The sequence below is a fragment of the Arvicanthis niloticus genome, chromosome X (assembly GCF_011762505.2).
Source record: "Arvicanthis niloticus isolate mArvNil1 chromosome X, mArvNil1.pat.X, whole genome shotgun sequence".
NCBI lineage: Eukaryota > Metazoa > Chordata > Mammalia > Rodentia > Muridae > Arvicanthis > Arvicanthis niloticus.
Genome location: NC_047679.1, coordinates 85,647,291 through 85,719,379, shown reverse-complemented (window position 1 = coordinate 85,719,379; position 72,089 = coordinate 85,647,291). Strand labels below are relative to the sequence as shown.

Below are 72,089 nucleotides of genomic sequence, written 5' to 3'. Positions count from 1 at the left end.
TGAGGATAAAATGGGGAAGAAAACCAAAACAGACACTGCATCCTTTGGGTTTTGTGACAGGAGATGGTTATTGGTAGTAGTGCTGAATTTAGTAACTAAAATTACAGGATGGCCAGTTCAATTTCCATTTCAAACACACAAAAGATACTCGATAATACATGCTCACATTAAAATGTGTTAATTCCTGCACCCAAGGATCAGGGCATGTGTTGAAAGCAGGAAAAGAATGATTAGGAGACTAGGGGGACTGCTGTGAAATAATGTCTTTTGGACCTGATAAAATGGTGACACCCATGAACTCCCAATGACATAGTTACCTGCATAAGAATATACCAGTAAACATTCCAGTAAGAACTCGGGAAGGGCAAATAAGGGCCCACCATTAGTTGAAGAGCTATATAGGCAGTCCATGGCTGCTGAGGGAGGAAGACTCAGTTTTCTTCAGAGTCATGACCCCTCATAGGTTGCTGTGCCCACGTGATACCTATACTCAAATACATATGGCCGGTACTAATTGGACCCAGTACAGAATATAATTATATGTAATATATAATTAATACATAATACATAATGTGTGTGCATCTGTATGTTTGCACGTGTAACTTAGAGAGGAAGAGGACAGGAATTTGGGATTTGAGAGCAGAGTAAGGGGACATGGAATGGGTTGAAGAAGAAGGAGCAGACATAATGAAACTATATTGTATTCATATATGGAATTATCAGTAAAAGAAACTAAGAATGTGGTGTGTCTGCAATTCAATTTTAGTTGGGCATCTTATATTTTTTTCTCTCATCGGGGCCATCCATAGCTGTGCATATTAATCAGAAAGATAGCAGACATAAGTCCCAGCTTTGCCACTCAGGAGCTGTATTATTCGCAGTGAATCCCCACTGTCTTGAATTCTTTTTTGTTGTTTCACTTACAGGTTTTTTTTTTTTAATTCATAGAGAATCTTTTCAATTTAACAGGCACTTTAAACTGTCCTCTCTATAAAACTCACAATCAATCAACAATTCTACAGGCCAAACAATTTTATTATTCTCTTTCATCTATTCAGTAGGCTAAAAAAAAAGTATTTTCTTATTCTCTTTTATCCATTCTTTCATACCTGAAAGACTGGAGGTTTCATGAATCCCCTGTGACTTTAAATGACTAAGAAATGAGGTCTGGAGTCCAGAATCCAATGGTGCATCTTTGACAACAAATATCCTTTATAATGAGAAACTTGTTGGTCTGTGAACTGGCTGTGTGACTGTTTTATCATCTATTAATATTTCTATGCTGTGCTCAAATTTTTGTCATGAGGTTATTTATCGTATTCCTTTAATAACTAATAAATGAAAGGAACCTGCAAAGAAAATACCATCTGAGGGAGTAGAGTAAACAATAGCGAGCCTAAAACAAAGTGAAATATAAGTCAAGTGAAAAACTTAAATGGACTGAAATATGTTAATATATGAAGATAAACTAATCAAATGAAAAATTAGATTATGTATCAAAGAGGCAAAATTGTATCATTTCTATTTTATACACACAGCAAGTAATAAATACACTATATTTTTCTCTTAAGACTTTGAGACATATATGAATCTATAGAAGATATCCCCATATCCCCCAATATTTTGCCCTCCCAACTCCATGTGCTCTGTACCCTGACAACATACATTCAAGTTACATTATAAGGACCAAGCTAATTATATTTAGGAGTTGTCTTAGACTTTCTGTTGCTGAAAGGAAACACCATGACCAAAGAGCAAGTTGGGAGGTTTACATTTCCCTATCACTGCTCATCATCAAAGAAAGTCAGGAGAGGAACACAAACAGGGCAGGAACCTGGAGGCTAGAGCTGATGCAGAGGCCAAGAAAGAGAGTTGCTTACTGGCTTGCTCCCCATGGCTTGCTGGGCCTGCTTTCTTATAGAATCCAGGACCACCTGCCCAGGAATGGCACCACCCAAAATGAGCTGGGCTCTTCCCCACTGTTCATTAATTAAGAAAATGCCCTACAGCTAGATTTTATTGAGGCATTTTCTCAGTTGAGGTTCCCTCCTTTCAGATAACTCTAGTTGGTGCGTCAAGTTGACATAAGACTAGCCAGTACAGGAATATATCTGCACACACACACACACACACACACACACACACAGAGAGAGAGAGAGAGAGAGAGAGAGAGAGAGAGAGAGAGACAGAGACAGAGACAGAGACAGAGACAGAGACAGAGACAGAGACAGAGAGATAGAGAGTTAGAGACAAAGAGAGGTAACAATAATCCATAGATAAAAGGGCAGGGATTTTGAAGAAAGAGCAAAGAGGAGAATCGGGGAAGGCTTGGAGGGAAGAAAGGCAAAGGAGAAATGATGCGATTATATTATAATCACAGAAATGAAATGAAATTAAGTCTTTGAAAAAAGTACATTTTACATTGATCACTGCAGCTATTCATCGAGAATCACATATAGCTAAAAATGTAGGTCAAATAGAAATGTCAAAAATAATAGAATTACACAGAGATAGCAATACATTCAAATCTGTAAAAATGCACTGAAATGTAAAATATAGAAATTGAGGGTTTTAAAATAACAAAGTAGATGAAAGTGAATAGAGAAATGGATTCTAGAAAAAAAAATCTTGACAGAGAAAAAAAAAGACAGAGAGAGGCTGATGAGATGGCTCAGTAGATAAGAGCACAGACTGCCCTTACAGAGGACCTGAATTTTGTTCCCAGCACCCACCTAGGACAGTTTACAGCATCCTGTAAGTTCAGCTTCAGGGGATCTGATGCCCTCCCCTGGGCTCCACAGGCACCTTCTCTCCCAAGTACTAACACGCCATCCTTTACATGCTCACAATTAAAAAGAAAACTTTCAAAGAAGGCACAGAGACAGCTTGTTCTGCCACAAGATTGTGGGAGAAGACAAGAAATTTCCAGCACCCAGTACAAAAAAACAAATGAGGAGCAAGTAACAATTAAAGTAAAAAAAAAAAAAAAAAAAACTTTAAAAAGCTCAAATTGTCTTCCAAAATTGATGCAGAAGATCAGGGAACACATTCAAGAAATGATATTGTAAAGTCAAGAATAATCCTGAACAAGTATGGTAGGAATAAAGAAATGCAGGGTTACACAAGGCACCTTTGGAAAACACAAGCATGTTGATCAGACTAAGGAAAGCAGAAACCACATACAGTAAGAGATTATTTAAATAGAGGGACTTGGTTAAACAGGCTTGGGATGCCTAAATAGACATGCAGAAATGACAAAGGGAAAGGTGAACTTTTTTTTACCCCCAAAGCAGGGAAAACTAAGGAAAGACTGGTATGTTAAGTACTCTCAAGGGGTAATTACAAAGGGAAAGGTGAACTTTTTTTTACCCCCAAAGCAGGGAAAACTAAGGAAAGACTGGTATGTTAAGTACTCTCAAGGGGTAATTTTCCCCCTCAGAGAAAATGCTTAGTACTTTGACAACAGGAGACTTCCTACTGGTACTTTTTATAAGTTAATTTATTTATTTACATCCCAAATGCTACCCCTCTCAGTCCCCCCTCTCAAAGTCCTTCACCCCATTTCCCCTCCTCTCCTCTGAGAGGGTGGGACCCCCATGAGTATCTCTCTGCAAGACTAGGTGCATCTTCTTCCACATGGTAGCCCTGTTGGGAAAGAGATTGCACAGTAAGGCTACAGCTTTAGGGACAGTCTCTGCTCCAGTTGTTAAGCGACCTACATGGAGACTGAGCCGCACATTTGCCACATATGTGTCAGGGGCCTTGGTCCAGCCCGTGTATGCTCTTTGGTTGGTGATTCAGTCTCTGAGAGCCACCAAGGGTCCAGGTTAGTTGACTCTGGTGGTCTTCCTGTGGAGTTTCTATCCCCTTCAGGGCTTTCCATCCTTCCCCCAACTCTTCCATAAGAGACCCTGACCTCTGTCCAATGTGTGGCTGTGGGTATCTGCATCTGTTTGAGTCAGCTGCTTGGTGGAACCTCTCAGAGGACAGTTATGATAGGCTCCTGTCTGCAAGCATAACAGAGTATCATAAATGATGTCAGGGATTGGTATTTGTCCATGGGGGTGGGTCTCAAGTTGGGTTGGTTGTTTCTCAGAATATTGGAAATACCTAAAGACCCAGATATACAGCTTCTGGGCATATACCCAAAAGATGCTCCACCATACCACACAGCCTCCTAGAGAGGCTCAGAGCAGGTAAAGCAAAGTCAAACTTTTTTTCTGTGCAGTGTGGAACATCATGTCTAGTGTTGAGCCTCCCAAATTTCAGACTGTAGATCTCAACAGTGTAGATCTGAGGAAGGGTGATCTTAGTGAGCTACTGCCCACAGCTTTCTTGGTAGACATAATTCAGAACTTCGGAGTTTCCCGAAGGGAAGAAACTATGAAAAAAAGTCAGAGGATGTGGTCTTCTCTGTGTCCCTGTCTCTTTCCTTCTGAATTTCCTTTTCACTTCCTTCTTTTCTCCTTCCTTCTTTCCTTCTTTGCTTCTCTTTCTCAATATTCTTCTTTCTATTCTTCCAATTGTTTGTGATATACACATACATAGCATCATTAATTATGAGAGACTTTATAAATCAGAAAAGAAAATTTGATCATCTCTGTGTGTGCCATGTCAGCTTCCTAATGCCAGGGGCTAATTTTTCTTTTTTTTCTGTCTTCACTATTTCAAACCATCAAGAAATAAGGAGATAGCTTGAAATTTGTTATTTAAAACATTAAATTGACTGATTTTACAATTGCTAATGTAATTGTTTTAGTCATTCTGTTGAGAATGCTACAATAATGGAATATAAATTTGGGAGCTGTATTCTATTAGACTTTATATCAAGTGGAGGCTTTACATGTGCCTGAAAGAAAAAAATCCAGGCAACAAATCTTTCACAAGATTATCCCTAGCAACACAAAGGTCAATTGGCAGAAAATCATTTTGAAAATACTTTGATAACTATTAGCCTCCACACGAATTAGAAGCTATGTCCCTAGATCCTTCATTCAAAATGGTACAGTATTTGGAAAACTGAGGCTCTCTCTCTTTCTCTCTCTCTCTCTCTTTCTTTCTTTCTTTCTTTCTTTCTTTCTTTCTTTCTTTCTCTCTCTCTCTCTCACTATATATACATAATTATATAATATATAATATATAATATAATATAAAATATAATAAATATAATAAATATGTATTATATAATAAATATATTATCATTATTCAGTTACCTTTCCAGCTCTAGATGATGTTTATGATAGATTTTTGTAACCACAGTGGATATTTGATATTCAGTTGGTTTGATACAGATTATGTAGAGAAATTTAGGTAGTTGAGGAAAATCAGAAGGTTTCTAAAAGTGAAATAAAATGTGTAGTCTGTGCACTATTAAATAACTGATTTTAGTTTTTAAATTTACTCACAGAGTTTTGGGGAATATGTGCGGAGGTGGTATTGCAGATGTAGGATAGTGGTGGTTAGAATATGAATTTGGATAAGGCTGAATTTTGTCATCTTAGAAAGCGGAGATTCTGTATTTAATCCTACAGCCTACTGTAAGTGTAAAGAAACTTAGGTAGAGTTCCTTCAGTTGTCTTGTTGCACTACTTAAGACTTCAATGACTAGAGTGAACAAGTAGATATGGAAGGCATGGACAGCTTTTTAAAATAGTTTTTTAGTCCAGGTTTTTATGGAATTGCTCTGATTTTTCTCTCTTTAATTTGATGTTGGCTATATGCTTGATATTAGTTGCTTTTGTTATGTTTAGGTATGTCCATTGTATCCATAATCTCTCCAGAACTTTTATAGTGAATTAGTGTTGAATTTTGTCAAAGGCCTTTTCTGCATCTAATGAGATGGCCATGTGGGATTTTTTTCTTTTAGTTTGTTTACATAGTGGATTACACTTACTGATCATTGTATACTGAACCATCTCTGCCTCACTAGCATGTAGCCTGCTTGATCATAGTGGATGAGTTTTATGGATTTATTTTTCAAGAATTTTATTGAGTAGTTTTGCATACATATTCATAGGGAAAATGGTCTGTTGAATTACTATGTGGTTTGGGTATCAGAGTAATTGTGGCCTCAAAATGAATTGGGCAATGTCCCTTCTTTTTCTGTTTTGTGGAGTGCAGGTTTTCAAAGTACATTCTTATAATTCTCTGCATTTCCTTGGTATCTGTTGTTATTTTCTTCCTTTCATTCTTGATTTTGTTAATTTGAATATTTTATCTCAGTGCTTCAAATTGCACCTGGGTCCTCTTGAAGAGCAGCCAGTGCTCTTAATCTCCGAGCCATCTCTCCATAACCCAGGAAATCAGATTTCTATTACAATATGATAAGAAAACTTGTGTAAAGCAGAATCTGCTCCCTTACACAGGTGGTCATCCTTCAATTTATTGAAGAACTAAATAGTACAAAATACTACATAATAATAAACTCTTGACCTCTCTGTATGTCAGCTGGGGCACTGGGCTTGCCTTCAGATTTGGACTCTAATGGTAATGCTACACCATCGTTTCTTCAGGATTTCAGGCTTTGGAACATGAACTTCAGTTGTACCAATGTTTCTGGCTTGTCTACATCAAGTCTTGAAATTCTACCTCTTAATAATTCTGTGAGACAATGTCTTGTCTAAACATATGTTCTCTCTCTGTGTGTGTGTCTCTCTCTGTGTGTGTATTATGAAAAACAATGAAACACCATGTATATTGATAATGGAAATTAGCTTTCATGTGTTATATTTTATATAAATAATTGTGTTCATATAGGCATCTAAATATTACTTTTCAGTATCTGACTTTATAATGGATATAACTAAGTTGATATCCTAAAACCACAACATATTACAAACAAAATGGTATTTTTTAAAAACAATAGATTTTTTTTCATACAATATATTCTGATTGTAGTTCCTCCTCCCTGAAGTCTTACAAGACTGTTCCCAGCTCCCCACCCACCCAAATCCACATACTTCCTTGGCATCTTAAAAACAAAAGAAGAAAATAAAATAAGAGAAAATAAAAGTAGACAAACCTGAATAGGACAAAACAAAACAAAAAATCATCAGAAATCAAAGTTTAAGATCCACATCGAGACACTCACATTGACAAACACAGAAATCCCACTAATTACACAACATTTGGAACTTACTATATAAACAAATAACCTATAGGACAACAACAATAACCAAAAATACCATTGAGTTCATTTTGTATTAGCCGTCTACTGCTAGGCCAAAAGAATGGTTTGTATACACAGACTCTGTTAGATAGTATTTTTTTTCTTTTTCAAGGAGTGGTTATCAATTGGAGATAATGTTTAGGTTAGGCATGGAGAATTGTATCTACCTCTACACTTAGCAGTAGAACCCCGTCTGGCTTAGAGGCCTTATGTATGCTGCCACTGTCTCTGTGAGTTCATGTGTGCATTGGTTCTGCTGTGCTCAAAAAGCCTTGTTTCCATGGTGTCCTCCATCCCCTCTGGATATTATAATCTTGCTGCCTGTTCTTCTGAAGTGATCCCTGAGCCCTGAGGGAAGGGTTTTGATGGAGACATCCAATTTAGGACCAAGTGATCCAGGGTCTCTCACTCTCTGTGCATTGTCCAGCTGTGAATCTCTGTATATATATTCTCGTCAGTTACAAAAGGAATCTTTTTCTGATGCTGGCTGAACAAGACACAGATTTATGAGCATAATGTCATTAGGAAACAGTAATACTTGGCTCCATCTCATGGAATGGGAGTTAAATGCACTCAAGAATTGGTTGGTTATTTTCACAAGCTTTGTGTTGCTATTGCAATAGCATTTCTTGTATGCTGGTCATCATTGTAGATTGAAGATTTTGTTGCTGTGTTGGTATATACCTTTCTCTTTTGGTAGCATGCAGAGTACCCTCCAGTACCCCTAACACTAGTCAGTAGAGGTGAGGGCTTTTGGGAGGCACCAGCTTGTTTTCTCCATGATCAATGAGTTGTGTAGGTGTTGTCCAGCAAACAATAGCCTTGGTAATAGCCAAGGGGGTTCCCATGAGACTTCTTTGGCCCAAAACTCAATTAAACACAAATCATTTTCAGAGTCATCATTTGATGACAAGAACTGTTCAGTTGGTGCTCCATCTCCTCAGTTATTTTGTGATTCTATATAGATCACAAAATATATGTATATATTTTAGGAAGCTTTTTCTGTATTAGTTTTCTATACACCCTCTCAAATAGCCCTTAGTTTTAGCCAGCCCTTCCCATATTCCCTTCCTTATTACCCTCTCTGTGCCCCTCTTCATTTGCTCCTCCCATTCCAGTCTGTCCCCCCATCCATTCTTAACTATTTTATTTCTCAAACTCCTAGTTTGAGTTACTTATTCCCCCAGTCACTTACTCCATACCTAACCTCTGTAGTTATATGGATTGTAGCCTGCTTATAGAAGACTTATCAACTAACTTCCACTTCCAAATACGGTGAATACACACCGTATTTGTCTTTTTGAGTCTGAGTTATCTATCTCAGAATTTTTTCTAGCTTTATCCATTTACCTGCAAATTTTATGGTTTTGGTTTTTTAACAGCTGAATAATGTTTTATTGTGTAAATGTACCACATTTTCTTTATCCATTCATCTTTTGAGGGGCATTTAAGCTGTTTCTAATTTCAGGCTGTTATGAATAGAACAGCAATGAACATGACTGAGCAAGTGTCTCTGTAGTAGTATCTAGAGTCCTTTGGGTATATGTCCAAAAGTGATATAGCTTGATCTTTAGCTACATCTATCTACCTAGAGTCCTGAGAAACAACCACACTGATTTCCATAGTGGCCAACAACTTTGAACTCCTACCACCAATGGCTAAGTATTCCTCTTACTCCACACCCTTGCCAACATAAGCTGTGTTTTGACTTATTAATCTTGGCCATTCTGACCAGTGTAAGATGAAATCTCAGAGTAGTTTTATTTGCATTTCCTATAGACTAGTGATGTTGATCATTTATTTAAGTGATTCTAAACTATTTATATTGCCTCTTTTGAAATTAATCTATTTAGATATAAATTCCATTTTTTTTAAAATTGGGTTGGTTTTTTGTTTATTTATTGTTTTTTCGAGACAGGGTTTCTCTGTGTAGCCTTGGCTGCCCTGGAACTCACTCTGTAGACCAGGCTAGCCTCGAACTCAGAAATCCACCTGCCTCTGCCTCCCAATAGCTGGGATTAAAGGCATGTGCCACCACTGCCCGGCTTGTTTTTTGATGTCCAAGGTTATGTTCATTATATATTTTAGATATTAGTCCTATATTAGAAGTAGAGTTGTCAAAAACTTTTTTCCATTCTGTGGTCTGCTGCTTTGTCTGGGTAATAGTGTCCTTTGTCATACAGAAGCTTTTCAGTTTCATGAGGTTCCATTTATTAATTATTGATCTTAGTGCCTATACTATTGGTGTTCCATTCAGAAACTTGTTTCCTATGCCAATGGGCTCAGGACTATTCTCTATGTTCTTTCCTATCAGATTCAGTGTATATTGTCTTATGTTGATGCTTTTGATCCACTTGCAATTGAGTTTTGTGCAGTGTGATAGGTATGGATGCTTTTGCATTATTCTACATGTACCCATCCAGTTTGCCTAGCCCTATTTGTTGAAGATGCTATCTTTTCCCCCAGTATTTGTAGCCTCTTTATAAAAATCAGATGCATGACTAAAGGAAACAGAGGGGTAGGATTCAGTCTTAGGAAGAAGGAAATACTGGAGAATGAACTTGCATGGCATTCATTATCTTAAGTGAAACCCATGAAACACATCAAAAACAAATATGTTTGCTGAAATATGTGTAGGGGACAAAAGTAGCCGTTACCATATATCAAGTTGGGGGGAATGAAGAGGATGTCGGTCAAACTTTCAGTTACAAGATAAATAAATCCTGAGGGCTACTGTACAGAATACTTACCACAGTTTAAAATGTTATTTGTACTTTGAATAAAGAACAAATATTTTTATTGCTAAAACATTTTTATCCCTTTTTTTTTTTTTAGTTTGCATTCAGAATTTTAGACTTCATGATGGCATTTTATAAATAAATGCCTTTATATTTGGGCTATAAGATGTTGTCCTTGTTACTCTTACCCAATCTGATTGCTCCCTTTACCCACTACAGATGCTATATACAAGAAGTTTTTGTGTCTGTCTTCATAGGGGAATTAGTCTGTAATTCTCTTTCTTTGTTGGGTTATTATGTAGTTTGTATATCAGGGTAACTGTGAACTCGAAAATGTAATGTTCCTTATGTTTCTATTTTGTGAAGTAATTTAAGGAGTGTTGACATTAACTCTTCTTTAAAAGTCTGGTAGAAATCTGAGCTAAGATTATTTGGCCTTGGGCTGTTTTTGTTTGGGAGAGTTTTAATGACTGTTTCTATTTCACTGGGGTTATAGGTCTTGAAATTGCTTGTTTGGTCTTGATTTAAATTTGGTAACTGGTACATGGCAAGAAAATTATTCATTTCTTTTAGATTTTCCAGTTTGGTGGAGTATAGGTTTTTTAAAGCATGTCCTTATGATTCACTGGATTTCCTTCCTGGTGTCTGTTGTTATATCCCCCAGCTTTTCATTTTTAATTTTGTTAATTTATATCTCCCCTCTTTGCTTTTTAGTTAATTTAGAGAAGGGTGTGTCAATCTTAGTGATGTTCTCAAATACCAACTCTTTGTTTCATTGATTTTTTAAAACTATTTTTGTTCCGGTTTTATTGCTTTCAAACCTGAGTTTGATTATTTCTTGTCATCTACTCCTTTTGGAAATTATTTTTTTTTTCTAGAGTTTTCAGGTGTGCCATTGTTATTCATAAAAGATCTCTCCAATTTCTTTACTTCATGCTATGAACTTGCCTCTTAGAACCACCTTATTTGTGTCCCATAAATTTGTGTATGCTGTTTGCACTTTCACTTAGTTCTAGGAAGGATTTAACTTTTTAATCTCTCTGGTGATTCATTTTCATTCATTAGTGAGTTGTTCAGTTTCCATGAATTTGTAAATTGTTTCTATTGTTGTTGATATCCAATTTTAATCCGTGGTGGTCAGACAAGATCTAGGGTATTATTTTCTTGTATTCTGTTTTCTTGTATGTGTTGAGACTTCCTTTGTGTCCAAGTATGTGGTCAATTTTATAGAAAGTTCCATGAGCTGCTGAGACAAAGATATAGTCTTTTGTATTTGGGTGGAAATTTCTGTTAACTTCATTTAGTTTATTATGCCATTTAGCTTCAACATTTCTCTGTTTAGTTGTTGTCTGGAGAACCTGTCTATTAGAGAGAGTGGATTATTGAAGTCTCCCACTATCATTGTGTGAGGGTCAATAGGTGATTGAAGCTGTAGTAGTATTGCTTTTTATGAACTTGAGTGCACTTGTATTTTGTGCATAGATGTTTAGAATTGCAACATTTGCTTGGTGAATTTGATGAATATATAGTATCCTTCCCTATTTCTTGAGATTAGTTTTGTTTTGAAGTTTATTTTGTCAGATATTAAAATGGCTACATCAGTTTGTTCCTTAGGTCCATTTGCTTGCATTATCTTTTCCACCCTTTTAGCCTGAGGTAATGCCTATCCTTGATGTTACGATATGATTCTTGGATGCAGCAGAAGGATGGTTCCTATTTTTGCATTCATTCTGCTAGTCTGTGTATTTTTATTGGTGAAATAGAGACCACTAATGTTGAGAGATATCAATGACCAACTTTTATTGATTCCTGTTATTTTGTTGTTGTGATATGGGTTTCACCTCTTCTTTTGATTTGCTGGTCTGTGATTATTTATTCTTTGTATTTTTTTTTTTTTTTTGAGTGTGATTAACCCCTTCAGGTTGAATTTTTCCTTATAGTGCCATCTGTAGGACTGGATTTATAGTTAGATACTGCTTAAATTTGGTTTCATTATTGGGATGTCTTTGTTTCTTCATCTATTGTGATTGAAAGATTTTCTGGGTATAGTAAGCATGGCTGAGGGCCACACCTTCTAATAGTGCTACTTCCTGGGCCAAGCATATACAAACCTTCACAGTGATTTTCACTCTCTGTTCCATTCTTCAGTTCTAATCCCCTAGTCTTATTATTTATAATAGCAGCTTAGATAGAATGAGTGGTTATTGAGATAATTTTCATTTTTGGGTAATATGCGATATAATACAACAACCTGATGTGACAATAATAAAATTATAAAATGTGGGGCTTTTACGAGACACTTAAAAGATAAAAGGGAAAAAGTGATTACATGTTTAGAGTTTGAAAGGGAAAGCCCTCAAGTTGTGGCTCAATGAGAAGGGGATGCCCAACTTTCTGAGAGAGCACTATACTTCATGCCACACACAAGATTTTATTAAAAACCAGTATGAAATTAAATGTTGACCCTAAAATTATAGAACAACTAGAAATAAGTTGGAGACTATTTCTGTAGCCAAATTTCTAGGATCTGATAATAAAAGCATGGGTTATAACAGCAGAAATAGATTCACATTGTCAAAATTACATCTGTCTTCCTCAAGGGACAGTATTAAGAGAATGGAAAACAAAGGGACAGAAAAGCTACTTTGAAATCATACACCTGATATGTTATAAAATTTCTAAATTTACATCTCAGTTCTTATGTAGCTGCCCCATAAATTTTGCTCAACTTTCACAGTCAGTTGCAGAGTTGGGGAAAATGTTCTTATTTCATATTTTCCAGAACCTTGTAAATATACACATAGCCCACAAACCTCCTCCACTGCACTAGAACTGAATTTCTGTGTTCATACCTGGAAGCAAATAACCATGGTTGCCACAAGATGCCAGGAATTGTGCTAAATAGAGATGTATAAAATATTATTCATTGTTCAGGGAACAACCACGGTTCATGCTAATCTTTTAATAATACAGTGGAAGAATTCAGCTTCTTACAAACTTGCCATGCCAGATTCTCATTTGTATGAAAATAAGTACCCTTGCATTTACTGTACCACATAGTTCATTTATGTATTTGTCAGCTGGACTCTCCATTCAAATGAGCAAAATAATTATATTTCATGGAATTCTATGCAAATAACCATTTCAAATTCTAAGTTTAAAAGAGGGTTTAAAAACATTATTTTGTACAATACATCTTTGTGCTTGTGCCTGTTAGTTTTGTCAACTTTCTAGAGTCACCTGAGAGGAAGGAACCTTAGTTGAGGAATTGCTTCCATAAGATTGGTTTATATGCATGTATGTGTGGGGGGGGCATTTTCTTGATTTATGGTTGATGTGGAATGGTGCTCTCATCTATGGCTAGTGGTCCTGAGAAGGTGGTCCTAGTTTATATAAGAAAGCAAGATGGCCAGGCATGGTAGCACATGCCTCTAATCTCAGAGTCAAAAGGACATGGAAAGTGGATGCCTTGTGAGTTCAAGGCCAGCCTGGTCTACATAGTTAGTTCTAGGCCAGTCAGGGCCACATAATGAAATTTTTGTCTAAAATAAAATGAGAAAGAAAGCAAGCTGAGCAAGCCATGGAGAGTCATAGAGTAAGCAGCACTCATCCTTGTCTCTGTAGCAGTTTCTCCCTTCAGGTTCCTGCCTTGAGTTTCTGTTTTGTTTCTTCATGTGATAGACAGTGATGTGGAAGTGTAAGCAAAACAAATCCTTTCTTCCCCAAGTTGCTTTGGGTCATGGGTTTTATTGCAGGAATAAAGAAGCAAAGTAGGAGAGTGCCTTAAAACTACAAATAACAGGAAGCGCTTCCGCGTTGGCTAGTTTTATGTCTACTTGATACAAGCGAGAAGAGGGGTCTTTAGTTGAGAAAAAAAATTTAGCAGAGTGGCCCAAGGGTAAGTCTGTTGTGCATTTTCTTATTTAGGGATCCATGTGATAGGGCCTAGCCCATTGTGAGTGGTATCAGCCCTGGGCATTTGTTCCTGGATACTATAGGAAAGCTGACTGAACAGGCCAGGAGAACAAGCTATTATGCAGCATTCCTACATGGCTCAGCATCAGTTTCTGCCTCTAAGTTTCTGTCTTGAGTTGCTGCCCAGGCTTCCTTAGATGATGGACTACAAAGAGTAATATGAAATAAAACCCCTTCCTCTCCAAGTTGCTTCTGGCCATGATGTTTCATCACAGCAATGGAAACACTAAGACAGCTTCCTTATAATGTATTGGCAGGTTTATTTTAAAATGACATACACATGCATCTGAAAGTAATCAGTGTCAAATGGAGTTTATTACTATGTATTTCATCCCTTTGAATTATTCAATGTTTAATTTACTCACAGAGTTGTACAAACTGCTACTATCAATTTTTAAGTGCAAAAACAAAGTTTCACAGTCAATTATAGTCAGTCACCGGTTTCTTCTTGTGTACTATCTGTCTGTCCTCCTATAAATCCATGTACAACTTTTTTGCTCTCTCAATACTTGATTATCTTTTTATTATGATTACTGTTGTTTTATTACCATTCTTATTATACCTATTATTAATTCTCTCAACTATCTTGATCACAGTTTCTCCTCGGTCCACTCCTCCCAGTTCTTCCCTGCACCTGCTTTCATCCCCAGATCTGCTGCTCCTCCTGTTTTACCTGTTCAGGAAAGAGCAGCCCTCCCAATCATATCAACTGAACATGGCATAGCAAAAGTCAATAAGACTAGGAGCAAACCCTAGTACTAAAACTGGATGAGACAAACCAATAAGAGGAAAAGGGTCCCAAGACCAGGTAAAAGAGACAGAGGCACCACTTTATTGTGACTGACACCCCCACTGTTAGGAGTTTTACAAGAACAACAAATTATGTTTTGCTCAATATCTTTCTGGCTTCTCTCCCCTCTAAATAACAAAACCTCTGGAGCTGCTATTCTCTTCTCCAGGTCTGTGAGTTCAATTATTGTCCTACTGTACATAAGCAAAATCATTCATTATTTACTTTATGTGTCTATGTGAGCATGTGTGTGGGGGTGGGGTGGAGGTTAGTACTTTTGGAAACCAGAGGTAGAATTAAGTTGTCTTTGTCTTCTTCCCCCTTTCTCTCTCTCTCTCTCTCTCTCTCTCTCTCTCTCTCTCTCTCTCTCTCTCTTAATTTTTGCCACTTTCATTTTTGAGACCAGGTCTCCCACTGAACCTGAAACTCAAGGCTTTGGGTAGATAACTAGCCTCCAAGTCCACTTGCCTGTGCCTCCCTATCCCTGGGATCACAGGTATTCACTAGCACACAGCATTTTTATATGGAGCCTGGGGATCAAACTCAGGTCTTCATACTTGAGTGGTACATTCATGGCAGGTTCTTTACTAATGGAGTGTTACCCCACCCCCCAGCTGTTTTTCTAATATTGCTCACCAAGAAACAAAATTGACAACAGCCTCTCAAGGGAAATGACACAGAAGTAACAATGTACTCTTAGGGTTATTGTGTGTTTGTTTGAGACACAATTCTTCTATGCATCCCAGGCTGATCTCAAACTCACCATCCTCCTGTTTCAGCCTCCTGAGTTCCTCACCATGGTCATGTTCCCCAACATGACCTGTTTGAAGTAATCTTTAATTTTCAAAATTTGAAATATTGTCCAAAGTGTCAGAAATGGAATAACCCACAAAATTATTTCTTACATGTCTCATAGAAGGTGTTTATATTTGTATTTAGTTTTAACTTTGTCTTCGAGATTAATATAGATTTATTATATGTATTTCTTTGATCAGAACTAATTGAAAAATAAGATGTGAATGACAGTGAGATCCTTGGTAATCTAGAACCAATACCCTTTAAAATACTTTACTCCTGCCTGAACTAGACATATTTACTTAAACTGCCTGAGTTTGCTGAAAAATTGATGCCTTCACTAAGTTCCAGCACAAGACAGGTCTGCATTAATTTGTGGCCTAGAAAAAGCCAGAATTTATAAAGCCCACCAATCATTCTCCAGAGGCAAGGGAAGGCTATGGAGAGAGATGACATCAAGGGTGCTATTCTCAAGTCAGACTTTTCTTCCACAAACAAGCAGTTGGGAAACTAGTTGATCTATTATTGTTGTTGTTGTTTTATTATATTTAATCTTTTTTACAGTTCAGTCATTATCCCCCTCCCAGTCTGCCTTCTGATAGTTCCTTATACCATTATTCCTTCTCTCCCTATCCCCCACCCATCTCCAAGAGGATGCCCCTAACCTTGCCAGGCCTCCCCACTCCTTGGAGGCTCAGGTCACTCAAGGGTTAGGTGCATCTTCTCTGATTGAACCTAGACCAGGCAGTCCTCTGCTGTATATGTGTTGGGGCCTCATATCAGCTGGTGTATGCTGCCTGGTTGGTGGCTCAGCATCTGAGAGATATCAGGAGTCCAGGTTAGTTGAGACTGCTAACCTTTTCATGGGGTTACCCTCCTCCTCAGCTTCTTTCAGCCTTTCCCTAATTCAACCACAGGGGTCCCAGGCTTCACTCCATTGGTTGGGTGAAATTATCTGCATCTCTCTCATATTTTTCATTCCAGTACTCCTCCAAGCCTTTGTTCTTTGAACACATGTGACATAACCTTGAGTTAACCTGATGGGAAAGCAAGAGCGTAGTTGTATTTTGTCACTGGATCTTATTGGAGATAGCTTTCTTTCTGCATATTTCAACTTTTTACCTTGCTTTTTGAGTCTTTTTTTTTTTTTTTTTTTTTTTTTTTTTTTGTGGCAGTAAAGTCATGAATTGAGTGAACTGTTTGGCCTCCATGCTCTCTCCTAAGCTAGGTTCCCTGATACATGTGAGCCAGATGTCCATTCACAAACACAGCCCCACAGTCTCTAGATTGAATATTGCACCATGTGTTTGTTCTGAGTTTTGTTTTTATCATCCAGAGTTTATCTATGTTGTTCAATATCATGTGCCAGGGATTCTAAAAATATTAGATCATATAAAATGACATCAATATGGAGATGCTGCAAATATGGGTGACATCTATGTCTCCTTTATAAATTCCAAATGAAGGAATCAATTCCAAGGAAATTAATACAACACAATTTTGCTCTTGTTCCAAATTTAATTAAAACCCTAAAAGCACACATCATGTTTATTTGCTTTCTCTAATGTTCCCAAAGTGCTCCAAATTCTTGGATTCCATCAACTTAATTCAGGAGCTACATTCTGGAAAACATTTTACTAGAGTTGGTATAGTGATTTCAAGGGCTCAGCAATCATAGATGTCAAGTGGCAACTTTCTCAAGAGCCTGTCTTACTCACAGGCAAGTAAACAGCAGGACTTAAGAGATTTCGTTTAGATAGTATTCCTTCATTGGGTATGTTTTCGAAAATAATTTTACAGATTTTAGACAATTGTCCTGTGTCAAGTTATTATCTCAGAGCACAATAGGAGGTCTTGGCAAAGCCCACAGTAACAATTGTATGGTATTTGATGAAAGGGGATATGATATATGACTGGTCACCTTGGACAGACTGAGAATTGCCTCTGGGCTTGCCTGTTAGCAGTCATCTGTATTAAGTGAACTGATGTCTGCAGAGCCACCCTTACTATGGGCAGCACCATTTCTAGGGTGTGGAGTCCAGATTGAATAAAAAAGACAATGAGGGCTTAGTATCAGAATTCATCTCTTTTCTTCCTCATAGCAGACACAGTGTGACTAACTGCCTCAAGCTCCCATTGTCTTATCCTCTCTGCCAAGATGGACTGTACCCTTGAACTAAGAGCAAAAGTAGACCTTCCTTCCACTGCTTTTCTCATGAATTTTGGTGGAGCAACATATAGCATTTAATACAGAAGGGCACACGAACACAACTTTAGCTTCACTATTACTAAGATGTAATGCAGAATCATGAATGTTAAAGGGAAAAAATTTCTTTTCCATGTGTCCATTATGAAGGAAGCCATATTATGAAAACATCTGTGGGTTACTAAGATCTATTTATCAATGCATTACCTTATTTTCCTTTGGCTGATTGGGATAAACAGTCCAATGAAATATTTTGTAGGGTCAGCGAAGGCAGACAAATTATTTTGTTTATTGTTATTATGTGATGGGAGGCGTGTGTGTGTCCATGGTGTGCATGCAGAGATCAGAATATAACTTTCACAAATCCTTTACCTCTTCCCACAGTGGAATATGGGGAAAGAACTCGATTCATAAAGCTTTCACAACAGCTATTTTAACCTAGTGAGCTATCTTGTCCACCCCTGGCTGGTTTCTGATCTTAGAGATCTTTCAGTCTTTCATCACTCTGTGTGATGTGCTGTTACTTACAGGTTTTCCTTAGATTCCTTATCGCAATGAGGAAATTATTTTCAACTCTCATATTGCTTTTTTAAAGTAAAATGAATTAATCATATTATAGTTCTATATCTCAAAAGTATGATATGGGTCTTACTGTACTAAATAAAGGTATTACAGTATTTCATTCTCTTCTGTAGACTGTAGATGGAAAATCAGTTTCCTGTCATTTCCTTAGCTTCTCCTTCCTTCATTTTCAAGCTAGTAATAACAGGTAGAGTCTTTCTTACATTGCATTGCTTCAACCTCCTCTTTGGTCTTTTAAACTTTTTGTCTCAGATTTATTAAGATCCAGTGGGAAAGTAGAAACTGTACATATTTCACTATATACATGATAAATTGAATATTCACCTAATCATGGCATCTAATATTCACTAATCTTTGTAATAACAACATTATGATCTGGGTATTTAATGGTTTTAAAGCATATAATATATGATATAACTGTTGTTACCATGTTATACAGTGGATCTTCAGAATACATAAATCCTGTGTATCTGAAAAGTTGTGACGCGTGACAAAGAAATTATACCTGCATATCTTACCTCCAGCCTTGACAACCATCATTCTCTTTTGCTATGGGTTCAACTTTAAAAACAAACAAAACAAAACTGAATATATTGCTGAGATCATGCTGTGTTTATTTTGCCACACTTTCCTTATTTTACATAGTGTGATGGCCAAACCAACAGGTTCATCTATGTTGTTTTAAAAGATTTTCTTTTTAAAAAGATGAGTAGTATCATTTTTTGTTATGGCTGATAGCCACAATGATATACAAACTCTCTCTCTCTCTCTCTCACACACACACACACAGTCTCTCTCTCTCACACACCTCACTCACTCTCTCACACACACACTCACTCTCTCAAACACAAAACTCTCTCACACACACTCTCTCACACACACCCATCCTCTCACACACATTCTCTTTGTCTCACACACTCTCTCACATACTTTCTTTTTCACACACACTCTCACACACACTCACTCTCAAACACGCACTCACTCTCTCACATACTTTCTTTTTCTTTCACACACACACTTGTGTTCTCACACACACTCTCTCACACATACATTCTCATACACTCTTCTTTACACACACTTTCTCACAACACTCTCTTTCATACATACTCTCTTTCACATACTCTCTCACACACACTCATTTTCTCTCTCAAACACAAAACTCTCTCACTCTCACAATACACTAATTCTCTCTCTCACACACGCTCTCATACACACTCTCTTAAACACTCTCTTACACTCTTACACAAACACTCTCTCACATACACTCTCACACTCACCCTATCATACATACATTCATTCTCTTTCACACACACCTACACTCACACTCACTCTCTCTCTCATGCACACACTTATTCTCTCTCTCACACACAACACATCACATTTCATTATCTTTCTAGAGACTTCATTTAAAAATATTTTAGGATGATTATTTTATTTTGTATTTGTGTTTTGCTTGCATGTATGAATGCACTCCATGTGTGTCCTCAGTCTCTGGTGCCTTCAGAAGCCGGAGGAGGGCATCAGATCCTCTGTAACTAGAGCTGTGGGTGGTTGTAAGCCATCATGTAAGTAGTGGAAATCAAACCTGGTTCCTCTGTAAGAACAACCAGTGCTCTAAACAGCTGAGCTATTCTTTCAGCTTCCTTTGAGATACACTGAAGTTTATTGTTTGCTATAATAAATCATACTTCAGTGAATATAGGCATGTAGATATATCTATCTCCTTGTGGTAGTGATTTTATTTTTCTTGGTTATCCACCCAGACATAGGTTTGCTAGATCACATGATCAATGTGGTTTGAGTTATTTAGGATCCTCATAAACATTTTCAAAGTGAACATGCTAAAGGCTCTCTTTCCTTCATACTCACATCAGCATACACCATCTCTTGTCTTTTGGTTTATAATTAATGTATGCTAGATGATGTTAAGGGTGTGCTATAAGTTCTCATCAACTTAGTGATGATGAACCACATGTTTGTTGAGTGGATACGGATATGGACATATGCCAGTTGGCCATTTTTGTGTCTTTTTTTTTTTTGAGAAATGAGTATGCATATACAAGTACTCTGACCAAGTTTCTTTAGTTCTCTTTATGTTTTGGATACTAACCCTTATCATAACTTTTTTAAAAATTATTTCTATTGGTGTGTATTATAGGATTGTGGTATATTTGATTTTAATTTCTAAAGAGTGTTGGAAATCATCAGATGATATTTTTCTACCCTGTGGTTTTTATTCTAGTCTATTAATGGGTGTATTGCACTGCCTTTTTAATTTTTTTCTAATTAATTATTTTATTTATTTAGTTGAAACACCTGGAATTCCTAGGATAAGTCTAGCTGGTCTTGGCATTGAGAATTAAGTTATAAAGCATCTGAGGCTGTTGTGACTTGCAGTTTATATTTTTCATGCATTGGCACCTCATAATAGGTGAAGCAAACCTCTTCCCTTCATCGCCAGGACATAAAAAGTAAAGGAAGAGGAAGGGTTGGATCCTATTATAGCCTTCAAAGGCATGTATCCAATGATCTGAGTACCTTCTTATAGTGTTCATAGTTTTCTACCACTTCCAAACCATCCCAAGATAGGGCCTAAGCTTTTAATGTATGGACTTTTGGAAAACATTACATATCCAAACATAATCTTATACAGTTTCTATGTATCCTGAGAATTTTCACATATATAATGGACTAGTATGTTGTTTTCATTTGTAATTTTTTCTGGGTTTAGGATTGCAGCGACAATGGCCTCATTACATGTGTAATGAAAACATTTTCTTTTTAATAAATACTATTTATAAAAAAACAGCAATTTAAAAAGACAAATCTTACTATTTTTAAAAAACACATTTTAACACATATTACATATTAAAAGATTTATTTGTTGTATGAGTACACTGTTGCTGTCTTCAGACACACCAGAAGAGGGCAGCAGATCCCATTACAGATGGTTGTGAGCCATCATGTGGTTGCTGGGAATTGAACTCAGGACATCTGGAACTCAGGAACTCTCAACTGATAAGCATCTCTCCAGCCCCCTAGTATATATTCTTAAAGACTATAAAATGATAGGATGCATATGGCTCCTGCCTTACAATTGTTTTTTATTTTTTGTTTTTGTTTGTTTTTGAACAGTGCATGAGTAATATGTACTCATAGAAATTATACTTTATATTTTGAAATTTTACCTTCTCCTAGGATAGTGTTATATGGAAAAATCTTCTCAATGCTGGAAAGTAGCACAGGAAACAACTGGTATGCCACAGTGGCTTGTATTGCTAAGCTACAATGTGTGGTAAGTAAGGGACATGAAATATACATCTGAATTTCAATTCTCACAGGTTCCACCAGTTTTAACAGGACAATAGCTCCATCACTCTCAGAGAAACATCTCTACACATGTATATTAAAATGGTTATTCTAATGAGACAAATTAATATACACATCTCATTTAATTACCTATTTTTCTCACCATAGCAAGAGCAATTAGTGATGGTGGACATGAGATTTTAAACTTTTGTATCATAAATATTTGTTTTTGTGTTTCATGTTATCTCCAGGTTCCTTCTTCGATTCTAACTCTGTAACCACAGTTTTACCATGTGCTCCTTGCTAGTAACCTACTGTGTGTTCTTGATTGCATTCCATTGGTTTTGTCTCTTGTAGCCATTAAAACAACAAAACAGAACAAAACAAAACAAAATAAAACAACATCAACAACAACAAAGAATGCTAATGCAGGTAGTCCAGTTCTCCCTTCCTTTCTCTTCCCGGGGTTGCTGTTGTAAATTACATTTGATTGTTTAATGACGTTTTATTGTTTATTTTTATAAAAGGTAGTGCATTATATTCTCTGTCATAAGGTCATTGAAGTCTTTTCTACAAGCCTTTTAAGGAATGCTCGTGATTTGACAATTTTTAAAAAGCTATTTAAAGGCAATGGAAAGATAAAAAAAAAGGAAACCAGAAGAGGGTGAGGATTCTTCTCATAGTCATTGTCCACTGGTTCTAAGCTGTACTCCTCTGTTTATTCAAGTTACCAAGAACTCAAGCTTAGGTTTTGCTACTTGAATACCTGCAACCGTGTGATCAAGCAGAAGTAAAGACTCCAGTTTGCTCTTTGTGTGTGTGTGTGTGTGTGTGTGTGTGTGTGTGTGTGTGAGAGAGAGAGAGAGAGAGAGAGAGAGAGAGAGAGAAGGGGGGGCATCTTCTAGGGTCTCAAATATAACTAGTGAAAGCACTTTACTTTTCTCAGTCTTCAGATGCTCCTCCTGTATTTTTCCTTGTCCCATCTCCTTTGTGGGGGGAGGGGGGTTTGGGAGGGTCTGCTACTTAGTCTGTTGGAACATTTTATAGTAATTTTTTATTTGTATTGGTGTTTTGCCTGTAGATATGTCTATGTACCACATGTGTGTAGTGCCCTCAAAAGTCACAGGAGGGCACCAGATGCCCTGGAACAAGTTACACATGGTTGTAAGCCATTGTTTCTGCTAGAAACCAAATCCTGGGTCCTCTTCAAGTGCAACAGGGTCTCTTAATCCTTAGCTCTCTCCTCAGCCTCAGTCCATTATTTCTTTCACCAATCAGTGTTTAATGATGTTGGCAAATGTCACTGGAGGGGGGGATGGGCTATCGAATTCTAAAGCTGTAAGGGAGGGAATCAAAAGCAAGTCCCTTAGCAAATCTGTCATGGATTTGTCACAGAGAATGAACTGTTCAACCTCACCTCCCTCTCTCATAAAGAATAGCAATGTTAGTGGCATTCTTTTAGTATTATCAGGCGTGTACACTGACATCTCAAGGTCAGCTCGGACCTGGGAATTAAGGGACCATAAGGGACATGTAAGTAATAATGTGCCAATAATCTGCCATGATGTAGCAGGCTTCTTTTTTCCTTATAGACTCCCCTGGTGGTAATATATAGATGCTACATATTTATTAATTATGTTTTTTTTAAAGCCTCCACAAAACGACTACCTTAAGTATTTTCAAATGCAGAGTTCATTATTATGAAGTACATTCATGCTGTGAAACACATCTCCAGAAAATTTTAATCTGGCTAAAGTGTATTTCTGTTAATAAATATGGCTTGGCTCAGCCAGTAAAGGTACTTGTTGCAGGCCTCAGTTGCATTGCCAGATTCCGCATAGTGGAAGGAACCAACTGAATCCAGCGCTTTGTCTTCTGACCTCCAGACACATAATGTGACACATGGGCGCTGACTGCCCCCAGCCCCAGCCCCAACAGAAAATCAAAACATAAAATGCAAGAAAGAAATCAAAGAAACAAACCACCTGCCTCGTCCCCCACTTCAGCCTCTGTTACTTTCTCTTTACTAGAGGATGAATCCTCTAGATTGCATAGATATGGGTCAAATCATGCCTCTGCGTTACTTCATCTTGAAATCCATCATTCTTTTTTGGCATGTGACAGGGGTCTTCTTATCAGTCTTTCCTGCTTATTTCTTAACCCTGCTTTGGTCTGTGGGGATAGGTTTGAGCGAGCTGCTAGGAGCTTGATGCCTATTCCTTTGCATATCAGATATTCTGCATATCAGATATTATAATTTATAACAGTAGCAAAATTACAGAAATGAAATAATTTTATGGTTTGGAGTCACTACAACGTGTCACTGGAATATGATCGCTTCTATGTGTCATCTCACTAGAAACTAATTAAAAAGGACAAAAACCTGTATGTTTATGGAGCCAGAATAACAACAGCTAAAATAAACTCACTCCTTTCAGCTCCACCTGGAAGAGCATGAAAACCCATTCCAAGAACAAACCCATGCTTTGAAGAAACTGAGGTCACTCTTGCATTAATTTCTTGGAATTTTCTCACAAGCACTCAGAAATACCCCCCACAACTCCATTCTTGGACTGTGTTCCCACAGTTTTTTATTTGAGATGTTTGTCTCATGACAACATGAACAGTTATATAACGTTAATACAAAATGCATTAATGAATTTAGAGATTTGAGGGAATGGGTCTGGAGGGGATTACAAGATCAATTTTACATGTATATATGTGGCCTGTGAATTTGTGTGTTCCTATGATTAAACATCATGACCAAAAGACCTGGGGAAGAGAGGCTTTACCTGGTTTATATTTCCATGTCACAGTTCATTACTGAGGGAAGTGAGGGCAGGAACCCCTGTTGGATCGGTGTAGTAGGAACCATGGGGAAATGCTGCTTATAGGGTTTGTCTCCATGGCTTGCTCAGTCTGCTTTCTTTTATACCCCAGGAATTCCTGCCCAGAGGTGGCACTGCCCATATTGGGATGGGCCTTTCCAAATCAATTATAAAGACTTGCCTACAGACCAGTCTGGTGGAGGTAATACCTTCAATTGGGATTCCCTCTTCCTATGTGTGAAGCTGACAAAATTTAACCAGCACGTTTTATGTTTGTATGTGTATGAGGTACCCTTGTGTAAGTGTGGACTGTAAAGATGTACTGTCCATTAGATATGGATGAGTTACCGCTTTATAGTTTATATGGAGTATTCATATGAAGTTCAGCTAGGAGGTGATAGGCTATGTCAAAGGTTTGATGGCTGTCTGGGATCTCATAATCCTTCCCATTAAAAACAAACAAACAAACAAAAGCTAAAACAGCAAATGCATGACACCAGTGTGATCATGGTATGGTTGGTTGTTTACAATTAGGGGGAACATTTTTATGAGTTTTAACTAAACGGTCATGAAAAGTTCCATTTATAATTTCAGCATAGAAACCCTTAAAAGAGTTTCTGATTTCACGCTGGTTGTTAGATTATGAGAGTCCACACTTGAGATGATAAGCTCGTTGACAAGAGTTGTTTTGATTTAATGGACCATGTACAATCAATAATATTTATACTTTATTAACTAAAAATGACTGGTTAAAGTTCACATAGAAAAAAGGATTCTATGAGATTAAAAATGAGTGAATTATGCACTTTACAAAGGTCTATGTATATGGTTAGATGGATGAGAAGTAAATCTTCATTTGATTTTTAGTCATGTGTATGTGTGAATGTCATATAAGTTTAGGTACCTATGGAGACTGAAAGAGTGCATTAGATACCTGAAGCTGGAGTTACAGATGGTTGTGAGTTGCCAAAAAAAGGGTGCTGACAACCAAACTTGGGTCCTCTGAAAAAAGCAGCAAGTGCTCTTAACCACTGAGACACCTCTCCAGCTCCAAGAATAAACTTTAATGTCTAGTTAAACATGTGTAATATACTGTTAAACATGTATAATACTAGCGTTTTTACTATGTAGCATAGGTTAGCTTAGAACTTACTCTGTAGTACACACAGACTTGAATTCATCGTCATCCTGCCTGTCTCTGAAGTGTTAGGGCTGTAGGCTTGCAACACCATACCTGGATTACTAGTTACTTAGCAGTAAGTTAAGAATGTAGTACATACACAGGGTTACATTATAATTTACTAATACTTATAGTACTTAAAAACAACTTGTGTGCTTCATATAGAAGAATCATGTTATAACTTAATAATTTCAGCTTTTAGATGCTGATGATAAAGCTTTTAGCTTCTTTGACTCATATGGAGATCATTTCTCGCTTTTGTTTTTTTCATTTCTGGGACCAAAATATAGGCTACAAGTGCTCTTCATTTGACTAGATTATTTTCAAATAGGCTCGTGAGTGGTGTAAGAATGATAACAATAGGGACACAAAGGGACAAAATTTGTCCATTACTAAGGAAGGGTGCTATGGTTGGCTTCTGATTCATTTAAATGTCATATCAGTTACATGAATTCAGACTAACTATGGGCTTACTGGAGAGAAATATACTTCATTGTGTCCAGATTAGATAGCCATTGGGTAGGAATGACTGCAAGAAAAAGACTGAGACTATAAGTGTGACTAATACATCCCTTATTTCAGAGGGATAGATTATACTATAGGAAATAGCATTCAGACTTAACATTGGGAGGTGGACTATGAGAATCTGTGGGTACATAGTTATTTTGATCTCCTAGATAAGATCAACGTAAGTGATATAGAAGTGGAGACAGGAAGCTAAGGCTATCAGTAATTTTTTAATAGAGTTAACCCCTTTTCTACTCCAGAGGAATCAAGTGTTTCACATCCCTCCAAATAACAACATGGTCAGGACTGACACAGCAATAGCAAAATCCTACTTCTCATACCAACTTCTTAGTTAACTGCTGCGATACGACACTTGGTGTGATAAAACACAAACTTTTATTCTTGAAAAACATTGATTTTCCATTTCCCCATTTACGGCTTAATTCCATGTAGGAATTCTAACATGTTCTGTATTAGACAATCTCCATCATCAGTTTTGATTCATGTTTTGTTGAATTTTTCTTGAGAACTGATTTATGAGTATTTTTAGGATTAATATTTAATATTAATATTTAATTAGGGTTATTAGTGTTAGAACTTGGTTGTGGTATTATATTGAATTTTGGTGAGCCCTTTTAGCTTTGATGTTTTTACAGAAGGATATTTGAATTCTTTGGGTATTCAACACTAATAGCTATTTGGTATCCTGAAACTTGCAGATCTTTTCTATTAATTTGTGATTACTGTTGGGTCTTTTAATTGAATTGTTTATCATTATGTGAGTTATTGTGAGATTTAAAGTGTTACCTTTAAAAACTGGGGTTTACTTCTGGTTTTAAATATCTTTATTATTTCTTTCAGAATTTCATGCAATGTATTTTAGTCACATCCATATCCAACTCCTCTCAGATCTCCCCAATGCCTCCCTACGCACCCAGCTTCCTCTTTTGAGGGAGAGGTTGTTTTTTGTTTCAGCCCAAATACTCTTGGGTATAGAACTGGCCCCTGGAGTGTGAGTGACCTATCAGAGGTCAAAACCTCAAAAAACTAAACAAAAACAAACAAAAAAAAAAATAAACAAACAAAAAAAAAAACCCCTGATTTTCCTCTTCCTGGCAACGATTAAATGCCAATAGTTCCTTAACTAGCAGTGAAAATTCGTGCCTACCAACTTAAATTCTGTAATGGGAGTTTTGTGTGGTTTGAGCTTGTGAAGGTGTTGTGCATGCTACCATATTTGTGTGTGTGTGTGTGTGTATAAAACATCTCTTATGTATCTGCAAAACACTTTTCATATAGTCAACACAGTTCATATAGTCTCTTACAATCTCCTCTTTTTCCAAGATGAGCTCAGCCTTGGGGCAAGCAGTGTGATAAGGATGTTTATGGATTTCTATAAATTTTATTTATTTATTTTAAATTTCTATTACTTTTAATTATATGTAGAGTTGTGTGGTTCTGGGTATGTCAACACAAGGACAAGTGCTTAAGGAGGACAGAGGCATCACACACCCTGGACCCTCCCTATGTGGATGGTGAGAACCAAGCACAGGTCTTCCGCAAGAGGAGCAAGTGCTGTTACACACTGAGTTATCTTTCCAGCCCTGTACACTTTTGTTCCAGAGTTTTGTACAAGTACACAATGTGTATTGTTCAAATTCCCTCCCCTTTCTCTCCCCATCCTCTTCACCACTTTCCCTCTGAATTTCATGTGTTTTTGTTTGTTTGTTTGTTTGTTTGTTTGTTTTTCGAGACAGGGTTTCTCTGTGTAGCCCTGGCTGTCCTGGAACTCACTCTGTAGACCAGGCTGGCCTCGAACTCAGAAATCTGCCTGCATCTGCCTCCCATGTGCTGGGATTAAAGGCGTGCACCACCACTGCCCAGCATTCATGCGCTCTTATTTTGAATACACTGACTTCACTTAGTACTGCCTGTATGGACATGGATGTAGAACCACCTACAAGGGCATGAATAGGCTTTCAGGAGCAGTATCCCTGGAGAAAACCGACTCATTCTCCCAAGTAGCCATCAATCTCAATAGCTTCTCAGCCAGAGTGGAACTTTAGGAACAGCTAGTGTGACTGTTTTGATTTTATGCAGTGCTTGTGCATGCAGACACAGCCACTGAGATTTCATGTGTGCAATGGTGCTATCATAATTAGCAAAGAGATTTTCACAGCATATGTCCACTACCTCCAGCTCTTACAATCATTCTACTCTGTATTTTGATTTCGTGCCAATATTATAAATGATAGTCAGCAGTGAGACTAGAGATCGCTAGATAAGTATTATTTACAAGGGTCACAAAATTTAAAGAATTAAAATCTAAAATTAAACTTATATTAGCATTAATTATTTTTAAGGTAAGAAAACAGGTTATATTAATGTCATCTAGCTTAAGTATACAGTGTGTATAAAAATATTACAGAAGTGCACTATAATATTTGAGACTTTCACATTCCCTCACCACAGAGTCATTCCCTTATCCAGGGCAATTTCTAGCCCTGAAACCTTCATTCTTGGTATTATTTACAGACATGCCATTTATTAACCATCCTCATTGTTGCTTTGCCCTATCTTTTCTATGTTCAGGTACATGCATACTTGCCATTGTATTAGTTTCCTACTGTACTCAGTAAAGTAGCATGCTGTAGAAACTTATGACCTGAGAGCTGTACGATCCACCATGCAGCCTTGATATGTAGCAGAGCTAGAGCACTAAGTTAGTGTAAGCCTGTGCTGTCGTTTTCCAAATGATATGCCTGATAACATATTTTCAAATCCTCATTGCTAAATGATTTATGTATCATATTTTTAAAACCCTCCCATACAACTATAAATATTTCCGTCAAACTGTATTTTTTTCATTAGACCCAGTATTCCCAAAGAATTAACTTTGAGAAATTGTTTTCTACCATGTTTGTTGCTTCAACGAATGGCCTTTGCACTGGGGTTCCTTAGTCAAGCTTCAGAGAGCCTACTCAAACAAGTACATTTCATCTACATTATGATGAAAATCAACATCATAACTGTGTATGATGTACTGTGTTACTTAATGTCCTTTGGTACTGGCTGATTCTGTCACCCTCTCCAAACAAGTGTATTAAATAAAAGGAAAATGGGAAGACACGCATTCAATAAGAAATACAAACTAATTTTCATTAAAGGGAGCTTCTGTAAGGTGAGGGGCGTGGGAAGGAAAACTAGTTCCTTCTCCCAGTAGAAGAGGAACATTGAGCTGATACAGTCTACACTGAATATGTATGGTATTACAAATGAGGTTCAGATGAACCGCACACACAGCTAAAAATGTGGTTAGGTACTGGGTGGTGGTGGCGCATGCCTTTAATCCCAGCACTTGGGAGGCAGAGGCAGGCGGATTTCTGAGTTTGAGGCCAGCCTGGTCTACAGAGTGAGTTCCAGGACAGCCAGGGCTACACAGAGAAACCCTGTCTCGAAAAACAAAAAAAAAAAAACAAAAAAAAAAACAAAAAAAAAAAAAAAAAAAAAAAAAAAAGAAAAAATGTGGTTAGGTTTAATCACTGATTTTTTTATATGAGCATTACCTTTGCTAACATTCAGTTTTTACAAAAGCTCACATCAATTTAGGAGTCCCAAGTCACTGGCTTTGGATTTTGACTTTGCACTGTATATCTTCAACTACACATACTCTTATTTAGCTTAAAGAATATTTCTCTGATTCATTGCTAAATCCCCAGCTGCTTGAACATCTACTTTCAGCAGTTTCAAATTACTACTCTTGTCCAGCTGAAGGTTCAGATGATTTTAAGTATTCAAGATTTACATGTTTGCTGGGCCAAATGGTACATACATGTATCCCCAGCACTCCCAAAAGCAGGAAAAACAGTGGGATCAGAAGTACACAGTGAGCCTTAAATAAATTTTGAGTTCCAGGTCAGTGTGGGCTATGTGAAATCATGTCTCAAAAAGTTTATCATATCCATCTTTATGGAATTGCATGTCTCAGCATCCCACTCTTTCCTTGTTTGGATACAGATACACAGATATATAACCCGCTGAATATTGTGCATGATCTCCATGCAGTTTGGCAGACCCCTAAGTAAAATCTGGTTTTGGAATTGTGCAGTCGTTATTTTTTTTATTTTAATTTAATTTTTTGAGAAGTCTTCTTTTAACTGGAGGGTCACCTTTACACAATGGCTAGGGTAGATGACAAAACAGGCTTTTCCCTCAGATTAAACTCTTATCCTAAGGATCCAACTTGGGACAAATTTACAGCCTGCCTTAAAACAGCCACATAGTCTGGAAGCAATGTGAAGAAGCTAAGTTCATTGTTTTCCACAGACCAAATACCATCTGATGACCTATTCAAAAGGCAGAGATGTCTCAGTTCAGCATATGGCAAAAGATAAATGACATCTCTAAAGGGATCAGGTGCCCCAGTCTTTACATCAGAGTACCCAGCCATTAGCTAATGTGAGGAAATCTGAGACTCTCATTTTCAAATAGAGGGAACCTATAAGCTTAATACTAAGAGATAAAAGTGTATGAGAGTCTTTGGGTACTGGTGGCACACACCTTTAATCCCAGCACTTGGGAGGCAGAGACAGGCAGATCTCTCTGGTCTACAGAGTGACTTCCAGGACAGCCAGGGTTACACAGAGAAACCCTTTCTCTAAACACAACTACAACAAGAAGTGTATTAGAATACAGATTTAGGATTAGATTAGGACACAGAAATAGCTTCCCAGGAATACTGAAGGGGCAATATGTTGGAACCCGAGGGACACAGTATTATAGTGTACATACTATATGGTATGGTATGTCACAATACACTCTTCAAAGCTATATGGAAACTATGGGGGTTGGCAGATTATACATATAAAAGGAATGCTGGAAAATTTTAGGCAGGGTCCAAAAATAGTTTTGTTAGATACAAAGCATAAATGATTGGGAAGATTTTCTTTTAAAATAATACAAAAATCAATCATGAAAGTGGGCATTTATTTAGAATGAAAACTTATAACAAGAGTTAAATGCTGACAACACTTACAAGTTTTAAACAAATTGTGTGTGCGTATACATATATTAATTTACACAAACACCACAATATTTCTATATAACTAAAGTGAAATGAACATCTAAAGTGAAGGATATGATAGTTTTATTTTAAAGCGAATACCGAAATTCTGCAAATTGTACATAAACATAGAGCTGTGTGAGATGAACACAAAAGAGCCCAAGAGTGACAGTTTTCTCACTCTATGAGGTAAAAATGGAGATAGGTTTCTGTTAAGCCCTTAGTACATCTTTTCACATCAAGTTTTTTAAATATACTAGCTTTTCTAAGATTTAGTCTTATAAAAAATCTTGTTTCAAGTAACAAGAACAACTAATCATAACCATATACAGAATAACTGCCACATGTAGCTAGTAAAGAACTTTTGCTGTAATGTTTTTCCAATTTTCCAGTTTCTGGTCCATCTAGTAGGTTGGAATGATTTACCAGTTGGCATTTATGTTATTGGAACCAATTGGAACCGTTCTAGAAATAAGCTAGATGCTAAAGCTTGCTTGGTTTGAGACAAATGACTATAGTTATATTTGGAGAAAGGGCTCTGAACACAGTGCTTGTTTTTCTTAGTTTATAACAAACTAGATGGATTTGAAGCAGCAACTGTAGAGTGGCTAGACTGTTGACACGCTAATTTTCACTGTTCTACATGTGCTCAAATTGCTATATTAAGATCTACTCACGATAATGAAGATAGCCAGAAGTTTATCTGTTTTAGGAAGTTATTCAGCATTGAAAGACAGACACTCCTCAAACTGGAATTTCAGAGAAGTGTAGAATGAACAATCATTTTCTGCATGCTGAGATGTTATACACATACACACAAAGAGATAGATTACATGTGGATAACCCATTTACTTTTTAATTTTAGATTGTTTTCTTGCAAAAGCAATTGTGGTTAGTTATATATGTGGCAAATTTTAATCTATCTTTGGTTCTAAGATTTAGAGATATTTTTCCCAAAAATAAATAGGCATGGCAGGAAAAATAAATTGGCTATCTTAAGAGAAAAGTCAGTACTTTATAAAAAAAAATTGACCAAAAAATATATAACTGCCATTTGTTTTAGACATCTTTTCTAATTCTCTTGCTTAAAATCTAACACCAGTGCAGTTTTATTGAACTGAATATGCATAATGCATTTACCTATACAGCAAAGACACAAAAATATCATAAAACAAAATAACAATTTCCCCTAAAGTTGCCTAAGAATTATGCATTCCAAAATATATTAGAAAGTCAAACTGCTAAAAATATACTGATGAAGCTAAATCTGAAGAAGCACAAGAAAATAAAGGTGGATGTATCAGTATCTGCAGATCACACAGATCTTCACAAAATAAAAGAACTTAGAATTCAAAGACCCTCCCTTCATTTTCAGCAAATATTTATGTGTTGGAACTTTTAGAAGATTACTTTTCCAAAGCTTCATCTAGCTTCCGTTTTGGTTTTAACTCTTGGCAGAATTAATGACCTTCATTTGGCAATGACCTGCGTCTCTTTTCAAATAGGATTTTGGAATCATATAATTCTCTCTCCCTACAGCCGAGGGATGGTCCCTTTAGATACTTTGCTTCAGCTGCCTCATAATCTAAGCCATCAACAGCAGAAATTGAGCAAATAATTGCTTCTGGTAGAAGAACTTCCAAAACAAACTTAATTTTGTCATCTTTTATCAGAGTCAGCATCTTCTGGTCAATCTGCTTATAAATTTCTTGAAGATATTTCACTACTTCATCCAGTTGATCTTCATCTTCAAAGTAGGTTTCAATACAGGGTGTGAAACTCTTTGCATTCAGAAATGATTTCAGCCACTTGGATTTTTTTGTGCCCTTTAAAATGCCCAGGAGGTGGTCCTCTGTTCCTTTTGCATTGACAATGAAATCTACCAGGTTCTTGTTAGCTCGGTCCCGAGCAGGCTTCATCCGGTCAGGGAGAATTTTCTGGAAAGATACTCTCTTGGCGTGGGATGCCACAGGCAAATGCTCCCCTGCACCATCATTGTATAGCTTTGGAAATATATTTCTGAAGGTATCTTGTTTGATGATCTTCCTGACTGGATAACTGATGTCAGCAGCGTAATACTCAAAGAACGAGCCGGTAAAAGAGCCACAACCTAGCCTAACTCGGTAGTCACAAATCAGTGACACACACCAATCAATACTCTCCCGGTACTCCTCCCTGGCTTTCTCCACTAGTGCCTGTTTCTCGTTACAGTCATATTTTTTCAGCCTTCTCAAAGATACTCTAACGCCTTTCTTTTGAGGACTCATGTCTGCCTCAATCAAAAGCACACTCGCTTTCCTCTCTTTCCGCCTAATGCTTTTGATCACTGCTGGCCAAAATGGGTATTTTTGATATTTAAACCACACTATCATTCCGGTTTCAAATGCACGTGTCTCATAACGGAGAATGAAACGTGGAAGGTCTTCATCGTCATCCTCATCATCATTTTCTAATGCAGCTGCACTGGCAGGATTTAGAGACAAAAGCTTGCCAGAAGCTCGGGCTTCTTCCTCAAGATCTTCTAAATCAAGTCTCTGAAGTAGTAGATCACTGTTGACTGTATCACGGGTAGGAAGGGAAACCTGATAGTCCCCTGAGCATCCTGCAGTGGATGTCTCAGCACCTACATCTGATTCCACAGAAGACTGACTTTGGCTGGCATAGGAGCCTAGATTCTGATTTGATGGGCCCTCTCCAGGATCTTCCACATTATTCTCTTCGACAGTAGAGCATTCAGAGGAAACAGCTGGGGCTTCTGAGGGGATGTCTTGGGACTCCTGTTTGGGTACAGCGAGATCTTCTGATGAGGGGATGAATTTTTCTTCTTTAATATATTCACTTTCTTCTTTGAGTGATAAATTCACAGACATGATTGCTGAGATGTCAATCTTTTTCTTTTCTTCTTTTTTATCATCATCATCTGAAAATGAAGGGTATGTTTGGCAACAGCTTAAGTTTTCTGATGACTTTGTTTCCATTTCACTTGGCACACTCCCACTGGTTGTGCGCACCTGCAACTTATCATCGGACAGGGAATCATCACTCTCTGAGCATAGTAACATGGAAGTTGAGTCTTCCTGGAGGTTGCTTTCAAGTTTCCGGAACTTCTTATGAGGAGGTGAATCAGGCGGCTGTTCTGGTCTATTTTCAGATGCTGTAGTGGTATGTTCTCCTGACATGCTTGCTTGGCTCTGATCTGTTCTTTCTTTCACGATTTCCAGTGCCATTTTCAGTGATCTTTCATAGGCTGTCTCCTCCCTAGGTACAACGCTGACCTCTGACTGCACTGCTAGAGAGGATATAATGGCTTCAACAGCAGATTTGGTTAGGACTTTTGTGTCTTTGCTTTCCACGGTAATTTTCTCATCCAGTGAAAGTATTTCAACTTCTATGGACAATGTCTTTTTCCTCTTACTGTCTGATGGACTTCCAGACCTATCTAAAACTTTTGCTGGCCATAACTGGTCTTTCCAATTACATAGGACATATTCACCATCCATTATGATTTAGATTAGTGTGCCAAGTAGTTAGTATTACAGACAATGAGATTGGCTAGCCTTGTGGCTGCAAATATAAGTGCTATCAAAACACCAGTCTTATTAAAGTGTCTTTTTGATTTAGAACCACAAAGAGTTTATGGCTTATGTGCACTGTTTTCTTCCACAAATATGTCCCCAGTATTCTTGAACATGTTGTTTGAATAAGAGACCTCTGGAAGATACTGAAATAGAAAGAACACTATTAACAAATAAAAGTAACTTGCTGAAGCACAAGTCAAGCAAATGCAAGCAAACTGAAAAGAACTGTGTTCAATGAGAGACCAGAGAGGTCTCTCATTGCAGCTTAATGGATAGGGAGGTAATAATACCAGAAAATAAACGTGCATGATAATCCCAATTAAAGAACTCTTACTTATATTGTTGCTGAAGAATATGCATCAGTAAAAGTACTGTAGTTGTATGTTAGGGAATTTATTTATGTAATCAGAATTTATTTATGTAATCAGATACTTTGATACTCTCATGTACCTGGTATTTCACCTGTGGTAGTGAATCTTCAAATTTAGGATCCAGGAGGATCATAAGGGGGCAGGAGGGTGGCTCACTGAATGTTCAGCTCCATTCTCAAAGTCTTATTCAGAAGTTCCAGAACGAGCTAAAAAATGTAATTCTACTAAGTTCTCAAATGCTTCTAATGTCTCCACAAAACTAAAAGGCAATGAGTGAGTTGAGCATATATATGGCTTTACCTCAAACTCTTAACTGAATTATGTTAATACAAAAGTTGCTCTGAAATTCAAATGCTACAGATGTAAAGCAAAAAGCCAAATCAAGTATTCTTTAAGACATCAGCATGTTTTCAAATGTAAAGTATTTCCTGAAATGGGAAGAATCTTACTTACCCTCTGTCGGGTGGACTGGTGGGTAGTCTTGCAGTGTGATAGCCAACTGTCTCAGTCCTCACGCCAGCTGACTTCCAAGTAGGCCTTTTATCCTATAGGGCACGTATGTAGTTATACTGCCTTTCTCGGCTCAAGTCCAATCACATGCACCTCTGATATTAACTGAGGCTGTACAAAAGGAAGACAGGAAATCTAATCAATAAAGGGAAGAAGTGTTAAAAAAACAAACAAATCCTACCTACCCAAACTAACAGGCATGCCTTTGTGAAACAAGGGATGAGATGAGACATAGCCATTAATGCAGATGTCATATTTGTTTTCTCCTGTGTCTTTCAAGATGAAATATTCTTTGCCATTCACGCTGAATGGATCTCACTCTAGAGAAGTGGGAGGTGAGGCATGAGGGAAGGAAGGTAACAAATTAGCTTGTGTCTCCTATGAATCACAATATAGATTTTCTGATAGAATCTCCCCATAATCATCATCTGAATTCCTTATTTAAGTGCAGTTGTTTTCAATGGAATGAGTTATGTGGCACACTGTGTCTCACAGTCTTATTAATGAAAAAAAAAAAAAAAACAGTGTCACTATTTGGTTTGCCTGCTTTATAAAAAATGGTTCCCTGAAGGAAATTTAGGCTTTCTGGTGCCTTTGCCATCTTGTGACCAGTACCGGAATTGCAGCCTGTTGGTGATATAGGCAGGGCCTTAACACAAGATTTTTCTTATGGGAGGACAGAAACTGCACTAGAAATTCAGGAGGTGGTTTTTTTTTGGGGGGGGTGGGGGGGTTGAGACTTCTTTATGCTAAATATAAGTATTTAGAGCTAGGGATGTGATTCAGCATTAGAGTGCTTGTCTGGCACATTTAAGATCCTGGGTTTGATTCCCAGTACCAAATAAACTTAAGAACATTAAATAAAGTACATTTAAGAGTTTGTAGTACAGGGTAGAAATAGGGTGATGTTTTCACCACAGTATTTCTGTTGATCCAGACGTTTATTAAATTAAAATGATACAAAATATGTATACATATAAAATTGCAACTTGATACAAATGTCTGCCATTAATATTCTTCTTCTAGAATTTTGCTTACATAGATAGAAGAATGAATGTCCATTTCAAACCAAGTTCATGAACCCCACTCTAGAATATTGCTTGAACATAATTCTATATAAATAAATGTTTTCCACATGAGTTTGCATAACTTATTAAATGAGGTTTGTCCCAAGTGTGTAATATTTTATCTGTATATTTCCCTGAAGATGTAAAACACAATAAAAATGAATTACAACTTTAAAGATATAGACTGGTAAAGCCATCCCTAATTCTCTAACTATATAAATCCTGCGTATTTTTGTTAGAAATGTATTTTTCAGATTTAGTTGCATACATTATAGTAATATACATGTATTTAGATAGTATATGTAATTATTGTTCAAAAATTTCTCTCTTTACCATGTACTTTTCCCCCAGAAACTTTCAAATTACTTCATATGGAGGCTAATGTTTTCTATTTACCAGATACATAATACTACAGAACATGCAGGTATCATACCGTATAATATTCTTTCAACGGCTTACAGGGATAAACCAAATACTTTGTTTTATCTGTACACTTAGATGATGCAGAAAATGATTTTTGGCAACTAGGGCTCTACACATGACCTGAAATAATAAATTGCAAGGAGGACACACACAGAGTTATAATCAGAACAGCAACCATATTTGACCAGATCTAGGAAAATTTCCACTACTGGAAAATGAAGTATGGTTGTGGAAGCATATATGCATGTTTTTGAATATTTGTGTTTAAAAAATGGGTAGCTCTTTGAGCTTCATTTCTTTCATAGTTATACAAATAATCACAAGGCAAGCTATTCTTATGATATTGAAATGGGTTAAACATTAAAAATAGCAGCTTGACTACCTCAAAATGTTTAATGCTAATGTAGAAGTTTTTGTCACATTTTCCAACCACACACATATACATGCATACATTACGTGTCCATGTCTTCGTTCAATTGCACATTTGAGCCCCTTCCTGTACTCATATGTATGTAACATATCCATACTTTTCGGTGTATCCCAATTAGCAGATGTATGAATGCACTGTTGTTAAATACTTCTGTCAGTTTTATTTCAGTGTAAATGAATAAATGTTTGAAACTTCATAGAATAACAGAACACCTCGTAATATCAACAAGGTCTGCCAAGTTAGGAAATTAGCATGAACGGCCATGCTGCCCTGAAGCCTTAATTTAGAGGCTGTAATCTGATCACCCTTTCCCCTCTGTGGACTTAAAAAACCTTGGAAGATACAAAAGTTCCAGAGGATTAATGTCCTCAAAATGCTAGTAATTCTCTAAAAATCACAAACCATTCCTTTCACCCCCAAATCATCCCTCTTCTTTCCTCATTTTTATCCCAGAGCTCCGAGAAGTCACTAGAAAATAAATTTAAGTCAGACATTACCTTGAAGCTTCTTGTCAGCTGCAGCCTGGTAAAAAGCAGCTCCTCCCCCAAGGCTGGCAGGACAGAACTCACAGGCACTGCTCAGAGAAGGCTCCGCCCCCCACGGTGACGCAGAGCTGAAGGCCACTCCCTGAATTACAGGAGAAACAATTGCCAAGAAAAACCGCTGAAGTGTTGAGACGTGGAAATGTTCCCCTTTAAAGAACTTTACAGTGTAATAGCATCAAGGGTTTGTGTAATTCCCATTCAAACCCTGGGGGTGGATATTTCTTGAGATTGCAAAACACTTTACTTCATAGTAAGAAAACCCCAGTTTAAATATTTCTTACATAGTTTATTCTAGTCTTCTTTGCCATCCTATGCTATAGGTGATTTTTTTTCTTTTCTTTTTACTAGTATGTCTTCATTGAGAAATGATGGGCTTCATACTGAATGTTTTTATGCACATATCATGTGCTTTGCTCTTATTTATCTCCCATTGCTTCCACTGCCTGCTCTAACTGACCCCTTTCCTCTTCCCAAGCACACCCCCCTTCAAAACTTGCACACACAATATACCCATACCCTTCATGCTCCACCTAGGACAAGAATACAACAAAAGAAGAAAACCATATACCAAATTCCCAGATGAAGACAGCTGCAAAATTTCTAAAAAATAAAAAAAAATCCACTTGTAAACGAAATATATTTATAGGTGCATGGAAATCCATGCTGGTCAGTATCTTTTAAAGTAGAATGAGAAAGATACTGATTAGGATTGCACAAAAACTTTACATATCTAATAAGATTTTTTTTCATTTCTGTATCCAAAACATGGTACATCTCTCCTTTGACTCAGTTCTTCTCTTACATTCTTCAGGAAAGCTTTGGATACTGCTTCATATACATGTTTATTTCTGACTAGAAGGTGAAAAAAATCATTCCATTTTTGTGTATCATAGACTGTAACAGGAAATAGCCTTTTCTAGTACTTGCTGTTGTGTTTCACACTTTGGAAATTCAATGCAGGGAGAATTTGTTTTTAATTTACATGTCCTTTTGTTCCTCACAGTATCTCTATGGTAATTTTAAATTAGAAAGCCAGTTTAAGTATAATTATACTCAAATTACAACGGATAACTTGAGAAGTGAGGTAGTTAGTTTGCCTCAGTATAACACATTATGTGACATTATTCATATGGTATATGTTTTAAATGAATGTTTTTTTAAAATCACATTTATATAACCTTTAGTATCAGAGTAATAAATACTAATAGACTAATATTAGTCATCTCTAGGCTGGGATTTTGTTGGTAGCACTAATAAAATAAATTACACAGTGTTTGTGGTATTCACAAAACTCATATGTTCACTTCCCAAACATTTTTAAAGGACTTCATCAAGTCACCAGAAAGGGGAGGGTGCTCTGTTTCAGGCAGTCACTAAGGGACCCAAACTTCTTCCACCCTATGGCTTTACCATCTTCTTGGGCCTGGCAATCCTTTGGTACATAATTTTTGTCTGGCTAGATATCTAAGAGAGAGGGAGGATAGACAGTCTTGTGGACAGTTTTAAGGCCTCTTTCTGGCAAATACCACCACTGGCCTCTGTCCTCTAAACAGAACTCAGGTGTGGAATGTGAACTACAGTAGAGCCTAGGCAATGTAGTTGCCTTGTGATTCAGGAGGAAAATGAAGTTTTGTGTAGCACTCTCTCTGCCACCGGAAGGGTTTTGTTTTATTTTATTTTATTTTATTTTATTTTTTTGTCTAACTGCATATCTGTGAAGATTCTAAAGGCAACACCACCAAAACTGAATAAACCGCTAGCCTGGGTTCAACGCTTCACTTTCACTATTTTTCATGTTCACTAGAAATTGATCACAATAAATAGATAGTTTGGAAAGCTACTATGAACTAAGAAGTGAACTAGAAAACTGATGTAACTCACTAGAAATGGATAATCGATCATAAGCCCCTAATTGGACTACCACATTCTGATATCAACTTATGGGAGCAACTTATATATCTTAGCTATATCCATGTATTTCCCAGTCTGTCTTTAGAATAGCAGCACAAAAATAGTTGATTTTCCAATAACCAAAAAAAAATAAATCATTGTTATAGAATACTAATTATTATTTAATCTAAAGAGGATTCTTGGGCTGATATATTAGAAATGACTTTATTTAAGTGAAGAGAATTATTTAATTATATATTTTATGACATTTTTCCTACTCATTTGAATGCTCAAGTGCATTCACAACTTGTGAATTGGCTAACTTGTGCACAACTATTCATTTTCCGTAGCATGCACAAGTTAGCCAATCTTATACCAATTCCATGGACTTTTTAAAATAAACTTTACTGTTTTTCAGAAGGATGAGAAGAGTGATAACTATTGGTAAATGCTAAAATTATACTGGTGCTATTATTATGAAGTAGATGATGTAAAATAATATATAATACTTATCATTTTTACATGCCTGGTAACTTACTATTAACCAGATAAAAGCTCATTGCAGTCTACATAAACATTACTAGTATTAGTATTAAGGATGCATGCCAGTGATTTCTTACCACATGACAGGTACTTGTTAGTTAAGTTCTACATATCCCTCAAAGTTCATGTTTTCGAAATTAAAATCCTCAGTGTATAAATGTTGAGAGATGAGAGACCTTTATGAGTTGATTAAAACTCCAGTGAACCTATTAATACCAGATTACAGGAGTGGAAATGGGTTCCAGTAAAACAATGATGAACTTGGTCCCTTCTCACTTTCTCTTGTTTGTTCTTTCACTATGTGCTACTCCTTGTGTCGTTGTGATATAATAATAAGGCCCCTGGCAGATATGGCCCCTCAGTTCTTGGATGTTTCAGCCTGCAGAACTGTGAGCTAAATATCTGCCCATTGTGAAGCAATTTCTTGGTCTCAAGTACCGTTATAATAGCACACAAATAGACTAAAGCAGTGAGCATTTTGGGCATTCTCGTTTTGTAAACGAGGCATTGGAGATATTAAGGAATGTTTACAAGAATGTTCATAGTTTATCTGGCACACAGCATTTGGACCTAGGTACTCTGACTCCAGAGTTGGTGTTTGCAATCACTAAGACACACTGCAAATCCCTCATTGTAAATAAAAAAAGTTCTATACCTGTGTGTGGGCTGAACAGCTGAGCAATATAATGAGTTTTAAAGCATTATGTGCTGAGAGTCACTGAAACTTAAAAGAAAATTATTGTACCTGATTCTGCATCTAGCCTGCCTCCTTCTTTTCTCCTCTCTTATCCTTTTCTACTTCTCCTCCATTTGGCTAAGACAGTCTCATATAATCATTGTAGTAAGTGACAATTCATCATCTTTGCCAAATTATGCTAATTACAAACAAGGTATAGCATGCACAAAAGGGGAAGGAGTGGGCCACTTAGAACCTGGACATCGTAACACTATAGGATTTAATCTTTATGATACTTTCAAAATAACAGGAGAGCAATAGTGAAAAGATTAACATTGCTGATGTTCTAGAAGAGAGAGTGTAAGGTATAAAATGATAGTATAAGAAAATCATGTGGGAGGCAATACAATACAGTCTTTAGATTGTGGGGGTGTTTAACCAGGACTGGAACTGTTTGGGAAAGATTAGGAGGTCTCGCTTTGCTGTAGGAAGTGTGTAAATGGGGACAAGCTTTGAGGTTCTCTCTCTCCCCTCTCTGTCTCTGTGTGTGCTTGTACACGTGTGTGTGCCTTATGGTTTATGGTGAGCCTAGCTGTCTTCCACATGTCACTCAGAGATTCAAATTAGAGGTTACCTACCATGGAGTAAAGGAAAGACTGCTGAGAAAGCTCCAGTTTCAAGGTTCAGGTCCAAAGGTCTCTCCAAACATTGAGGCTACTCTGGGCAATACTTCCTGCCTCATCATGAAATGGGAAGAGCATGAAAATAAACAATCTCCCTTCTTGGTAGTACAAGTACATAGGGACTGATACTATTTTAGGGTAAAGAATTGTGGAGAAAAAATTATGTAGTGCACCAGACTCTACTTAAAAATCCAATAATGCAAGTCAGTATGAATAAGGTGATAAAATACAAGGAACAACTTCAAATATATTTTTATGACACCAACATTTACCTGATACCAAATAACACAATAAAAGGTACAGAAAATCACAGACTACTACTCTTAAAAATATAGATGCAGAAATCCTCATCAAATGCTATTGCTCAAAGCAATGACATAGATAAAAGATATATCATGATGAAATTAAATTCAGACTTGGGAATATAAGGATTGTTCAGAATTCCCAAATTCATCAATTCAACATACCACACTAGAGGACTAAAAATGATGAAAACTCATAGTAATTGGGGCAGACAGAGCATCTACCAACATCCCACAAATATTCAGGATAGAAAAACTGAGCCCATTATAAAACAAATCAATCTTCCTCAATCTGATCACCAACATCTACAAAAGCCCTACAGTTAACATTTTATTTCGTGACAATACATGGAATGCCTTTCTGCTAAAACCAGTAAAAATATTTGCTTTTACCATTTCTAATCAACATTGGATTAGAGGCCCTAGTGAATGGAGTAAGACCTGAAAAACCAATTAAATGTGTATGTCTTGGAAAGGTAAAAGTAAAACTGCATTTTAGATAACATAAATGAACTATAAAGAGAATTCTAATTAATCAACCAATCTAGAGTTGACTGTATTTCTATACAACAAAGATTTAAAATTTAAGTTTTATAACTCTATGGATAATTTTATTTTAAAATACAAGAAGCAGGGCTGGGAGACAGTTTTGTTCATGAAGTGTTTGCATTTGCAAGCACTAAGATCTGAATTGGATCCCTATGACCCACATTTAAAAAGCCAGGTGTTGTGGTTTGTGTTTGTAATCCAGTACTTGGATGGCAGAGACAGATGGATTCCCCAGAGCTTCCTGGCTAGCCATGATTACCCACTTGGCAAGTTTCAGGTCAAAGAGAGACTCCATCTAAAAAAAACCCTAAGTGTAAGAACAAATGTGTTGGAAATTTTAATATGCTGTTAAAAATAATTAAGTATACAAATAAATACCATGTGAATTGACAGAAACACTAATTTTAGGATATAAAACTCTCCGTACCTATCTATTATCACTGTAGCTTAATTAAAATTCTAGCAGTCTTTTTTGTGAAAGTTGAAAGAATAAACTCTAAAATATGATTGGAGAAGTAGAGGAGCCAGAGTGGTAATGTAAAGGAAATAGAAAAGGTGGAAGACTCACATTATCTGATTTCAAGTTTATGGCAATCGAAATTATATATTATTGATGTAAGATAGACATATATAGGTCAATAGATCACAAATAAACTAGTAAATAATGCTTACCAATTTTTGAAAAATTCTTTTCAATATATGGTACTAGAACATTTTAAGCAAATCTTTTTTATCATGACCCCTTAGTTAAGACTATTAACAAAAATCATTCAAAATATCTCATGAGTTAGTTCTATAAAATCAAATTTCTATAAAGCCAAATCCATAAAATATTAGGAGAATGTCTTTGAGATCTTGGATGAGCCAAAAGTTTATTAAAATACAAAGCCAGAAGGAAAAAAAAAAACCATGAACCATAGCTGCTTGAAATATTTTTCAAAACTAAAATGAAAAAAATTCAGAGCTGGAGAAAATATGTGCAATACATATACCTCTTATAGAGCTTGTATCCAGGATATATGAAATGTTCTTAGAATTTAGTAAGACTAACATCTCAATTAAAATATATACACAATTTGCAGTTAAAGGCATGAAAATATGTTCATTACCATTAGTAAATATAAACAAGGAAAAGATAATGAGGCATCATTAACACCTTTATAATAACAGCTGGTATTAGAGAAAAAACTTAACAGAAGAGATTTCAGAAAATGATGCAGAGTAACTCACATATTGCAAAAATATCAAACATAACTTTAGAAACAGCCCAGAAGTTGTTAATGTAGTTAAGTATTCTTAATCCTTCAAAGCCAATAATTCTACTCTGAGCTATTTACTCAAGAGAAAAACACTCCCCCGACCCCCGCAAGGGTCTGCTTTGAATTCTTTAACTACCTTAATCATAATCATTAAAAACTGTAAATCTCTTGATGAATGGTTACCCAAAGCAGAATATCCATATCATATAACACTCCTCAGCTATATTAAGAAATAAACTACTTATACATCCAAAAATATTGTATGTATAAGTAGAATATCTATATGTTGATCAATATAGTGAAACTACTAGATTCAAAAGATTACTTTATGATTCAATGTGTATGACACCCCTGGAAAAGAAAATCCACAGAAACAGAAATAAGCCTGCTGATTGTCAGGAAGTGGGATAGAGACAGTATATAGAATATAATGAGGCCTGAATGTCATAGTTTGGAGTTAATAAACCATTCCATGACCTAATTTTATTGTTTTGGGACTAAATTTGTCAAAGCTCATCAATATGTACAGTTAAAAAAAGAATGAATTTAACTCTATGCAAATAATGCCTCAATAAATGTGAGTCCTCAAAAAGAGAGTGTCAACCAACTAGAATATAATCCATTAAAACACAATTGTATTTTCCTCTGATAGTAATGGGAATACACAGAGTTCGAGTTTTTCTTTGAATTAATTGACTACCAAAGAGGGTTATGTATACCAGAAGTAATAATTAAAATATTCTTTTAAATACAGAACAAAACCTATTGTCTATTAAATTACTTTAATTCCCTATATTTTATTACTGTGTTAATTTTTAAAGCATTTGGGAAGCTTCCAAGACACATAGCTTTTGATATGATTATGTAACTCTTCTTGCAAGAGTTCATGTCTTTGCTGGCTACCTCTTCCATTGAGTTAGCAGAAGACAAATGCCAAAAAATGTGAAGATAGCTTATGAAATTTATCCTATAGTTTATGTATTCTCTTGGGCACAGCTTCAATCATCCTGAAGGCTTCCCATGGCAGTCAAATATATAGCTGTAAGAAAAGGGAAGCTATAAGAAAGAAGGATGGGGAAAGAGAATAGTCAAATTTTACAACTCAGGATAGGAGAGCTGGTTACTCGTTTGTTCCCACTGAAAAGCAGCTTCATAACACAGAAGAGATAGCTTGGCTACAGAATAAATATCAGTATTTTTGTGCATTAGGTTCATAAGAAGAACAGGAATTTTCTAGTTAAAATATTCTCAAAGATCATTGTGAGGTCCGTGGACACTGTTAAAGATACTGTTAAAATAATCTTAGACCTTTGATGGACATGCAAACTATTCAGTGACCCTTAAAACAGAGGCATATATTACAGAGTATTCCAATGTAGTATATCATTGCCAGGGAGAAGAAAACTCCATAATCTCTGGTCAAATGTATGACACAAAAGCTTTACAAAAAGAGAACAAAAACCAAGCAGTTCTGCATACCATCATGCCTATGGAAATTTATAGAATGACAATAGAGAGGATCTCTGAGAGTGAAGGCTGTGAATTGCGTGATGAGAAATGTTTTAAAGAATAAAATCCAAGAAAAGGAGACCAGGGCCTCATAACACATCGTCATAACACATACACAAACAAAGCTCTATTACATGCCCAGACTATTAGGCTGTGCTATTCTTTACTGAAGCAACAGACAGAAAGACCTGTCTAGAATCCACTACTGGAAACTTGAAGAAAAAGAAATATGTTCCTCATAACACCTGCCATTCTCTGTAACATCTTATAGGAAAAAATATTTAGGCATGACCAAACTTATTTTTATCACCCTGATTCTAGTATTTTTGTAGAGGCCATAAGAGAGATGGTAGACCAAATATTTAAATACCAATTTTCTCAGGCAGGCGTTATGGCAAGTTCCTCTGATACAATGTTTAAAGCATGGGTTTTGGAACACAATTCTAACTATACTAGCAGACTGAATGGGCAATTTGTATCATCTGATATCAAAACATATTCCGCATCATAAATACCTTTTGGAGACCAGCAGCAGCCTAAGTGAGTAACACCAGGTAGACACTGACCAGGAAGAAGGTGTTAAAAAGGTGTAAGTTCAGTATGAACCACAGATGGTCTAAATATGAACATGACTCATTAGTATATCTAGATTTGGGTGAGAAGTCATTCAGTGAGCTTTGACTCATTCACAGAAGTCTTTAGATCACAGTGGTTTTATGTTTCACTATCTGGCTTAACCAGAGAAGCAATCTTTGTACAGCCTATCTAGGTGCTTCTACAAACTGACAATGAGCTTAACTAAAGGGCCAGGGAACTATCCCAGTCATTAATGTGCTTGCCCTATGTGGAGACCTGAGCCTGTGCCTGCAGTCTCAGTTCTGGGAAGGTAGACAGGAAGATCCCTGAATCTAGCCAGTCTAGCCAAGTCAAGGGAACTCCAGGCTCAGTAAAATATCTTACCTCAAAAACTGTAAGGAGTATATAAAAACATACAAGCATGTGCTACCCCCATGTATAATCCAATAAAAAAGCTTGAATAAGTAATTTGAATGTATGAAACTAGAAGATAGCCGGGTTTTTTTTGGTTTTTGTTTGTTTTTTTGTTTTTTATTGGATATTTTATTTACACTTCAGATGCCATCCCCTTTCCCCATTCCCCCCTAGAAAACCCCTATCCCATGCTTCCTTTTCCTTTTTGCATTTATACACTTTTTTAAAATGTTAATCAAAGGCTTTATAAGTTTGGTAATGCTCAATCAGAGGTATAACCCAATACCCAACCTAGATATATCAACTATCTTTGACTGGTGGAGACATGTGAACATCTGCCTCCCTGTCTCCCCCCTCTTTCTCTCTCTCATCACCTAGCTTCTCCTCTCCTTCTTCTCCTTCTCTCCTTATTCCTTCTCTTCCTCTTGGTACTCCTCCCACCTTAGCTCCTCCTAGGACATATCACCCTTCCTGTTAAAATGAAACTTTTCCTTCAAAATACAATTGGAGCATAATTATGCCAGTTTGTACCAGTGAGGTACAAGATATAGTCCTAATACCCAGTCCATCATTTTGTTGACTAACCAGAACCTCTGTCATCTCTCCTAACTAAAACACTTAGTTCTGAACCTGGCTTTTTCCTTGGCTTTAGAATGAATGTCAGCTGAAAACCATCCACTCAAATCTTTTCTCTCAAAGTAAATAGCCAGGATTGGCTATGAGACTATATGTTTTCAACCCCATCAGAAATCCAGAATGACTGAGTTAACTAAAATTGTGGGAAGCACAAAGCATAGTCTCTAAAACTTAGCCAATTTATAGAGACCTCTGAACACCTGGACACTCCCTATGCTACAAAACGTTGGACATCTGATCTTCAGCCTTCTGGCCCAGGATCATCTGACAGACCTTAGTGCTGTAGAATTATTAAGGGCTGATTACTCTGTCTAGGCAGATATAATCAGTCGACTATTCTGCAAGTGTGTCCTTTTCTGGACAGTAATTTGTCTCTAGATGGAGAGAGGCAATTCTTGTCTAGTGGCTGTCTCACCACGACTGGAGCAACTCCAAAGATGCTCAATTTCTTCTTAGAATTCAATACAGGAAGCTGTCAGGAGCAGACAGGTCTCTAATCAAAATGAACATTAATACAGAAATGTTTGTCACGTCAATTCTGTGAACTTCTGATGTTTTGAAAACCAACTATTCATGTAAGGTATTCTGGACTGTTGTCTGTTAATTTCACTCAGCTATTTCTAAATAAAACATAGAAAACACCCTAACAATAAACTCCAAGCCATGAATTTGCTATAGTCCCTTAACTCACAGGCTAACCATCTCAAATCTGTTAAAAAAAAGTTAAAGAAGGACTGGGTCTAAGCCTTGTATTCCTAAATGTGTTATACTGGTACAATGCCTATGAGAGTATCAATATTCATCTCACTTGATATGTGATTGATATGATCACATATCAATAAGAAGCTCTTATCAATGAAAACCTTAAAATTTGTAATCAAAGTAAATTGGTGCCATTTAAGAAATTATATCTTCATCTTGATAATAATTGTACAGATTTCTACCAATAGGTTATGGCTATGCAATAAATACTAGCTAATCCTCTCTATTCCCACAAAACCACTACTTTTCCCTAAAAAGACAGCCCAACATTTAGCACCTTAGTCTCCAAGCCCAGGGAATAGGGGCGCTGACTCTTCATTAACTTAGAAGATAGCTGTTTAAAAAAGAGTTGGGGATGGTGGAGGAATGTTTCAGCAGTTTAAAATACTTGCTGCTCTTTCAGCTACCTGAGTTCATTTCCCAGCACAACATCAGGAGATTCATAACTGCCTATAACTCCAGCTCTAGGAAATCCAACACCCCTTTTTTTTGGCCTCCATTGACGGTCACAAAAATTACAGGCACTAAGTCAAGACATAAGACTGGGTAGGAAGATTATTTAAATTATTTTACAAAGGGACTTTTATAATGTCCTAGAACATAGTCCTTATTGCAGCCACTGTTTGAAGGGGTATGTGTGCTGCTGTCAAGTGGAGACAGGCAAGGGGAGCAGGAAGTCTATCAGGGATACCATTTCCATGATTACTTTGCTAGTCTTGGAGCTTTCACAGTTTAGTCTAAGGAGTGCTCTTTTAACTTAGGTAAATTGCCAGACCTCTTTATCTACCCAGATCAGCCAGATAGAATTCAGGGTCTGTGTCTCCTCTGCTGGCCCAGATAACACAGTAACCTACCATTAAAAGGATGACAGTCAGAGGTTTTGAATGACTGACATAGCTACTTATTGTCAGGATGCTTTCCAAGGTTTTCTTGTGAGTCATACAGTTGGCTTGGATATGACAGCCTTCCAAAAGTAGCTATCATTGTGAACATTTTTCTAATGTCATTGTAGAGTTTTAACATACATTTTTCTCAACTTAGAGTCATATTTAAATGAACTCATTAAACCCTGAAAATATCAGTTAAACTAAATTTGAGTTTTCTGTGAACATACTAGGATACACACACACACTGCCCGCTCTTATTCCAGAATCACTAGTAGAGATGGCTCCATCTAACTCCAGCACTAAGGAAGCAGAGACAGGCAGAGGGCTGTAAATTCTAGGCTAATCTAGTCTACATAGCCAGTATCAGGCTGGCCTGGAGTATAGAATGAGGCCTTATCTCAAAAAAACAAACCTCAGGGGGCTGGAGGAATGGCTGCTTTTTCAGAGGTCCTGGGCTTGAATCCCAGCAGCCACATGGTGGTTCACAGTCCATTTGTAACTCTTGTGCCAGGGGATCATCCTCCTCCTTTGTCTTCAAGGGTATTGCACATAGGTGTCACACAGACAAACCCCATACACACAAAATAAACAAAGAAGCAAACAAACCAAAAGAGCACTGGCAACAGCACACTGCCCCAAACAGCTTTGTTTCCTGTCAGGACCACATGACTGAAAGTTGTCTTCTCACTCCAGCTGAGTTCCAGGGAAGCCTTTACTCTGCTGGACATATCTGCATTTGCATTGCCGTTTTGTGGCTCAAAATGGATCACAGGACACTGCCTGTAACCCTTGCAAATGTGGTATTAACTGAGGCTGTGCTAAAAGGGAAATAGTATTTTGAGTAATTTGAAACCTGTGGCTCACTGCTGCTACCCTGCATTGATTAAAAAGTTGAGTGGTACTACACAGTACAAATGTAGGAAAAGAAACAGATTCAAAGCATAACTTCTAAAGGTCAGTGTTTTCTGAACTATAGTAAAGTTGAAGAAACACAAATCAAGTCATCGGGCACAGAGAACCACCTGTAATTATTTCTTTCCAAGCATTACAATGTGTGATTTTTAATTTGCTATTCCATGGCCACTGAATAAGAAACAAAAGAAATCCTACTCCAAATCTAAAACTTCGTATGTTTTTCACATGAAATGTTTTATGAAATGGGATGGCTCTTACCCTCTCTGTCATGTGACCTGTGGTGGTTTGGCCCTGTGATCCAGCTGTCTTGATTCTCACTCCCGCTGCTTTCCCAACAGAGCCTTGACTCTGCTGGGCATTTCTGCCATTGCACTGGTTTTCTAGTGCTCAGATGGATCACAGGTACACTGTCCACATCACTTGCAAATGTGGTATTAACTGAGGTGTGCCAAAAAGGAACAGAGAATAAAACTAATAAAGTGGGTTTAAAAAAGTGTAAATAAATTTCCCTATCAAAACTCTTATAGGCATGCCATTTTGCTAGTAGAACATTACCAGGCAGAAACAGAAGAGAACAAAAATAACAGAGCTTTCTGTCTACTATGAACCAGACCATATGACTTCCATTTTAAATGTTTAGAGTCCTCACATCAGTCTTGGATGGGGCTTTGTCTTCCTTACACACAAAGAGTTTTTCAAATGAATTCCAATTATTTACTACATGTTGCCTTTTCTAATACAAAATGTGTTTCACTGTTTTGTTTGCTCACTTCATAAAAACACTTGTCTGGAGAAAAATTAGGCTATCTGGCAAGCGCCATCTTGTGTCCAGACGCAGAACTGTCACTACCACGTCCTTGGAGAAGGGTGGGAACTACATCTTGCCAGCCAGCAGCTTTCTCAGGCTTCTAGAATATACCAGGCTGAAAATCAGAGCTTTGTTATGCATTACACAAAAGGTGGAATCCAAATGTCTCTACCTACAAAAGTCTTTACTATAGATAAACTTCATGTCTACTGAAAATATCCAATATGGGGAAGCTACAAAAAGCACGATTTTGGAAAGATTAAGTCTACTAATAATTGCCTGTATACTTCGTATATTCATATATACACACCCGAATCCATACTATTATAAAGCAGATTTTGTGTTTGTTTTGGTTCTTTGAATCAGGGGCTCTTCTGTAACCCAGGCTGATCTGGAAATCACTTTGCAGTCCAAGCTAACTTTAAAACTCAAAGTAATCCTCCTGCCTTAGACTCTTGAATGCTTGGGTTACTGATACAAAACACCATACCTGGTGGCCAGTTTGGTTCATTATAATGCATTGTTTCAAATTCTATTCCCCATCCCCCAACTTTGAAGAATGTTATTCCAAGTTTTTTCAATATTATTAGAAAATGACTAAATGCAAATTAAATATTATTTTAAATCCAGCATGTTTGTTCATGCCTACATTCTCATCATTCAATAGGCTGAGGCATGAGGATTGTCACAAAGCCAGCCTAAAACTACATAGTTCCAGAGGAGCTATGGTCTATAGAGATCCTGTCTCAAAACAAAGCAAAACATACACAAAGAGGCTACTTTAAAACAGAGATGGTAAGACTGCTTCTACCCTAATTCCATTAGAAGATCAACACCCTTTTTTTTCCTGATTTGGTGACACACACTTTGTTAATCATACTTTTTCTCCTTAACTTAAAACACCGAGGCCATTCTAAACTTACTTTTTTTCCCCACCGACTTGTACTTTGCAGACAGCTTTTCAAATCATTACAGCTTCATACTTTTATTTGGCAGCTATGGAACATTCCATACGATTGAAGTATCATGCTGCATAATACTTTTAAAACTGCGTAGAGAATTAAACCAAGTCCCCTATCTCACTTTTAAATTGAGATAACACAGAAAAAAATAAAATAATGGTTCTTACGGATCACTGCTCTCTCTACCTGTGGCCTGAGAGGGGCCCTCACAAGCAGGATACACGCAGGGTTGTAGTCTGCACAATTTGGTTTCTTGCTTGACTGGGTCCAGAAAAAAAATACTCTCTCAGGAAAAGAAAAGGGTTATGAGAGCACAGATCTCTGTGTGGACTTACGTATGTGTGTGAGCGCGCGAGTGTGTTTGAGAGAAAATAGTCTGCTGTCTCAGCATCATTTTGCTTTTCTAATTATAAAAATTATCAAGGAATCAAGCAATTCTGAAAATGCTGGAAGCAGTTAAAAGAAAAGTGTATGCCTCACCTCTGCCACTACCAACTACACCCAAACAGTGGGAGACACAAGGATTCTAGTTTCCCGCCCCCGCCCCCAGTCGGGAAAACGCGCATTTTTTTTTTACAAGTGATATCACTCAACAGCGTATCTAAATCTCTCTCCAAGCCCATGTACCTTTCTATGCCATTCATTTTATGTTTGCGTTTTCTGCCAGTTATTTTTTGGCAGAATGCAAATGTTTAAAACAAAATCCGATTTAAAAAAAAAAAAACTGTACCGGAGACAAAAACATGGAATGCCACGTAAGAAAATGAACATGAACAGCAAGCATGCCTCACTGAAGTCTTATTTTAGAAGCTGCAATCTGATCACCTCTCTCCACACTACGGACTTTCAAATTATCCGAAAACCCCAAATTCCAGAAGATTAATTCCACCCGAGTTACAACAAATCTATCAAAACATGATTGCGTTCCCACATCTCCCAGGCAATAATCTCTAATTTCTTTTTCCACCTTTCCACCAAAGCGCGAAGAAATTGCCAGAAAATAACGGGCTTTAAGACAGCCATTACCTCCTAGCTCCTAGTCTGCCGCCGCCGCCTGGAGAAGTGCAGCCCCTCCCCCAGGACGAGCGCTGCTGCGCGCTTCCCACAAGCAAGCATAAGCTCCTCCCCTTCTCGTGCTGGGGGCTGCAGGGACGAGCCCCCTCAGGGAGGGGCGAAAGCCACCAGCTTAAACTCAGACTTGTTTCAGTCTGAAAAAAAAAAACGTTTTTTTTTCCTTTTTTTTTTTTTTAAAAACTGGAAAGCAGAAAGGCAACATGTGTCCTTTACTTTTCATGCAAAGCACCAGGGTGGATGATCCCCTCCCCGGAAAAAAAATGCAGAAATGTCTTTAACACATATTAAAGACCTAGATAGGAATATCTTTTACAACACATATATGTTTTCTTTTGCCTATTTTGCCATTTTATTTCTGCAAACTAAATTAAGGTCCAGCTGCTCAAAATGTATTAAAAATATTTGCCATGCCCTTCTTTGTGATTGAGGTGAGTTAATAATACCTTATTTGGGAGAAAATTAAGTCCTTGAAAGATTAGTTCTCCTGGTCCTGGGATTATATGCTTCCCCCACCACTTGCTTTGGTGTGTGTGGTGTTGTTTGTGTGTGTGTGGTGTGTGTGAGTGTGTATAGTGTTTATGAGTGTGTGCTTATGGGTGTGTGTTGTGTGGTGTATTGTTTGTATGTGTGTTGTGTGTGAGTGTGTATGATATTTATGACTGTGTGCATACGAGTGTGTGTGCTATGTATGGGTGTGCGTGTGTGTGAAAACGTGTGTGGTGTTTATGAGTGTGTGCCTATGAGTGTGTGGTATGTGTAAGTGTGGTGTGTATGAATCTCTCTCTCTCTCTCTCTCTCTCTCTCTCTCTCTCTCTCTCTCTCTGTGTGTGTGTGTGTGTGTGTGTGTGTGTATAAAATCAGGTCTTATTCATCCTTCTAAAACGTTCACACATTTTAGTCATTCCAAATATGAAACATTAATTAAATTCTTTAAAGAAATGTGTATGTGCATATACTGTAATTAGGGAGGGAAACCTTGTAGTAAAAAACACTAAGCCAAAATGGAAAAACTTGACAAACTAGGTACAAGTGCTTTCAAGGCAAAAATATCTCTGTTTTAAAGGTGGGTGTGGTGCCTTACACCTATAATCCCAGCACTGGGGAAACTGAGGCAGGAAGCTTGTGGGGGGGAGTTGAAGGGATCTTGGTCTACAGAGTGAAAGTCTGGACTAGAGAGTGAGCATCTACCTCAAAATCTAAACAAAACCCACCGAAAAATACAAATAAAAAATCAAATATCAAGGCAGCCTAAAGTAGCTCTTACATGTTAGTTAGAGATAAATAGCAGAATAATGATAAATGGGCAAGGACAGGAGGACATGAATAGGTTATGAAATTCTAAGGGAACGCTCTGCTTCCTTGTAAGCAAGTTCATGCAGAGCAGCTCTAAATAGCTGTCTGTGGACTGCTAAAAACCTCAAACCTATTTGGCAGTATTTATTTAAATTTGATGCTTTGTTATAAGGCCCACTTGACTTTTACAATTATCAGTGTTCTGCAATTTACCATCCTACTAAAGCTTACACTTTGGCTTCCCTGTGCAACTCCATTTTCTATCAATTTATTCAGTGGAGCGCCTTAAAACCCATACACTCAATATAAAAACACAGCCATATGAAAGATATCCTCTTACTTTAATCATCAAAGAGATGCAAATGTAACTAAGACTGAAAGTTCACTTTTTAAAGTTCAGTTTGACTGAAAAGCAGCAAAGAAATTATAAAATCAACAGCTGGTAAGATTACAAGGAAATAGAAACTCAGTCCTGCTATAAACCCAGAAAAGGGACAAGAAAAATAAAACAAAGCCAAAGTAAGGCTACAATATGTGCCTTCCTCCCCATCATAGGCCCATCATGGCCTGTTTGCTAGAATGCAAGGTGATGTTGTTTATTCTCAGATTATGAGGAAATCAGTGAATGTAATCCAAAAGTGAGTGTGGTTCAACATCACAGTCCTGGTGCTGAAGACATTGGCAAGCTGCTGTCATCCTTAAGTCTTTGCTACACTCGTCTGCGTCTGCATACTCTCTCCCTCTTAGAATATCCATCATGCCTTTGTGCTGACCATACCTGGTGTAAGGTTACAACATCCTCCTTACCTTAGAGTCATTATGGCATGTCTTTCTTTGCTGCTGAAGCTTAGTGGTCAGTTCCCTTTCAGATCTACTTGTTCCTGTTACACTGAATGCCATAAACTTATGCAGGGAAAGGCTCATTCCACTCCGTTTTATTAATGATTAGCCATCCCTTCTTCCTGAGCTTTAACTCTGACATGGTAGTTCCTAGGGGGAGCTATATCTTACACACGCTGCCTGGGGATAACAATTCTGAGGTTTACATCCCTCAAGATAATGTTATGCTAAGCTTCAAGCCAAACATTCTAAGATGTTAAATGATCTCATTAATTAACAGAGTGAACAGATAACATGAATAATCCCCTGCTCATTTTAACAACCAAGAATAGAGAAACAGAGCTGGACTATTAGCAAAGCTCTTCCTGTAATAAACAAATGGGAAGAAGGAAAAAAAAAAAAACTGTTTGCACTGGAAACGCCACAGAAAGAAGCCATCTTTCTCCCAGAGATCCTAAGCTGAAGGGTCAGGCAATTTCAAAATGATTCTGTACCCACTCTGAAAAGGGGATCCAGGGTTTGTTGGTGAGATGGCAGTCTCTGTTGGTAGGCTCCAGTGTCAGGATTTACAATACTACAGTGGGGGTGTTATGGCAATGTTTTCCAAATAGGAAGTCAGATAGTTGTGGCCTTGAAACCTTATTACCTTTTTTTTCCACACAAATTTAGATTGTCATCTCCACATCCCAGACAGCCTGTTCAAGAAAGATGAATGAGTCACATGGACCTCTAATGTTAAACCTAAGTTGTTCAATATCAAGCAGTAACCACAATTTCATGATGTGATAATAAAAAGTTGCAGGCCCCTGTAGTGTTTTCTATGAAGCCTTATCTTATTAGCTTGTTTTTTCATTCTCCTGAAAATTCACAAGGTAGCTTGAAGAAAATATTTTCAATGAGTGAGAACTGGGTTAGATTAAAACATAACCCCCAAAGAAAAGGGACTAGATAAAAAGCTTACTTGGGCAAGTAGAAAGCTGGGTGAACAATGAGAGTGGACACAGGGTGCAGGTCAGAAAGGCAAACAGAATCAGAAGAAGGCAGAATGGACAAGACCATGGAAGGACTAAGATAACAGAAACCAGATACCTTATCTATATGTTTTCTCTTCTGTTGTAAAAGAAGAAAGAGACTTGAGTAGGAGGGTCTTTGGCACTGTGGGGGACATTATTTGTGTTCCAGGATGATTGGGGACTTTTTCTCTTGGTTATGCTGCAGAATGCTAGGTTTTAATGATTTCTGAGCTGCTACTGCAGCCCAGTTTATCCAAGATAATTGAAGAAAATCTCGTGGACAAAAGACAGAGGACTCAACTTCAACACAGCACAAACTGGAGTCAGAGATTTGTGATGGTTGCCAGAAAAGAAGTGAGTGCCTTAAGCCACTATGAATACTATGCAGGAAAGCACACAGATTTCCTTCTAAGGAGAAAGCCTTGGGGCCTTTAAGCAGATCTTAAGAAACCCTAGTAACTGTGCTGTGTGGTATGCGGTGATAACAACCTACAGCACTTCTCAAGGACTGGCTATTCCGGTTTACAGGCCAGCTCTGGATGGTCAGTACCATGACTTCTCTCTAAAACAGGAGGGGCTTTCTCAAAGCTATGACCTTTAATTCCACTTCTGGCTTCAAACCGGGGAGCCAAATAAACTATACTTCAAATTTTCAATTGAAACCACAAAGGCAGTTTTCAATTTAAAATACTATAGATCCAAAATAAATGAACTTTTGCGATCTCAAACTGTTTTTACATGTAAGAAGTCTGATGAAACTGGAAGAATCTTACCCTCTGTCACAGGCACTCTGGTAGTCTGACACTATGGCCCAGCTGTTTTGATTCACACTTCAGCTGTTTGCCCAGCAGAGCCTTCACCCTTCTGGGTACTTGTATGGCTGCACTGCTTTTCTGGTCACAAGTGGTGTCACAAGCTGGGCTAGGCAAAAGGAAGACAGAAAATAAAATTAATAAAATGAAAAAATGCAGAGAAACTGCCTACCCAAACTCTGGCTGTCATGAGACATAGGAATACAGTGAAATCGCATCCCTACGAGTCTCACCATAGGCTGATTTTCCCTCTTATTCATATACATTGCAATGGCTTTTAGAACAACCCTGTATTTGTTTCATGTTGAAATAATCTCCATTCAGAAAATTAAGAGTCAAAGACATAAAAGAGGGAAACCAACAATTTCTTTGCTTGCTGCATTCTATCAATCTACCTTGGGTTTTGTTGTCATTTGGGGTACTTTGTAAATTCTCACAGCACCCTCTTTCTTTGTATGGAGTTTCAAATTATATACAACAGACAGTTTCATTCACATCATTTGCAAATGCTCACAATCTGTTAAGGCAAAATAGAATTTATTAATTGATTGCCTGGAAAACATTTAGGACACCTTTTAAGTGCCAGACAATCAGAACAGTGGGAGCAACTATTGGTTTTCTCAAGTTTCCAGAATGAGCTAGCGCTCTCTCTCTCTCTCTCTCTCTCTCTCTCTCTCTCTCTCTCTCTCTCCTCTCTGTCTCTGTCTCTCTCTCTCTCTGTCTCTCTCTGTCTCCATCTCTCTGTATCTCTCTTGGATCACAAACTTCTCATTCTAGGGTTTGGACTATAAAATATCCAATGCTTATTATTTTCTATCCAGTTTTGGACTTGTATTACAATAGTGACAAAATATGACAGTTTGCTTACTTATATTTGAATGTTTTTGAAATTAGACTCTTTATCCCTCAATAATACAGTTGGTATTTCTATATCAATAATTTCCACATTATCATTTGTGAACTACTTTAGAGACTTCCATACCTCTAGATTTTAAATTTTCTCCTAATGAAAACAACTCAAATATGCTTTTTAAACTGAAGATATGTAATACATAAGTTGAGACATTTTTTCTCTCTAACTCTACTTACATTACCATTTTTTTTAAATTACCATTTGTATATTCATTTTTCTCTTACACACATTCTATTAATATACAATACTCTTTTGTAAATGATTTGAGATTATATTATGCAGATGTTTCTGGAAGTTACTTAATTTTAGCATGAACCTTAAACCTATTCTCTTACCATTGCGTTTAGAGTTACTTCACTTTTTTTGAGTGTGTTTGACTGTGGTGGTTTATGTGGGGTGGCTTGGTATACATATCCTGGCATGCATGCAAAGGTCAAAAGAACTCTGTAGAGTCACTTCTCTCCTTCCATCTTTACATGGATTCTGGAGACACAGGTCACCAACCTTGCATGGCAAGTGTATTTAACCACTGAGCCATCTGGCCAGTCCATAGCAACTTTATTCTTTTTACAACTAAATAGTACTCAATGATAGGCTGCATATCATCTCCTACCTACTGTTCAACAATGTGTTTGAACATATTCTAAATACTTTCTCAAAAGTATATAAATCTCTCCTGTTTGAACCAGTCTGAACTATAGCATAACTAGCTGAATTTTAAGCACAGGGACTTGGGTAACCAGCCTTCTCAGATCCACAGGAAAATCCAGCTGTAGCTTAAGACAATGGAATGCGTGTGGGCATCTGCTCAAGCACCTGTAACAAAATGAATTATTCCCTTTCACCTCCATTTTTATATCTGAGTGCAAATGTCCGTAAAGTCTACAACAAAACCCTGCGTCTTCACTATGCTCTGCCTGAGTTGTTTACTACTTTTTGATTGTGTTATTTCATCACATGTGCACTTGAATGCACTTCTTGAAATTACATTTATTCAATCCCCATAGATAGTTTACAAGTCGCTTTCCCCCCTGTGGTTTTAAATTCTCTCTTCAGATAATTTAGGCCGATGTAGGTTCTGCATGCTCAGTGAAACATGGAAACACATCGGGCACTCCCTTCTATCTTCTTTAATATGAGAGGCATCCTTTATTATTAGATGTACCGTTTATTCTGTTTATTGTAATGAATGTTTATTGCTTTTATGACCTCTCAGGATTTGGTTTTAGGACTAGGCCTAGTGAAGCCTCGACTAATTATTGGGAGCTGGCTTTTAACTGCTGATCATCCAGCGCCCTTCCCCCCGAATCCCCCCTCCCAGACTCCTCCCAAGCACTGGGAATGCAGGTTTTTACCACCCCCATGCCAGCCTCTCACTCTTACCTTTTATATTTTTATACCATTCAGGACTCATCCTCTTGATAGGTAAGCAGAGATGTAGAAAGAGATCATCTTTTACATATTATTAAAAATTTGATATCTTTAAAAACACCGAGTATCTATCCTTTGACAAATAACATTTCCAGCTCCACTAGGCACTTGAATCTGCAAATTTTACTTTACTGTATACCTTTAATCAAAATTTACCTCAACATTAGCATCTGTGGCAAACACAACACATAGAAAGTAAGCCAGCATCCCAAAGACTTTAAATTTTCATTTACGACATCAAAAACTTTTCTTCCAAATTAAGAATGATTAATTCGCGGAGATTTTTTCTAACCATTTACCTCAGCCATCGCGGCTTTTTGACTCCAATACCAAATAATCCATTCAAAAGTTAGCGTTTGCGACCTCGTGAAGAATTATTTTTTTCCTCAGGTGTAACATGATCGCCACCTCTCCCACACTGGAGTTTTAAAAGAACAACTGGAATACAAAGCTCAGTTATCATTTCTCTCATAGAGGCGATCGGCACAAAGCGACACCCCCTTTCCTTACTCTCACCCCGCAGCCCCGACTTTTCTCACCTTTCACACCGAAATCATCTACAATTCTCCAAAAACACCTACTTCCAGGACAGGCCTGACGACGCAGCCTCTGGCGTCCTCCTCCTCCTCCTCAGCCGCCGCCGCTGCCGCCGCTGCGGCCACTCGGCTACCGGGCAGGCGCTCCCTGAGGCCGGCTCTCCCTCACGAGGTAGCACCCTCTCGGATGGGAGCCGCGAGCGAGTGGACGGCCGAGCCGCCCGGAGCCTGTATAAGAGCAGCTTGGACCCGCCCACTCCGGGCGTTCCCGCCTTCCGCTCCGCCCGGGATGCTCCGCCCCCTTCTGTGCGGGAGGAGCGGAGAACAGGAGGGCTCCTTAGTGCTCTGGGGAAAAAAAGTAGAAAGCCAATAAACAGCTCAAGAAAAGACAAGTTTTCTTTTAAAGAACTTTGTACTATGTCCCAAACATACCTTCAATTTCCAGTCAAACTCATGAGTGACTCCTGAAGGAAAAGAAAAGATAAAGAGGCGGCCATTATTTTCGTTTAACAGTGGTGTGGTTAAAATAGTCCTCACGGGGCTGGGGGGGGGGGGGCGTTGCCTGTTTCTTGTTTGTTTGTTTTTTTTTTGTAGTAATTGTCGTTGTTGTTGTTGCTTTCTTGGTCATCTTTTGTACTTGTTTCTCTTCCCCTTCTCCCTCCCTCCCCTTTCCTCCTTTTCCTCCCTCCCTCCCTCCCTCCCTCTCTCCCTCCCTCTTCCTCTCTCATTTTTTTTGTATGAATTTGAGATTCTCCATGCTGCATAGACCCATCTTAAATTCACTATCTTCCTGCCCCAATCTCGCCAGTGTGGTTCAGGTGACTTGTCTGCATCAGCTAATTAGGTACTTTCTAAAGAAAAATCCATCCATGTCTGATTATACAGAAAATAGAAAGAGATATATGCACCAACAATAAGACTGGTCAGTAAGGGTGAAGGCCTTTTTTCCCCTCTAATCGGACTGAGAGAGAAAGGGCCTGGAGCTAGATAGGTGAGAGGTAGGGAGGATCTGGGAGGACTTGGGAGAGAGGAAGCCACGATCAGAATGCGTTGTATGAAAAATGCATTTTTAATAAAAAATGTAAAATATAATAAGACTCCCTGAAGCATGGTGGTGTATATTTTGGACTCAATCATTTCACTAGGGAGATCCATGATGGCTATACAGTGAAAGACTTTCAAAAGAGCAAAGAAAAATAGTTAAGAGCATAAGAAGCCAAATTTAACAATCACCAAGAAATAAAGATATGCTTTGCAATGTAAATAAATCATCAGATAAAAATACTCCCAAGCTCATTTTTACATCTCATTAAGGAAAGAGTTCAATGCTAGAAGCCACGTAAAGGCAGAGGGAGAGAACTCATGTCAGTTGTCATCTGACCCCACACACAGTCCTGTGGCACACACACACACACACACACACACACACACACACATGCAGGCACGCATACACACCACAAAATAATAATAGTTTCAATTATTTTTTAACATTTAGTATTTGGTGTAGTGTGTGTGTCTCTCCCTGTTTGTATGCATGCATGCTCTCGCACATGTGTGTGTGTGTGTGTGTGTGTGTGTGTGAGTGTGAATGTGTGTCCTTTCCATGGCCCATGGCACACACATGAAATTAAGGGGACAATCTTAGAGAGTTACTTTTCTCCTTCCACTTTGGGATTTAGAGATTTAACTCAGATAATGAGGCTTCCATCAGCAAGCAGTGCTCCCCACTGGATCACTTTGTTGGTTCCTGTCTGATTTGTAATCTGTGGTTTCAGCTTCACAGTGTGTGTAATGTTAGTTATGGATTTTTCATAGATGCTCTCTATCGCAAAGAAATCCATTTCAATTCTCAGATTTATTATTTTAAGCAAGCACTTTTATCAGATATCTTGCCCACCATAAATTGACATTTTGTGTATGGTGAGACACTTAAGATCCACTGACATAGTAAATTTCAAATATACATTATGCTACAGTAGATATATTGTGAGAGCAGAGACCTGACTCCTGCAAGGTATTCTCTGACCTCCAAGTGCATAAAGTGGCATCCTTTCTCCGGACCCCCAAGTACATTGATTGAAGCATAGTGAAATTTAAGAAATAGTTTCTCAACATGGGACCCTGGGAAAATGTCAAAGTAGTTCTCCTAATTCGAATCAAGGGCATAATGCAAACAGCAGAGAACTGATAAACTTTGTTTTTGAAAATCACAAGACCTTGACAGACATTACTATTTAGAACAAAAGGGTTCTCTTCTAAAGTTGCCTTGTTTTAAAGCTGTTGTTGAAAGTACTTTTTTTTCCTTTTAAATTAAACCTGTTTTTAAAAATCTAAACATCAATACAGATAATACTGTAAATACAAATGTTAGTAAGGAAAAAAATGTCAGTCAGATTCATACAACGGTGAGGACAGGAGTCACGGAAGTTGTAACTAATATTTTTGAAGCCGTTTGGCACCATTGCCAAAGGCTAAATAGCAGAGGTTAACGGAAACAGGTTAAAGATTTCAGAAGCCAAAGGACATATGTACATTATAGAGCAGAAATAGCCTCCACTAAAGCTCTTGCTTTTCCAGAGAGTACATAACATCACAGAGCGCATAGGAAGGAAACATGAGTTTATTTTCTTGTAATTTTATTTGTTTTATAAACTTCAATTTATACGTTTAAATTTATATAATAAAATTTACTATTTTATAGAATTATACATTTGCTATAAGTCAAATTATTTGGAGATAAGTGTTGAAATTCTTTAGAGCGATCCAAAGTAAATGGATGAAAACATGGGCCTTGCAGTCCACGGAAGTCTTCTCATTTGTCTTCTCTTGTATTTGCATGGTTTGGGGTCATCATCACAAAAAGAATAATCTAAATTTCTTATTTACTGAGGTCACTGTTCAGAAAGGCTATAATTTCCTATTAAGTATTTAAGGTAAGGATAAATTGAACCAAGTCTTGACAAAGATTTGTTTCTTAAAACTTCAAATAATATAATAAGGTATGTAGGTATAAAATTATCCCATTTGTAATGTAATATTATAAAACCCAAATTACTCATATTTATTGCTGGTTCTGTTTTTAATACCAGACTAAATTTAATTTCTGAGTTCTTCAAATATATTTAAAGTCTTGACTGTAAGGTGAAAATTTTTGTATCTAGAAAATTTCCAAGAGTATAAAAACCTATAAACATATAGCATCAAGAATATCAAGTTGCATAGAAACAATCATACCTACATCCTTATTAACAACAGTTTATTTTAGAAGCCCAAGTTAAAATGATAATATTGTATATACACTGTCCTCTACTATATTAAATGAATAATAATAGCTTAATATTTCTATTTAGGGGCTAGAGAGATGGCTTAGTATGTAAGAGCACTTGTTCTTCTTCAAAAGGACTCTGTTTCAGTTCCCAGCACCCTCATGGTGGCTCACAACCATCTGTGACTCCAATCACAGGAGATCTGATATCCTCTTCTGGCATCCATGCATGCATGTGATGCACAGACATATATGCAGGCAAACACATACAAATAAGTTAATTAAAATTATATTTAAACATGTACTTAATTATGTCTATGTTTATATGTATCTATGTTTCAATGCACATAATGAATTAATGTAAAATATATTTTAAAAACAATGAAATGGGAGATAAAATTAAAGTGGAAATAATATTAGAATATACAATTTATTCTCATAATGATGTCATATTTATTTTTTTCTCATCTTAGTGGATGAAATATTTAACATGTTTTTAAAATTTAAATATATCAAATCTAATTTATATTCTTTAATGCTAACACATACAAATAGAGTCTTCATTTCACAAAAAGTTAAGTTTTGTTTTGGTGCTCCATTCTTCCCTGTTTATCTTCAATGTCATAATGTCACTACAGTCCATGGATAAAACTGTTATTTTACCTATTAGATTACTAACCAGGACCAATACGGCTTAGCTTCCAGGGTTAGGCATGTTCAGGGTGACATGGCCATAGACAACTATTCTGTTTTCTATGGTGTCTGAATTATAATTATTTGAGTAGTCACTTTCCTTTAATAGTCTGTCTTATTCTCTTCCTTCTGATCTGACCCAAAATTTAGAATTATAAAACTATCAAGGTGTTTCTTACATCTAAAATATCTTTGTCAGTTTCCAGATGGCTAGAAATTAATATAAAAAATCTCTCTCTCCTATTAAAAGAAAGATGAATATACTTTCTTTTAATATAATATAATTATATATTATATTATATATATATAATATATATATATATAATATATATATATGTATAATATATATACACAAAGTATATTGAATAATATACTTTGTGTGTTCTATATTTTATAATTCGGTTCAATGTATTAAAATTCTCCTATCTTTTTATATGTTGTGAAGAATATCAAATCAGAAAGAAAATCAATTTATCCTAGATTAATTTTGCATAGCTAAAGAGTTATTAGTATACATATGTTTCAGTGAACAGCTGTATTTGTTAAGATAGATAAAATATGTTCTTATTCATGTACACAGAAAGGTACACTAAAACATGCAAATAACTATTTAAGGTTTCATTTCAAGGGAATGTTATCTTTGATTGTTAATGATACTTATGACTATACCATGTGGAAAGATTTAAAAGCTTCTTAGAGATTTGTTAGCAGAATCCATAAAAAAAAATCTGATGTTTGATTACAGCAGTTATTATCTAGATACTTAATAAAAGGTCATTTCTAGAGCTATATCCAGTAAGACAGTCATATGTTTGTCTTATATCCAATAAGTCAGTCAATTCTCCTCATTTCTTACATAATCACAAATAATTCAATCTGTGCATATCTATTTTGCCTACCTACCTACCAACATGGTTTTGGGGTACCTGTTAGAATCTTCATGACAAGGGCTGGCATCATGGGAAAAAGACATATAAGACCCTTCCAATCAAAATAAAATAGAATAGACAAAGTTTCTGAGATTCAGATTTTCCCAGACTATTGCATAGGAGTCCATTGTTAAATTCAAGATAAATGTAAGAAAAATTAGTTACTTGAGACTGAGGGAGAGCCAAAAGAAGGAACAATAATCTTGTAGATCTGACCAGTCATCGTGGGATGTTTTACATTTCATACTTGATATCTTTATTCTGACGTTGGTGTACAAGTTTTTATCTTAAAACTTCCCTCTCCCCGTTTTGTTTTTATTGTAGTTCTCACAGTCACCGAGATCCAAAATCTCTCTCTCTTGAAGTTGTCTGCACTTCAATTACCTAAAATCTATGGAAAGAATATTGTATGGCCCATGTCACTAAATATTATGGTATACCAGATTAAGACACTCAGAAATTTAAAAAAAAAAAAAAAAAAAAAAAAGCCGGGCGGTGGTGGCGCATGCCTTTAATCCTAGCACTTGGGAGGCAGAGGCAGGCGGATTTCTGAGTTCAAGGCCAGCCTGGTCTACAGAGTGAGCTCCAGGACAGCCAGGGCTATACAGAGAAACCCTGTCTCGGAAAACCAAAAAAAAAAAAAAAAAAAAAAAAAAAAGAAAAGAAAAAAAGACACTCAGAAATTATGCAATTATTAGCCCATCAAAATCCAGAAGCCAAATTTTCTCTTTTTTTACATTAGTAAATTTTAATGTAAGAAAACATTTAAATAGACATTTTCAGGGGAGCAGTAAACGTAATCATGATGATAATTAAGTAGATAGAAGACTATCCATTAGGTCATTATTGTTTTTTATGTTGGAAGTGAACCATATGAGATTATATATTATAGTCAGTGTACATTTGTCAGTTCTGCCACTTAGTCATTGTACAATTTTAAATGATTTAATTAATTGTAACATGCCTTCGTTCATTCATTAATAAAATATGTCCAGATGTAATTTGTACCTTAAGAGTTAACAATGTTCAAAACAATACCTAAAGTCAAAATTATTTGCTGGAACCATACATATGTATGTATGTATGTATGTATGTATGTATGTATGTATGTATGTATGTTTGTATGTATGTCTTTCTGTGTAACCCAAGCTTCCCTGGAACGTAGCAAGAAGCACAAGCTAGTTTAGAAGTCACAGCAACCCTCTTAACTCAGTCTCAAAACTGCTGGGATTACAGATATGAACCAGTAAGCTGGCTTAGAAAGTCTACGTCTGTTGGTTTTTGGCTCTACATCTGTTTCTTATGCCTTTTCTTGGTCTCTTTTTCTTCTGCTTGTTTGTCTTGTCCTATTCTGATGTATTAGTTTTTGCTTTATATTATTATATTGTATTACATCTCTTGGGAGCATGTTTTTTTTGAGAGAGACAGAGATGGAGTGGATCCAAATGAGAGGGAAGATGGGGAGGAACTGGGAGAAACAGAGGGAGAAGAAACCATAATCAGGATATATTATATGAGAAAATGTATTTTCAATAAAAGGAAAAATAAATGGGACACAATGAGATCTTTAAAAAAAGAATAAATCCGATTTCCTGGTATGAAAGCAGATTTCAGGGTAGATACTCATGTATAGAATTGTTGGATTCAGAATATGGAAACTAGCAGTATTGCTGGTCATGGCTCAGTGGGCTTTCAAAGAGGCTGTACTAATTCACAGTTCCATGTGTTATGTGAGAGTCCCCCCCGCCCCCATGTTCTACATCCCCAACACTTGCTAATGTCAAACTTTAAAATTGTTGCCAAGCCACCAATGGGTGTAAAATGGCATTTCTATGTTTGAATCTGCAATTCTCTGCTTTCAAGACAGAGAGAGAGAGAGAGAGAGAGAGAGAGAGAGAGAGAGAGAGAGAGAGAGAGAGAGAGAGAGGAGTGGGCTTGCTTTGTTTATTGGCCATTTTCCTTAATTTGCCAATGCTTCTATTGGTTCATGTGTAGGAGGTCTTTATATATTCTGGGTATTGATCCTTTATCAGACTGTGGCCTATCTGGTGTCTCACAACAAACAGGATTGATCTACTTGGTAATTTCTTCTGACAATTTGTTCTAGGTGTTGATAACCGAGGGACAACATGAAATGAACATAAAATGAGTAAGTACAAACTTTGTAGAAATCATAACTCTAATAATAATAAAAAACAAGCCTATGTCTAAGTAGCCATACATCATGCACACACATACCTACCTATGTATGTATGTATGCATGCACATACATACCTATATGATATATAATTATATATATATATAATTTTTAAATGTTCAATCAAACAATGACTTAAAATGCTTCTTAGGGAAAGAGATCAAACAAAATCTGTAGCTAAACTAAGGAATGTGGAGGCTTGGTATTCTGCATCTCTGAAATAGCTTCCCCTACCCCAGCTCTGCCTCAAGTGTCTATCAACTATGTTTCATGCTTTCTTCTTAAGTGTTTCCATTACACAGCATTCTTGTGGATGAAACTTTTTTATCTCAAGTTTTAACATTTGCTACTTGACTGCACTGTTTTTATCTGATAGTCAGCATGTACTGTACTGCCCAATCCTCTTTAGTCAAAGCTGCCAAGAACTATGTGTTCAAGACTTTGTGAAAGGATGATTTCTTAACTACTACAGAACTCTACCTTTTAATGTAAGCATTCCTAGTCACCAAATTTCTAGTCATTCTATTTCATCCCTAGTCACCAAATTTCTAGTCATTCTATTTCATCCCTAGTCACCAAATTTCTAGTCATTCTATTTCAATATTTCAATACATTCTCTTTACTGGAAAACTCTCTAAAATTCATGCATGCATGTGTATGTTCCCTGGCTGTTGAAATAATAAATTATGGCACTGCTAGGGGTAAATTTATCTAGCTCAAAATTGTATCGGGTATTACAAAAAAAAAAAAAAAAAACCCTAAGTCACAAGCTAATAGCCAACACTGCCACTAAACAAAGAATAGGACCACCAGAATGCACACTGACTAAATGTGAAGCCACTTTAAGTTCAAGAACAAGGAAAAGTTGGCAGCTGAGCTCTTGGAAACCAAGAAAAGCAATGAAGAAAATCCAGATAGTTAATGTATCACTTCCAGAGGCAAATGGGGCCAATGAATCTCAGTCAAATATGCATAAAGAAGATAGATGAATTCCCAAGAGAGTTCTCCAACACATGGCCCATTGGGATACAAGTTTGAATTTGTCATGTTTGGTAGTGTTTTTCTACATTGATTCTAAAACTCATACTCTGCCAGTGGGTAGTTTGACTGTTCTGGGGTACTGTTATATAACACAAATTTTATTTTACATATGATTAACATTGTTGAAAAGCTAACAAGTGTAACATCATAGTGCATTGGTAATTGGCAAACAAAAGCAATAGATAGTACTTGCTATACTTTGAGGTCACAGATAGTGCCAAACAGCTCTTCTTGGAATGACCAAGCACATCATAACATCCCATGTTTGCTTAACTTGGGGATTCTAATGCAAGGAGCCATATGATATTCCCTAAAGAACTCATAACATGAGGGCCAGGCATTCTACATTATTTTCTTTATTCAATTTGAATAGATGTAGTCATTATTTTCTGGTAAGGATGTAAGTGACCCAATTATTCGCAAGGCATTCAGTTTAGATATTTATATAATGCTATCCTTCATGTATGAAATTTTACAAACTTAGGTTTCATCTTCTTTAATATATGACTCATTCTAATACCTATTTTTTAGAGTCGATAGAGCAATTAAGTCAGTACTGTTGTCCATGTAAAAATCAGTCAGGCGTGAATTTCAAGGAAGCTTCTGCAAGGGCAGTGTTAGAAAACTAACACTGCCATATATGAAGTCATGCTTAAATGACATATTAAAGGTGTGTATGAGACTAACTTACTTAGCTACGTACAAGAAGCAAATGAAGGTATAGCACAGATGGCAGGAAAGGACCACTGGGGTGTATGTTAGGTTTCAAGCTTGGGTCAAAGGGCTGAAGTTCCTATTTAACATATCAAAGTAGATGCTGGCTTCCAGGTTCTCCCAGCACCCCCCAGTTCCTATCTGTTACAGGTTCCTCTTGGCTGTCATGCCCTGCCCCTACCATAAACTTCTCTAGCCGAGAGTCTCTGGGGTTTCCTTCCCCAGTTGCCCTTCCCTATATAATCCAACCACTTTGGATTCTTGGACTTAATCTATCCTCTTTTGGGCCTCCTGGTTGTTGCACCTGGTTCTTCTCTTTCCTCACATGGCTCTGGGTCATGTCCAATCTGGACTCTCCCGTTTATCCACGCTAAACTTTCTCTTCCTCCATACGTAGGGACAGCCATGCACTTTCCTTTTTATTTCTTCTTTTTATTCATCTGGTATCCGAACCTGGGACCAGTCATGCTCAGTTTCCTTTTTTCATTCACTCTACAATTTGATGAAATTCTTACATCATTGGCTTGTCTTTAATTCTTTCTTCTCTCCTAAAGAAGTGGGTTTTTTTTGTTTGTTTTTTGGTTTGTTTTTTGTTTTGGTAAGGATTTGCTACTTAATGATCTCATCTTTAAGTTAACTCATATTTTACTGCTGAAACATGAAATTTTGAATAGGCACTACTTGGAGATATTATTATTATTATTATTTTTGTTTTACACTCCAGATTTTATCCCCCTCGTCTGCCCTCCATCAGTTCTATATCCCATACCTCCTCCCCAGCCCCTGTCTCCACGAGGATGTCCCCCATACTCCCGTACCTCACCAGACCTCTAAACTCCCTGGGGCCTCCAGTCTCTTGAGGGTTAGGTGCATCTTCTCTGACTGAACCCAGAGCAGGCAGTCCTCTGCTGAATATGTGTAGGGGGCCTCATATCAACTGGTATATGCTGCTTGGTTGGTGATCTAGTGTCTGAGAGATCTCTGGGGTCCAGGTTAGTTGAGACTGCTAGTCTTCCTACAGGGTCACTGTCCTCCTCAGCTTCTTCCAGCTTTTCCCTAATTCAACCACAGGGGTCAGCAGCTTCTGTCCATTGGTTGGGTGCAAATATCTGCATCTGACTCTTTAAGCTGCTTGTTGGGTCTTTCAGAGGGCCATTATGATAGGTCCCTTTTTGTGAGCTTTTGAGCGCTCCATAGCCTCATAGCCTCAGTAATAGTGTCAGGCCTTGGGGCCTCCCTTTGAGCTAGATTCCACTTTGGGCCTGTCTCTGGACCTTTTTTCCTCAGGCTCTTCTCCATTTCCGTCCCTGCAATTCTTTCAGATAGGAACAATTATAGGTCAGAGTTTTGACTGTGGGATAGCAACCCCATCGCTCACTCGATGCCTTATCTTTCTGCTGGAGGTGGACTCTACATGTTCCCTTTCCCTACTGTAGGGCATTTTATCTAGGGTTCCTTCCTTTGAGTCCTGAGAGTCTCTCACCTCCCAGGTCTCTGGTACATTCTGCAGGGTACCCCAACCTCCTACCTCCCAAGGTTGCCTGTTTCCTCTCTGTCTGCTGGCCCTCAGGGCTTCAGTCCTTTTCCCCAACCCAATACCATGTCATGTTCCCCTCCCCGTACCTTCCTCTTTCTGTCCCATGTCCCCCCTCTTCACCTTGTGGTTGTTTTCATCTCCCTCCCAAGTGGGACTGAGGTGTACTCACTTGGGCCCTTCAGTTTTTTGTTCTTTTTGAGTTCTTTGGACTGCATCTTGGGTAAAGCAATGCTGTATGTCAAAGAATGAAATGGCTAATGGGAATGCAGTACAAATGAGAGTAAATACAAAAGAATGGGATTATACAGAGTAGACCCCAAACTTAGACTGTGCTTAAAAGGGAGCTATGAAGGTTATACCCTAATACCCTAAAACTAATGTATTCCCCATTAACAAAACTAATGTATTGTTTTAAGACGCATGTATATACATTTACACTTATATGTGTGAGGAAATACAGATATTACTGTCCTCAGTACCGAAGCAAAGAAGTACCCTAAGGTTGTAAGAATGCAAACACGACCTTCCATTGCTTCTCTGAGAGAGTCAGGAGTATGCAGATGCCTAGGCTGCCAGGGCATTTATGAGTTCCCACCACAGCTAGTGCCATTCTCCAGGAGCAGGAATACGGAGATCAAGTTTCTACTGAGGAAATCACACTCCCTTAAAGAGCAGCCAATTCTTTCTGGACCCTGCTGCCATAGTTCTAAAAGTTACTGAAAGGAAAGAGGAATGCAGAGGAGAGACAAATAGACAGACAGACACACAGACACACAGATAGACAGGCAGGCAGGCAGGCAGGCAGACAGACAGACAGACAGACAGACAGGACAAGATGGATTGAAGTAAATCAGAAATAATAGCTTCCCTCTTTCTGCCAACTCCCAATTTCATAATGATTAAATCTTCCATTGAAATGGTTTGGCAGAACTGGCAAGGGGCTCTGAGCAAGACAGTCTTTGTCACTTAGTATATAGAAGACTGGGAGAAAAATGGAAAGCACCAGAAACAATCGAATTAGAAATCAGCTGGCTGGAGTTCTGCTCAACTCACATAGAAATCATGAATAGGCGAGAACAAGCTCTTCTAGTGTTGGCAGTCCCAGGCCTTTGAGTACACAAGGCCTAATGACTTACAGCTCCAAGCAAGGAGATCCAGGGGCCTGTTGTCCTAGACTTTAGCAGACTGAGATTTATGGCTCTAGGCAAGGAGGTTGGAGGTTTATTGCTCTGGGCTTTTAACCACAGGAACCTTAGCATTTGGCCACAGTTTTAATCCTCAGGTTCCAATAGGAGTGAGCAAGGAGCCTCCGTGGCAGCAAACAACAGGCAGTAAGCAGCAAGCAATGCTTGCTGTGCTTCGAGTTCTCAGATGGGTCTGAGATACTGGAAACGTCACCCCTTATAGCAGTGGCTCTCAACCTTCTGAATGCTGTGACCCTTTAATACAGTTCATGCTGTATTGGCTCCCCCAACCATAAAATTAATTTTGTTGCTACTTCATAACAGTAATTTTGCTACTGTTATGAATTGTTACATAAATATTGATATGCAGGATATCTGATATACAACCACCATGAAATAATCATTCCACCCCCAAGGGGCTTGCAACCCACAGCTCGTTGAGAACCACTGCTTTATAGTGACTAGTATTGCAGCTCTTAACAGTGTCTCAGCTCCCTGGCTTGGAACTCTTCCAGGAAGCAGGCACCATAGTTCCTCAACCTTGGCTCTTTACAGTCTTTGGCATTACTTACTTTTCTCAACTGCTGAGACAAAAAAAAAAAAAATACCTGGTATGAAGAAACTTTAAGATGGAAGAGTTTATTTTTTAGCTCCTAATTCTAGAGGATACAGCTAATTCTGGTACGGCAGCCATCCTGGCACTAACGGGAAAGAGCTGATCACATTGCATACCCAGGAAACCAAGAAACATGAATGCTGTTGCTCACTTTCTTCTTTTTTATTCTGTCTGGGACCCAAGCCCATAGTACTATCTCCATTCAAAGTGGAAAGCCTTCTCTCTTTAAGTAAACTTCTCAGAGATAGACTTACAGGTGAGTTTCATGGCAATTTAAAATCTCCCCAAGGCCAGGCGGTGGTGGCGCATGCCTTTAATCCCAGCACTTGGGAGGCAGAGGCAGGCGGATTTCTGAGTTCGAGGCCAGCCTGGTCTACAGAGTGAGTTCCCGGACAGCCAGGACTACACAGAGAAACCCTGTCTCGAAAAACCAAAAAAAAAAAAATCTCCCCAAGTGAACAATCAAGATTAACAGTCCTAAGTCAACCCCTTTCAAATGGACAGTCAAAGTTTTACATCATTGCAACCCACTTCTGACTCCCAAAGTCTCATCTATATATCGTAGT

The 72,089-nt window shown here is 37.4% G+C and overlaps 1 protein-coding gene across 6 annotated transcripts; it reads right to left on the bottom strand.

Moving 5' to 3' along the window:
* Window positions 1-31,045: 31,045 nt before the first annotated feature.
* On the bottom strand, window positions 31,046-59,542 carry Pwwp3b (PWWP domain containing 3B). 6 transcript variants are annotated; one of them, XM_076919116.1, is made up of 6 exons: window positions 59,351-59,542; window positions 58,764-59,249; window positions 56,429-56,576; window positions 38,017-38,146; window positions 35,543-35,710; window positions 31,046-34,861 (listed from the first exon to the last, which is right to left on the bottom strand). In XM_076919116.1, exon 6 carries the CDS (start codon window positions 34,638-34,640, stop codon window positions 32,601-32,603), a length of 2,040 nt encoding a protein of 679 aa, XP_076775231.1. In that variant the 5' UTR covers window positions 34,641-34,861; window positions 35,543-35,710; window positions 38,017-38,146; window positions 56,429-56,576; window positions 58,764-59,249; window positions 59,351-59,542; the 3' UTR covers window positions 31,046-32,600. The 6 variants fall into 6 exon arrangements, with proteins under 6 accessions (XP_076775231.1, XP_034342306.1, XP_076775232.1 ...); XM_034486415.2 differs by lacking the exon at window positions 58,764-59,249; XM_076919117.1 differs by lacking the exon at window positions 58,764-59,249 and having other exon boundaries at window positions 59,393-59,542.
* Between the last annotated feature and the right edge of the window lie 12,547 nt (window positions 59,543-72,089).

What these genes read in the sequence shown, in the direction of transcription:
- Pwwp3b (XM_076919116.1), bottom strand. Translation starts at nt 34,640, where the DNA reads ATGGATGGTGAATATGTCCTATGTAATTGGAAAGACCAGTTATGGCCA.